The 70,380-nt window shown below is 49.4% G+C and overlaps 3 protein-coding genes, 2 long non-coding RNA genes, 1 other non-coding gene and 2 pseudogenes across 6 annotated transcripts; 6 read left to right on the plus strand and 2 right to left on the minus strand.

Moving 5' to 3' along the window:
* Positions 1-7,754: 7,754 nt before the first annotated feature.
* LOC125987558 (U1 spliceosomal RNA) lies at positions 7,755-7,920 on the plus strand. Its single transcript, XR_007488038.1, has one exon. It is a non-coding gene; the product is annotated as a U1 spliceosomal RNA (small nuclear RNA).
* A 1,301-nt stretch (positions 7,921-9,221) lies between these two features.
* LOC125987564 (U5 spliceosomal RNA) lies at positions 9,222-9,306 on the plus strand (annotated as a pseudogene).
* Positions 9,307-16,312: 7,006 nt separating this feature from the next.
* LOC125987562 (U2 spliceosomal RNA) lies at positions 16,313-16,520 on the minus strand (annotated as a pseudogene).
* A 5,161-nt stretch (positions 16,521-21,681) lies between these two features.
* Positions 21,682-22,994, plus strand: LOC125987055 (janus kinase and microtubule-interacting protein 3-like). The gene is made up of 5 exons (XM_049751147.2): positions 21,682-21,746; positions 21,833-21,931; positions 22,013-22,246; positions 22,367-22,432; positions 22,494-22,994. Exons 2-5 carry the CDS (start codon positions 21,842-21,844, stop codon positions 22,620-22,622), a joined length of 519 nt encoding a protein of 172 aa, XP_049607104.2. The 5' UTR covers positions 21,682-21,746; positions 21,833-21,841; the 3' UTR covers positions 22,623-22,994.
* An 11,953-nt stretch (positions 22,995-34,947) lies between these two features.
* On the plus strand, positions 34,948-36,532 carry LOC137839739 (uncharacterized). Its single transcript, XR_011085887.1, has 2 exons — positions 34,948-35,254; positions 35,391-36,532. It is a non-coding gene; the product is annotated as an uncharacterized lncRNA (long non-coding RNA).
* Positions 36,533-41,362: 4,830 nt separating this feature from the next.
* LOC125987070 (janus kinase and microtubule-interacting protein 3-like) lies at positions 41,363-42,627 on the plus strand. Its single transcript, XM_049751193.2, has 4 exons — positions 41,363-41,660; positions 41,797-41,858; positions 42,067-42,129; positions 42,216-42,627. Exons 2-4 carry the CDS (start codon positions 41,799-41,801, stop codon positions 42,339-42,341), a joined length of 249 nt encoding a protein of 82 aa, XP_049607150.1. The 5' UTR covers positions 41,363-41,660; positions 41,797-41,798; the 3' UTR covers positions 42,342-42,627.
* A 299-nt stretch (positions 42,628-42,926) lies between these two features.
* Positions 42,927-44,153, plus strand: LOC137839733 (uncharacterized). The gene is made up of 3 exons (XR_011085876.1): positions 42,927-43,374; positions 43,452-43,577; positions 43,946-44,153. It is a non-coding gene; the product is annotated as an uncharacterized lncRNA (long non-coding RNA).
* Positions 44,154-58,658: 14,505 nt separating this feature from the next.
* LOC137839684 (janus kinase and microtubule-interacting protein 3-like) lies at positions 58,659-59,797 on the minus strand. Its single transcript, XM_068648846.1, has 3 exons — positions 59,462-59,797; positions 59,263-59,382; positions 58,659-58,893 (listed from the first exon to the last, which is right to left on the minus strand). Exons 1-2 carry the CDS (start codon positions 59,672-59,674, stop codon positions 59,338-59,340), a joined length of 258 nt encoding a protein of 85 aa, XP_068504947.1. The 5' UTR covers positions 59,675-59,797; the 3' UTR covers positions 58,659-58,893; positions 59,263-59,337.
* Positions 59,798-70,380: the final 10,583 nt, after the last annotated feature.

Raw genomic sequence — 70,380 nt, forward strand, 5'->3', positions numbered from 1 at the left:
AGCACAGGTTGCTCAACTGGAGTCAAGAGAAACAAATTAAAAATTGTACATCTGTAAGGGAACGGACAGTACAGCCAAGTGCGTAGCGACGGACTTTATTGGAGAAGGGGATGATGGGAACAGCGGGCGCTGGAGCGGCGATCGGGCTGGAGAGGACAAACGATTCTGCGGGGGTTCCAAGTAGTCAAGCGGGTCCGTAGCTTCGGGACTGATGAGCAAGGCAGCATCACGGGACAGACTGACACTCAGGTCTGCGCTGGCGGCGCTGATATAGTGCTGTCCATGAGCCCGTGGCAGGTGACGGCGATTCCATTGACAGGGGGGCGTGGTCCTGTCGCCGGTGGCACCAGCACGTGACAGAACCCCCCCCACAAGGGACGGCTCCCGACGTCCCCAGGAACCAAAAACAAAACAAAAAAAACAAAAAAGGAAGGCAATTCCCCGGGCGACCAGGTGGGGGGGGTCAGCACACCGCCGAAACGTCCGACACCTCGCCAGACGCAGGATCGACGGACGCGGGAGCAGAAGACCCCGGTACCGGCGGGCAAGACCTCCCCTCGTCCCTCCTCGGGCGCCCGCGCCGAGGACCCGGTTGGTCCGGGTGGCAGCGATGGAACTCCGTGATGAGCGAACGGTCGAGTATCCAGCGGCTCGGAACCCAGGAGCGGTGCGCGTCGTCATAACCCTCCCAGTCCACGAGGTATTGGAGACCACGACTGCGCCGCCGCGATCGGAGCAGGGAGCGGACAGCGTAAGCCGGGCCCCCCTCAACGAGCTGGGGCGCCGGCGGCGGAACGGGCGCCGGCGCCAACGCGCTCTCATGGATGGGCCGCACACGGGACACGTGGAACGTGGGGTGAACCTTCATGGACTCTGGAAGGAGAAGACGGACTGCGGCCGGGCCAATCACCTTCTGAATAGGGAACGGTCCAACAAAGTGGGTCGCCAGTTTGCGGGATCCTGCTCGCAGCGGCAAATCCCGCGTCGAGAGCCACACACGCTGCCCCACTCTGTACTCCGGAGCCGGTGTCCGGTGCTTGTTCGCCTGGCGGGCATAGCCTGAAACAGAGCGGAGAAGAGTGACCCGGGCCCTCGCCCAGGCGCGATGACAACGGCGGACACAAGCCTGGGCCGACGGGCACGCCGCACCACGCTCCTGGTGGGCGAACAAGGGTGGCTGGTACCCGAAGACGCAGTGGAAAGGCGAAAGTCCAGTAGCCGAGCTGGGGAGGGAATTGTGAGCGTACTCTACCCAGGGAAGCTGTTGGACCCACCCGCGCTGGTCCCCGGCGGCCATGCATCGGAGAGACCTGCCCAGTTCCTGGTTCAGGCGCTCCGCTTGACCGTTGGACTGAGGGTGAAACCCCGAGGAGAGGCTGGCCGTGGCGCCGAGGAGTCGGCAGAACTCCGTCCAGAAGGTGGAAGCGAATTGAGGTCCTCGGTCTGACACGATGTCCTGTGGGAGACCGTGGTGGCGAAACACCTCCCGCACCATGATGGACGCCGTCTGCTTCGCAGATGGGAGCTTAGGCAGAGGGATGAAATGCGTCATTTTGCTAAAACGGTCCACCACCGTGAGGACCACCGTGTTTCCCTCAGAGGGGGGGAGGCCCGTGACAAAGTCGATCGACAGGTGAGACCAGGGACGCTGGGGGACCGGCAAGGGTTGAAGCAGCCCGGCCGGAGGACGAGTAGACGTCTTGTAGCGGTTACAAATTGAGCAGGCTCTGACGTAATCGCTGGTGTCCACTTGCCAGGTGGGCCACCAGAAACGCTGTGCCACCACGTACCTCGTGCGTGCCGCGCCGGGATGACAGGCCAGGCGTGAGTCGTGCGCCCATTGCAGCACGGACGACCGCAGACCTTCAGGGACGAACAGGCGACCCTCCGGGCAGTTGCTGGGGCCGGGTTGATCGCGTGATGCGGCTTCCACTTGGCGTTCGATCTCCCATGTAAGAGCCGCCACCCGAACTGAACTCGGGAGGATAGTGGGAGGCGGACCCTGTCCCTCCTCCCCCCCAGGAAACAAACGCGACAGGGCGTCCGCCTTCGCGTTACGGGAACCCGGTCTATAGGAAAGAGAGAACTCAAACCGGTCAAAGAACAGAGCCCACCGTGCTTGTCTTGCGTTCAGCCTCTTGGCCGATCGCAGATACTCCAAGTTGCGGTGGTCGGTCCAGACGATGAACGGAGTGGTGGCGCCCTCCAGCCAATGCCGCCACTCCTCCAAGGCCAACTTGACGGCGAGGAGCTCCCGATTCCCGATGTCATAGTTTCGTTCCGAGGCCGACAGACGGCGAGAAAAGAAGGCGCACGGGTGGAGGCGATCGTCTTGGTGGCTACGTTGAGACAGCACCGCCCCGACACCCACGTTCGAGGCGTCCACCTCTACCACGAACTGTCTGTCGGGATCGGGAACCCTGAGGATGGGAGCGGATGTGAACCTCCTCTTAAGCTCCTGAAATGCCCGTTCTGCCCGTTCCGTCCATTTGTACGGGGAGGCGGGGCTGGTAAGGGAGGTGAGGGGCGCGGCCACTGTGCTGTATCCACGGATAAAACGGCGATAAAAGTTCGCGAACCCTAAGAACTGTTGCAGTCGCTTGCGTGTTTCGGGAACAGGCCATGACGTGACCGCTTGCACCTTCCCAGGGTCCATCTCGATGGATCCCTCACGCACCACATAGCCGAGGAATTTGACAGAGGAGGCGTGGAACTCGCACTTCTCCGCCTTCACGTAGAGCGAATTCTCAAGGAGACGGCGCAGCACCGCCCGTACATGCTTGATGTGCTCAGGGAGCGAGCGTGAGAAAATGAGGATGTCGTCTAAATAAACGAACACAAATTTGTCCAGCATGTCTCGTAGCACGTCATTAATCAGTGACTGGAAAACCGCTGGGGCGTTGGTGAGCCCAAACGGAACCACCAAGTACTCGTAGTGTCCGCTCGGGGTGTTGAAAGCCGTCTTCCACTCGTCTCCCTCCCGGATGCGGATTAGGTGGTAGGCGTTGCGAAGATCCAGCTTGGTGAAAATGGTGGCTCCCTGAAGGCTCTCGAAGGCGGAAGACAGAAGAGGCAGAGGGTATCGGTTCTTCACAGTGATCTCGTTTAGTCCCCGGTAGTCGATACACGGGCGTAGCGTGCCCTCCTTCTTCTTCACGAAGAAGAACCCCGCTCCCGCAGGTGAAGAGGACGGTCGTATGATACCGGCTGCCAGGGACTCCCGGATGTATTCCTCCATAGCCCGGCGCTCAGGAGCGGACAGGGAGTAGACGCGTCCTTTGGGAGGGAAGGTGCCGGGTAACAGCTCGATAGCGCAGTCGTAGGACCGGTGTGGAGGAAGAGAAGTGGCCCTGGCTTTACTAAAAACCTCCTTGAGCTCGTGATAAAACGCTGGGACATTGGGGATGTCGGGACTGTACCTCGGCGGGGCTCTGCTGAGTGGGCTGGTGGCCGCCTTCAGGCACGCCTGATGGCAGCGTTCGCTCCACTGCCGAACAACCCCCACCTCCCAGTCCAGCACCGGGTTGTGCTGCCGCAACCAAGGGTGCCCCAGTATGAGCTGCTGTCCTGGGAGGGAGAGAAGAAAAAACTGGATGGTCTCGTGGTGATTGCCCGAGAGCAGTAACTTAATTGGTTCCGTCACGAAAGCCACCTCGCCGATCAGACGGCCATCAATGGCACGTGCGGGAATAGACGGGCTCAGAGGGAGGAAGCCGACACCCCACTTGCGTGCCAGGCTAATGTCCATGATGTTCCCCTCCGCGCCGGAATCCACCAAGGCCGCCACGTTCTGGTCGCCCGCCGCGAGCTGGACGCGTGCCTGTAGCGTGAGCGTGCTGGGGCTGGGAGAGCCGGTGCTGGTCGAGCTCACGCGGATCCCCCGACGCCGCGTGAGCTCCGGCCTCTTTAACGGGCACCCCGCTACCCGATGGCCCCCCTCCCCACAGTAAAAACACAAGCCCAGTGAGGGGCGTCGACGGTGCTCCTCCGAGGGAACCCGAGCCCCTCCCAGATCCATGGGCTCGGCGGGTGGTGTGGTTGGCGGGTCCCCAGCAGACGGAGGAATGTGACCACACGGGTTTCGCGGGGACCTCCTCTCCCGATCGCGCCGCCGCGTCTGGATCCGCCGGTCTACTCGGGCCGCCAAGTCCATCGCGCCCCTCAGGGTTCGCGGGCGATCGTACGCAACCAGTCCATCTTTCATGTACTCAGCGAGTCCGTTTAGGAAGGTGCTAACGAGCGCCGGCGTGTTCCATCCGCTGCTGCCGGCCAACGTCTGGAACTTAAGGGCGTACTCTGCGACCGATCGGCTACCTTGACGCAGCGTCGCCAGTTCCTCGGCGGCGTCCTCGGCGGCGGATCCCAGGTCGAACAGGCGGAGCAATTCCTCCGCGAAGGCGTCGAAGGAATCGCAAGCCGGGGCCATCCTTTCATATTCGGCCAGGCCCCACAGCCGCTCCTCGCCCGTGAGGTGGGTTAGGACGAACCCGACCTTGGCTGATTCCGACGAAAACGTGATTGGCTGGAGGCTGAACATTATGCGGCAGTTCGTCACGAATGCCCTCACGTGCTTGGGATCGCCGTTAAACTTCTCGATGTTGCCAAGGCGGGGCTCCGGGACGTCCACGAGCGTCCTGGCCTCGGCAGACGAGCGGTGCGGGGGTACCGTGACAGCCGGGGACGCAGCCACCGACAGTCTCTGGAGGGCTTGGGCCATCTCCTGCAGCTGTAGCTGTTGCTGCTGACCAACCTTGATCAGGTGCCGGATGTCGGCAGACAGGCTGCTGACGGCGGTCTCGGCTCGCTCCAGTCGACTCAATGCCGTCTCGTCGTTCGCTCGCTGCATAGCGTTGGTCAGTCTGTACTGTAAGGGAACGGACAGTACAGCCAAGTGCGTAGCGACGGACTTTATTGGAGAAGGGGATGATGGGAACAGCGGGCGCTGGAGCGGCGATCGGGCTGGAGAGGACAAACGATTCTGCGGGGGTTCCAAGTAGTCAAGCGGGTCCGTAGCTTCGGGACTGATGAGCAAGGCAGCATCACGGGACAGACTGACACTCAGGTCTGCGCTGGCGGCGCTGATATAGTGCTGTCCATGAGCCCGTGGCAGGTGACGGCGATTCCATTGACAGGGGGGCGTGGTCCTGTCGCCGGTGGCACCAGCACGTGACAACATCAGATGAAAAATGTGCCTCTTTCTTTTGGCTTTTGTCACTGACATTTGGGGTCACCACAACAAAGATCAAAACAGCACACAAACAGTTTACCTATATTTTCCTCTTTCAATTTGATGATACACTAGACATGAATACCTGTTTAGATTTGAAATCTTATCCATTAGGCCAGATAGCCATACAGGAAATTCTGACAAGTGATAGCAGTGCAATGATTTTTGAGCATATACAGTAAATCTACAGCCTAGATTCAAGTGGAGTTAACTGACTGGATCAGAAGATTAAGGGGTTCAAGTCCCTTCGTTGTCAATTTAATGAATGTCAAGAGGAAAGTAGCCTAGTGGATAATGTGTCTAACATTAAATAATAGTTTTTATTTTGTTTCTGCATTACCCAATACATCTCCTTCACATTGTGACACATTCTCCCATTATCTGTCTGTGTTAGGTAGAGAAAAAGATTTTAAAGGAAAGGTAAGTATTGTTGTGTTGTGTTTTGTTGTATTGTGTGTTGTCATTACCGTATTTTCTGGACTATAAGTCACGTTTCTCTTCATAGTTTGGGTGGGGGGGCGACTTATACTGAGGAGCAACTTATACGTGATTTTTTGTCACAAATTTTCAAAATAAAAAAAAAAAAACGAAAAATGGATAAACGAACCGTGATGTAGCAAGGGATTACTGTAGTTTGAACTGCAAGTGACATCAGCGGCGCGGCGGTTGTTTACTTAAAGGACAAAGGATTCGATCACGGGATGACGAAGATGACGAAGGGCCCCATGTACTACCGGCATCTTTAGTGGCTTTGCTTGTAAGTGACACAGAGGACGAAGAGTTTTTTTTTTTTTTTCCCAATGATCATCACACACACATCTGGGTGTGGTGAGATTTGTCCTCTGCATTCAACCCATCCCCGTGTGATTTTGATCCATCCCCTGGGGGAGAGGGGAGCAGTGAGCAGCAGCGGTGCCGCGCTCGGGAATCATTTGGTGATCTAACACCCAATTCCACCCCTTAATGTTGAGTGCCAAGCAGGGAGGCAATGGATCCCATTTTTATAGGTATGACCCGGCCGGGGTTTGAACCCACAACCTTCCAGTCTCAGGGCGGACACTCTACCACTAGTTTGAAGGATTTAATGATTTGGAGTGACACAGAAGGTTTGAAAAACTATTATATGTTTCACGCACACCCGGTCCTATTCTATGGAGCTCTCTTCCACCTCTGTGGCTGGAAGTGCCACCTCCAGGGATGGAAGTCCACGCCGCCACACGCCTGGAAGTCGATGCCGGTGCTTGGGGCTGTGTGGCGGTGAACTGTTTATGTTATTGTTATTTGATATATTTGTTATTTTCAAAACTTGTTCAGGAAAAAAAATATTATTCAGTGGTAATGTTGGACGTTTTCAATAAATACAAATTCATACAGTTTTAGGGTTCTCAGGTTAAAAAAGGCAATGCATGCACGGGGGCCCCCAGGGCTGCGTGCTCAGTCCATTGCTCTGCATGACTGCACTGCGACCTACAGCGACAACCGCATAGTGAAGTTTGCTGACGACACGACTCTGGTGGGTCTCATCACGAAGGGCGACGAGACTCGGTACAGGTCGGAAGTTGACCTTCTGACCATGTGGTGCAGGGACAACAACCTCCTGCTGAACGTCAATAAGACCAAGGAAATCGTTGTTGACTTCCGGAAGGGTCACACAACACACCTGCCGCTGATCATCGACGGTGCTGTGGTGGAGTGGGTGAGCTGCACCAAGTTCCTGGGGGTGCACATCAGTGAGGACCTCTCCTGGTCCGCAAACACCTCGTCACTGGCAAATAAAGCTCAGCGCCGCCTGTACTTCCTGCGGAAGCTCAGGCGTGCATGTGCTCCTCAGGCAGTCCTGTCTACATTATACCGTGGCACCATTGAGAGCGTCCTCACCAGTTGCATCGCTGTCTGGGGTGGTAACTGCACTGAACAGAACTTGAAGGCCCTGCAGCGCATAGTGAATACGGCTGGTAAGATTATTGGTGCTTCGCTCCCCTCCCTGAAGGACATTTACACCTCCCATCTCGCCCGCAAGGCAACCTCGATTGCCAGAGATGTGAGTCACCCGGCTCACTCTTTGTTTGACCTTCTGCCCTCTGGGAAGAGGTATAGGAGCCTGCGCTCCCGCACCACCAGACTCGCCAACAGCTTCTTTCTCCAGGCTGTTAGGGCCCTGAACTCGCTACCCCCTTCTGCGTAGCGTGCGGCACTGTTGCGCTATTTTCTGGAATGTCTGCTGTACGCACACTTGCTCCTTTTTTTGCTCCTCTTATTTATTTATTTATTTATTTGTTGTGTTATTTATTCATTATTTATTCAGCACGCTTTTGTTATACTTGTTTACTTGTTTGTCTGTTGTGGGCCATGTCTTGTCACCATGGGATAGGGGGGAACGAACTTTCGGTTTCTTTGTATGTCTTCGGCATGTGGACAAATTGACAATAAAGCTGACTTTGACTTAAACAGTTCTACGAATCCTGTTTCATCCACTGAGTGTGTATGTGTGCCACACGTTTTTAGCAATTAAGCCCGTGACTGAAGATGGCGTGTGCGGTAAAGACGTCGGCCCATGATCAAGAAGGTGGTTCACCCCATGTAAGGCTCAGCCATTGCACTACGGTTGTGCTGACCTCTGCAAATTCCCCTACTGTGTGAATCTTGACTGCATTATTTCTGGTAGTGGGGGACTGTGTTCGCGCTCTCCTCTGGTCTTTCTGATGAAAACAAAAATTAAGCGCAGTAGTATGCACATGGAGTTTAAGTCTGCGATGCTGTGACACACTGAACGCTTTTGATTATGTAATTAACTGTACTCTGGAACTGTGTGTCAGGGTTCTCCAGATTATCCTTATCGTATGATTATGTTGGAATGCAGCCTGTAATAAATAACCTAGCTAGATTAGTTTTATGCTCATGTTGGAATGCAACCTGTGATAAATAACCTAGCGTGTCCCATCCTACACAAAGTCGTAAAACACCCCTTGCTATGTTTTGACTAGAGGTCAAGGGCTTTCTCTATTCAGTCCACTCTTACCCCCACCCTGTTTCTCTTAATAAAAATGCTCTTGCAGGAGGCGAGAGTCAGACCTCCATTCGAACATCGCTGTACGCACAGCGACGAATGGACTCTCCACCTGCAGGTGTCTAAAAGGACTTACTCGTCTCCCGTGTGGTTCTTGCAAAATAAGTTGGACTGAGCGAATCTCTAACACTGTGCATTTGCTCGCTAAACTGTATTCACCAAATTAGCAAATGCAAAATAATATGTAATTACCACGTTCCTGACTCGTCATATGATATGAACGTATCAAAACCTTTTTGTCGGCTGTAGGTCTGTCTTTTTAAGAATGCGCCCGATTGTTGTTCCTCATACATCACAAGTATGGATTTCTAGAAAACAACTTTTACTTTCTAAAGTAAAATGACAGAAATATTTTCAAATGTCAAATATCAAACGCCACCAACGCAGTGGAGGTGAATTACACTCCAAACCATGCCAGCAACGTCAAAAGCCTCAATTATTTGCGACACAAGGGAGACATAGAGCATTTCTGAAGTTTGAAAAATCATTTGAGAAATTACGATCGTATTTTGTTTCCCGATTTGTGTTGAATAAAGTTATGAAATTACAAATTTTCAAATAAAACACAGGGATGGGATCATTTCCCGTTCTCTCAGACCAAAAGTACACGTTCCAAGACATACAACTGTTTTTACCATCAATAATCAAAATAGACGCCCAATATAATTGAAAGAACGAGCGCCATCAGTGTTCGATCAGATACCTACAAACCTGTGCGCCAACAATGTTTAAAGTAAGTGAGACATTAATAAACACAAAATACTCGTTTAAACATTCTATTTTGCTTGAGTCCTTGTAAGTAGAGTAAATCCATCAACTTCTATTGTTTGTATTAGAAGGAATGGTTGCTGCAATTTGAGTGTGAGACCGCCTGTGAATTTAGTGAGACCAGCAGTGGGGTGGCCCGTTTTGACTCAGATTTTCAGATCACTCGTTTCTCTTCAGATCGAATAAATCTTTCGCCTTTTACTAAAGATTTCTGTGGAGAGGAACAATAAAGAGTATACCATTTCCGTGGAGAGGAACAATAAGAGTATATCTCAATTTGTTGATGCTCTGCAAAAGAATACCAATATTGCAACGGATAGCCGCCTATATCATACTCCGTGCAACAATCATACGTTCACATAATTCATACCGGCACGTGTGAACATGTTCACATAAACAGAGAAATTATGCCGAGTGCAGACAGACAATCACGTTTAAAACCTCGTTTATCATCCATCCATTTATCCATCCTATTCCGCTTATCCGGGTTGGGTCGAGGGGGAGACAGCTTTAGGAGGGACTCCCAGGCTTCCCTCTCCCCAGCCACTTCATCCAACTCAACCCGGGGAATCCCAAGGCGTTCCCAGGCCAGCCGAGAGACATAGTCTTTCCAGCACGTCCTGGGTCGCCCGCGAGGTCTCCTACCGGTGGGACATGTCCGGAACACTTCCAAAGGGAGGCGTCCAGGAGGCATCCTGATGAGATGCCTGAGCCACCTCATCTGGCTCCTCTCACCGTAGAAGAGCAGCGGCTCTACTCCGAGTCCCTCCCGGATGACCAACCTTCTCAAGGGAGAGCCCGGACACCCTGCAGAGGAAACTCATTTCGGCCGCTTGTATTCTGGATCTCGTTCTTTTGGTCACGACCCAAAGCTCGTGACCATAGTTGAGGGTAGGAGCGTAGATCGACCGGTAAATTGAGAGCTTTGCCTTTTGTCTCAGCTCTCTCTTCACCACGACGGATTAGTACAGAGTTCGCATTACTGCCGACGCTGCACCAAACCGCCTGTCGATCTCGCGCTCCATCCTGCTCTCACTCGTGAACAAGACCCAAAGATACTTGAACTCCTCCACTTGGGGCAGGATCTCATCCCCGATCCGGAGAGGGCATCCCACCCTTTTCCGACCGAGGACCATGGCCTCGGATTTGGAGGTGCTGACCCTCATCCCGACCACTTCACACTCGGCTGCGAACCACCCCAGTGAGAGCTGGAGATCACGGCTTGAAGAAGCCAACAGCACCACGTCATCTGCAAAAAGCAGAGACGCAATGCTGAGGTCCCAGAACTGGACCCCCTCAACGCCTTGGCTGCGTCTAGAAATTCTGTCCATAACCATTATGAACAGAATCGATGACAAAGGGCAGCCTTGGCAGAGTCCAGCCTTCACTGGGAAAGAATCTGACTTACTGCCGGAAATGCGGACCAAACTCTGGCATTGGTGATACAGGGACCAAACCGCCCTTATCAGTTGGCTCAGCACCCCGTACTCCCGAAGCACCCTCCACAAAACTTCCCGAAGGACACGATTGAACCCCTCCTCCAAGTCCACAAAACACATGTGGACAGGTTGGGCGAACTCCCATGCCCCCTCGAGGATCCTGCCCAGGGTGTAGAGCTGGTCCACTGTTCCATGGCCAGGACAAAAGCCACACTGCTCCTCCTTAATCCAAGGTTCGACCTCCCGACAGACCATCATCTCCAGCACCCCTGAATAGACCTTACCAGGGAGGCTGAGGAGTGTGATTCCCCTATAGTTGGAACACAACCTCCGGTCTCCCGTCTTAAAGAGGGGAACCACCACCCCAGTCTGCCAATCCAGAGGCACCGTCCCCGATGTCCACGCAATGCTGTAGAGGCGTGTCAGCCATGATAGTCCCATAACATCCAGAGCCTTTAAAAACTCTGGGCGGATCTCATCCACCCCCGGGGCCATGCCCCAGAGGACTTTTTTGATTACCTCAGTGAGTTCGACCCCAGAGATTGGAGAGTCCACCTCAGAGTCTCCAGGCCCTGTTTCCACAATGGAAGGCGTGTCGGTGGAATTGAGGAGGTCTTCAAAGTACTCTCCCCACCGACTCACGACGTCCCGTGTCGAGGTCAGCAGCACGTCATCTCCAGTGTAAACAGTGTTGACGGTGCACTGGTTCTCCCTCCTGAGACGCCGGATGGTGGACCAGAATTTCCTCGAAGCCGTCCGGAAGTCATTCTCCATGGCCTCGCCAAACTCCTCCCACGCCCAGCTCGGGCTCCTTTTCAGTCAGAGAGGCGATATTCCATGTCCCAAGAGTCAGCTTCTGCAGCCAGGGATCGGTCCGCCAAGGTCCCTGCCTTTTTCCGCCGCCCATTTTGCACTGCACCCGACCCCTTTGGCCCCTCCGGCAGGTGGTGAGCCCATGGGAAGGGGGACCCATGTTTCCTTTTCGGGCTGTGCCCAGCCGGGCCCCGTGGGCGAAGGCCTGGCCACCAGACGCTCGCCTTCGAGCCCCACCTCCACGCCTGGCTCCAGATGTGGGGCCCGGTGACCCGCGTCCGGGCGAGGGAAAACAAAATCCATTTATGTTTTTCTTCATAAGGGGCTTGTGAGAGCCGTGCTTTGTCTGGCCCTTCACCTAGGATCCGTTTGCCATGGATGACCCTACCAGGGACATGAAGCCCCAGACAACATGGCTGCTAGGATCATTGGGGCGTGCAAACCCCTCCTCCACGGTAAAGTGATGACTAACGAAGGGGCTTCGTTTATCAATGCAGTTTAACTTCTGGTGGGATCCATTTGAATTGGCACATGCCAGTCTATTGTAATTTGGCAAAAAATATTGTTTTTAAATAAAAACCAATAACCAACCCTGTCAATTGCACAAGCACTCCTCTTTACTGTTCACAAGCACAATCACAAGTACAAGTCGTCTTCATCCATAAGCACATGAGTCTTTCCTTGTTAAAACACAGCAGCCCTACAAAAAAATGTTCCATCAACTTTTAGTGTCTTAATAGACAATGATGGTATTTATTTAAATATTGAAACAAAATATCTACCTCCTTCAATGTTACACGTGAATGCACATACAGAGAGAAGTTTTATTCATTTTGATAAGGCTACATGAAGCAAAATATAAAGGTGAATACACACTGTTTTCGTGCACCATTTTAGCCCAATTCCATCATTTCCTTGTCTGTCTGTGCCTCCTTACCAGCAAATTTCTGGAAGTCCACATGGCGTCTTTGATGGCAGCAAAAGTGAGCCACTGCTTTGTAAAGTCTTCTTGCTTGATTTTCAACGGGCTCACCCCATAGAGTACAAGGTTCAAGATTCAAGATTCAAGAGTTTTTTATTCGCCATGTTTGAGCGTGCCAAACAAGGAATTTGACTTCGGTAAATCACAGCCTCTGTTCAACATTTAGGTGACTAACAACAACATGTGAAAAATGAAAGATATTCTCAAACATCCCCTGATCTTAAACTGATCTTAAACTCCCAAGAGGGCAAGGAAAAACTCATAACTCCAGCTAGGGGAAATGAGAAACCTTGAGAAGAGACCACAGATGGGAGGGTCCCTCTTCTAGGATGACCAGGCTGCAATGGATGCAGAGAGGACACATAGTACAAACAGTGTAAACAAAAAAGGTGTGGAAAGCGGGATGTTATTGCACAGTAATGACTCTGAGACTCTAAGAGTGGTGTGAGTTCATCAGAGTGACAGCCTGGGGGAAGAAGCTGTCTCTGTGTCTGCTGGTTTTAGTGTACAGAGCTCTATAACGGCGTCCGGAGGGGAGTAGTTCAAACAGGCTGCAACCTGGGTGCGAAGGGTCTGTTGAGATGTTGATGTCTGCATTCAACACTTCCCTTGCCGGGAACTGCAGGTCGCCCACAGGTATACGGCAGCCATGAACTACCTGAGCAGGTGCCACACTGACTCCTGGGCGCCACAGGCAGGTCGGGGGCACGTTGAGAGCGCTGATATGCCCCGGGAGTGCATAACGGACCTGACTGGGAGGCCATCATGGGCCACCATCCACGACAGGTCCCAACAAGTTTGTTTCGAGAGGGCGGGGTGGTTGACGTTGTGCCAAACTGTTGTGGGCTTGCCGAATGCGGGTCCGAGCACTGGACAAACCACTTCCCGCTGTACGACAGAGATCATAGATCTGTGACTTGTTAAAATTTCACTATTTTCTTGCTCTAATTTAAAGTTCTTCAAAAACTTTTTGGTGAAGAAATAAGAAGGTGGCGCGTTAAAAGACACAGGAATTCATTGGTCGATGGGTATTAGCTTTAGTTTCCGGAGGTATGTGTCACGTCTCGCCCTGCTCCACTATGTGTCTGTCTTGGTTTCTGTCTGTGTGCTCGCCCCTCCCCTCCTGTGTGCCCATTAACAGTGTGATTGTTCCCACCTGCCTCTCGTTACCTGTCGTGTATAAAAGTCCTGTCTGCCCCTCTCTCCCGGTCGGATCATTGGTTTTGGTCATTGGTTTTGGTCATTGGTTTTGGTTCCTGTCGTTCGGTGTGTCGTCCTGTCTTGGTGCCATCATGTCCTGCTGTCTTCTTGTTCCACGTCCCGGTCAGTCAGTCAAGTTATTGTTTAAGTCATGTCAGTTTACCGAGTCTGTATTTTGAGTTGCTTCAATAAACCCTGGTCCAAGCTGCACTTGGTCGTCCTGCTCCATGCTCCACCACCCGACCGTGACAGAATGATCCGACCATCACAACGACCAGCGCTTGGACCCCCCTCCACCACCAGCTCCCGCTGCGACGCCCGATCGTCGTCCGAGCTTGTTCCAGCGCCATGGGCTTGCAGCTGCCATCGGACTTCGCTCCCGCGACGCCGGACCCGCGGCCGCCATCGGAGTTCCTCCCGGCACCATCGCCTCTGCGAGCGTCATCGGACTTGGCTCCCGCGACGCCGGACCCGCGGCCGCCATCGAAGTTCCTCCTGGCACCATCGCCTCTGCGACCGTCATCGGACTTCGCTGCCGCGACGCCGGACCCGCGGCCGCTATCGGAGTGCCCCCCGGCGCCATCGGACTCGCGGCCACCACCGGGCTCCATCCCAGCGTTGCAGGACCTGCGGGCGTCGCCAGATTTCGGGCCAGCTGCGCCGGACCCGCGATCGTCCCTGGCCCCACTCCCACTGCTGCGGCGCGTGATGGCTCTTGCCGCCGCGCACAGCCCCGCCTTCCGAATGCCGCCGATCACGGTACGGACTTTGTGAGTGGCCGCCGATCGCGGTACAGACTTCCGGAGTCGCCGCCAATTGCCGTACGGACTTCCTGAGTTGCCGCCGATCGCGGCACAGACTTCCCAAGTCGCCGCCCTAGTGCGGTTGTGTTTCCCCGAGTTTCCGCGGAGTGCGGTTCTGTTTCCCCAAGTCGCCGCCCCTGTGCGGTTGTGTTCCCCAATTCGCTGCCCGAGCGCGGTTCTGTTCCCCGAAGTCGCCGCCCGAGTGCGGTTCTGTTCCCCAAGTCACCGCCAGAGTGCGGCTCTGTCCCCTAGGTCACCGCCAGAGTGCGGCTCTGTCCCCTAGGGCGCCACCGGAGTGCGGTTCTGTCCCCTAAGTCACCGCCAGAGTGCGGCTCTGTCCCCTAGGTCACCGCCAGAGTGCGGCTCTGTCCCCTAGGGCGCCGCCGGAGTGCGGTTCTGTCCCCTAGGTCACCGCCAGAGTGCGGATCTGTCCCCGCAGTCGCCGCCAGAGTGCGGATCTGTCCCCGCAGTCGCCGCCCGAGTGCGGATCTGTCCCCGCAGTCGCCGCCCGAGTGCGGTTCTGTCCCCCAAGTCGCCGCCCGAGTGCGGTTCGGTTCCCCAAGTCGCCGCCCGAGTGCGGTTCGGTTCGCCAAGTCGCCGCCCGAGTGCGGTTCGGTTCCCCAAGTCGCCGCCCGAGTGCGGTGCGGTTCGGTTCGGTTCCCCAAGTCGCCGCCCGAGTGCGGTGCGGTTCGGTTCCCCAAGTCGCCGCCCGAGTGCGGTTCGGTTCCCCAAGTCGCCGCCCGAGTGCGGTTCGGTTCCCCAAGTCGCCGCCCGAGTGCGGTGCGGTTCGGTTCCCCAAGTCGCCGCCCGAGTGCGGTGCGGTTCGGTTCCCCAAGTCGGCGCCCGAGTGCGGTGCGGTTCGGTTCCCCAAGTCGCCGCCCGAGTGCGGTGCGGTTCGGTTCCCCAAGTCGCCGCCCGAGTGCGGTTCGGTTCCCCAAGTCACCGCCCGAGTGCGGTGCGGTTCGGTTCCCCAAGTCGCCGCCCGAGTGCGGTGCGGTTCCCCAAGTCGCCGCCCGAGTGCGGTGCGGTTTGGCTCCCCTAGTTTTTTTTTTTTTTTTTTTGGGACGTCGGGAGACGTCCCTTGTGGGGGGGGGGGGTTCTGTCACGTCTCGCCCTGCTCCACTATGTGTCTGTCTTGGTTTCTGTCTGTGTGCTCGCCCCTCCCCTCCTGTGTGCCCATGATCAGTGTGATTGTTCCCACCTGCCTCTCGTTACCTGTTGTTAGGGTTTTCCAGGTTATCTTTATCATAGGATTATGTTGGAATGCAACAGGCAATAAATACCTTACCTTGTCCTCCTTATCACAACATCGTAAAACATCCCCTGAGATGTTTAGACTAGAGGACAAGGGCTTTCTATTCAGCCCACTCATACCCCCACTCTGTTCCTCCTAATAAATATGCCCTTGCAGGAAGGAGACCTTTCAGACTTCATTCGATAATCGCTGTTCAGACAGCGACGAATGGACTCTCCACCTGCAGGTGTCTAAAAGAACTTGCCTTGTCTCTTGTGGTTCTTGCAAAATAAGTTGGAGTGAGCAAATCTCTAACACCTGTCGTGTATAAAAGTCCTGTCTGCCCCTCTCTCCCTGTCGGATCATTGGTTTTGGTCATTGGTTTTGGTCATTGGTTTAGGTTGCTGTCGTTCGGTGTGTCGTCCTGTCTTGGTGCCGTCATGTCCTGCTGTCTTCTTGTTCCACGTCCCGGTCAGTCAGTCAAGTTATTGTTTAAGTCATGTCAGTTTACCGAGTCTGTATTTTGAGTTGCTTCAATAAACCCTGGTCCAAGCTGCACTTGGTCGTCCTGCTCCATGCTCCACCACCCGACCGTGACAGTATGAGCCCATCCAGAATCGTGTCATTGCTTGGCTTTTCGATGCATTTGGTGTAACGAGCGCGCTTCGCAGGTGCAGGGCAACATATCTGCTTCCGAGGAAGAGTTTTAAGTTCGGGACTCCTTCTCCTCTGTTTTTTTTTTCTTTTTCTTCATGGTGTCCCTCTTCAGTCCCTCTGACTTGGATTTCCAGGTGAAGTAAAAAATGGCTCGGTCCAATTCTAAAAGCAACTTACTTGCTGGGATGAAAACAGAACTGATTAGTAAAAGCAAGGGTAAAATCACCACTTTTATGGTTAAAATTCTCTCTTCTACGGTCAGCTCTCTTAATCCCCCAAACCCAAGAACAGATACTACACTTGATCTTAGCCAAAAGGCAGAGAAGCGATGGAGTATGCGAGTGAGGGACTCGCTTACAGGCTTCCCCGTCTACCCATTCTCACCAACGGTTTGTTAGAATAGGCCTCTTTGGCACATGTGATTAGCTAGTGAGCTTGAGCTATGCCATTATATCGCTGTAACACTTCTCTTGCTTTATTAGCTTTCTCTACTCTATGAAACCCTTTGCACATATGTAGAAGTCGCTCTCGGTTAAGATGACAAGGTCACACATTATCACACAGGCTAGGCAGTCGCCTCCTTGCAGGAAGGCGGCCAGAGTAGTATAAGAGCAGGAACCTTGGCGCTGGGAGAGGAACCTTCTTCTGCATCTCGCAGAAAGGGCTCCACAGCTGTGCAGCAATCATTTTGGCATACATTAAATAGTTAAACTGTGAAGGCTTTCTCTTGGTAATTACTGTTAGCATATCGAGCATTAAAGATAAAGAACTGGGAACAAACCTAACAGGTTACAGTACGGAACAGAGTGCTGCTCTAATGGGCACTAAAAAATCGGCAAACTTGTCTGATGACTTATTTGTTCACTCTTCTTCATCCGCAGTAATGCATGTAGTAGTTCACGAGGCATATATGTGTCCCCTTTGACCAGTCTCTCTCCAAATACACAGTGTAGATACCTATTAAAATGGTAGACCCGATGAACATGAAAGGCAAAGATTGAGAATTTGCCAAGAACTTTCCAGGGTCATCATATGTACAACGGCTGCGCCAAAAAGAGTCAGGCCAGAAGAATAGAGCGGAACTAACACAAGATTTGAACGCACGCCTTAGTAGAGACTGAGAGCCTAAATCCAGCGCTTCAGCGACACTACCTACCAACTGCAGTTTCAACATTGAATTTTGTTGACATTTCTAATAAAATGTGAAAGTGGATAAAAAGTTGGTTTCTCCACCAGCATCCAGGTTAGTGCTGCCCGACTGAGCTTTGTTCATAATGTAATGAATAATATGAGTGACAGTCAGAATCCAGTTACGAGTTGGAACCGAATGCTTGTTAGCCGATTAGAGGACTTGATGAATTGCTAGCACTGAGCAGCAGAGTGGCGCAGCGGGAGCGTGCTGGGCCCATAACCCAGAGGTGGATGGATCAAAACCATCCTCTGCTGTTTGTCTGGTTTGGACCTTCTTTCAAGTCATGCTTTTGAGAAAAAATGTCGTGCGCATTATCTTTTCCACACGTTGGTTGTGCTGCACCTGGAGGCGGGGCTCGAAGGCGAGCGTCTGGTGGCCGGGCCTTCGCCCATGGGGCCCGGCCGGGCACAACCCGAAAAGGAAACGTTGGTCCCCCTTCCCATGGGCTCACCACCTGTGCGAGGGGCCAAAGGGGTCGAGTGCAGTGTGAGCTGGGCGGTGGCCAAAGGCAGGGACCTTGGCGGTCTGATCCCCGGCTGCAGAAGCTAGCTCTTGGGACATGGAATATCACCTCTCTGGCTGGAAAGGAGCCCGAGCTGGTGTGCGAGGCAGAAAAATTCTGACTAGATATAGTCGGACTAGCCTCCACGCACAGTTTGGGTTCCGGTAGAAGCCCTCTCGAGAGGGGCTAGACTCTCTTCCACTCTGGAGTTGCCCACGGTGAGATGTGTCGAGCAGATGTGGTGGGTATACTTATTGCCCCCCCGGCTGGGCGTCTGCACATTTGGGTTCACCCCGGTGAACGAGAGGGTAGCTTCCCTCCGCCTTCAGGTGGGGGGACGGGTCCTGACTGTTGTTTGTGTCTATGCCCACCCTTCTTGGAGTCCCTGGAGGAAGTGCTGGAGAGCGCTCCTTCTGGGGACTCCATCGTTCTACTGGGTGACTTCAATGCTCACGTGGGCAATGGCACCAGGACTTTGTAGTTGTGTCATCAGATTTGCGGCCGCATGTTTTGGACACTCGGGAGAAAAGAGGGGCGGAGCTGTCAACTGATCACCACCTGGTGGTGGGTTGGCTCCGATGGTGGGGGAAGATGCTGGTCCGACCTGGCAGACCCAAACACTCTGTGACGGTCTGCTGGGAACGTCTGGCAGAATCTCCTGTCAGGAAGAGCTTCAACTCCCACCTCCGGCAGAGCTTTTCCCACGTCCCGGGGGAGGCGGGGGACATTGAGTCTGAGTGGACCATGTTCCGCGCCTCCATTGTTGAGGCGGCCGACCGAAGCTGTGGCAGTAAGGTCGTTGGTGCCTGTCGTGGCGGCAATCCCCGAACCCGCTGGTGGACACCGGCGGTAAGGGATGCTGTCAAGCTGAAGAAGGAGTCCTATCGGGCCGTTTTGGCCTGCGGGACTCCGGAGGCAGCTGACAGGTACCGGATGGCCAAGCGGAACGCAGCTTCGGCGGCTGCTGAGGCAAAAACCCGGGCGTGGGAGGAGTTTGGTGAGGCCATGGACAATGACTTCCGGACGGCTTCGAGGAAATTCTGGTCCACCATCCGGTGTCTCAGGAGGGGGAAGAAGTGCAACGTCAACACTGTTTATAGTGGGGATGGCGTGCTGCTGACCTCGACTCGGGGCGTCGTGAGTCGGTGGGGAAAATACTTCGAAGACCTCAATTCCACCTAAACGCCTTCCATTGAGGAAGCAGGGCCTGGAGACTCTGAGGCGGATTCTCCAATCTCTGGGGTCGAAGTCACTGAGGTAGTTAAAAAAACTTTTCGGTGGCAAGGCCCCGGGGGTAGATGAGATCCGCCCGGAGTTCTTAAAGGCTCTGGTTGTTGTGGGGCTGTCATGGCTGACACGCCTCTACAACATTGCGTGGACATCGGGGACAGTGCCTCTGGATTGGCAGACTGGGGTGGTGGTTCCCCTCTTTAAGAAGGGGGACCGGAGGATGTGTTCCAATTACAGGGGATTCACACTCCTCAGCCTCCCCGGTAAGGTCTCTCCAGGGGTGCTGGAGAGGAGGGTCCGTCGGGAGGTCAAACCTCGGATTCAGGAAGAGCTGTGTGGCTTTCGTCCTGGCCGTGGAACAGTGGACCAGCTCTACACCCTCGGCAGGATCCTCGAGGGTGCATGGGAGTTCGCCCAACCAGTCCACATGTGTTTTGTGGACTTGGAGAAGGCGTTCGACCGTGTCCCTCGGGAGGTTCTGAGGAGGGTGCTTCGGGAGTACGGGGTGCCGAGCCAACTGATAAGGGCGGTTTGGTCCCTGTATCACTGATGCCAGAGTCTGGTCCGCATTTCCGGCAGTAAGTCGGATTCGTTCCCAGTGAGGGTTGGACAAAGGCTGCCCTTTGTCACCAATTCTGTTCATAATTTTTATGGACAGAATTTCTAGGCACAGCCGAGGCGTTGAGGGGGTCCAGTTTGGGGCCCTCAGCATCGCGTCTCTGCTTTTTGCAGATGACGTGGTGCTGTTGGCTTCTTCAGGCCGTGATTTCCAGCTCTCGCTGGAACGGTTCGCAGCCGAGTGTGAAGCGGTCGGGATTACGGTCAGCACCTCCAAATCCGAGTCCATGGTCCTCGATCGGAAAAGGGTGGAATGCACTCTCCGGATCGGGGATGAGATCCTGCCCCAAGTGGAGGAGTTCAAGTATCTTGAAGTCTTGTTCACGAGTGAGGGGGGGATGGAGCGCGAGATCGACAGGCGAATCGGTGCAACGTCGGCAGTAATGCGGACCCTGTACTGGTCCGTTGTGGTAAAGAGAGAGCTGAGCCAAAAGGCAAAGCTCTCAATTTACCGGTCGATTTACGCTCCTACGCTCACCTATGGTCACGAGCTATGGGTCGTGACCGAAAGAACAAGATCCTGGATACAAGAGGCCAAAATTAGTTTTCTCGGCAGGATGTCTGGGCTCTCCCTTTGAGATAGGGTGAGAAGCTCGGTCATCTGGGAGAGACTCGGAGTAGAGTCGCTACTCCTCCACGTTGAGAGGAGCCAGATGAGGTGGCTCGGGCATCTTATCAGGATTCCTCCTGGACGCCTCCCTGGGGAGGTGTTCCGGGCATGTCCCACCGGTAGGAGACCCCGGGGACGACCCAGGACGTGCTGGAGAGACTATGTCTCTCAGCTGGCCTGGGAACGCCTTGGGATCCCCCGGGATGAGCTGGATGAAGTGGCTGGGGAGAGGGAACTCCGGGAAACCCTCCCAAAGCTGCTGCCCCCGCGACCCGACCCCGGATAAGCGGAAGAAGATAGATGAATGGATGGATGGTTGTGCTGCATGGAAGTCGACACCCATCCTCAATGCATACAGTTTATGTACCTTCTTTCACCATTCTCAGTCCAAATACACAGCGTAGTTACCTACTAAATGGGTACTCCAGGTTAGAATAAAAGGCAAAGATTGCTATTTTGCAAAAACCTTTGAAAGTTCTTGATACTTTAGTGCTGCACTGACAGGATTTGGGCAAAAAGACCAGACCTGAATTGATTCTGTGGTGGGATTTGAACCCACAAGTCAGGAGTGACTGGAGCATAAATAAATAACCGCTTAGAATGCTTGGCCACACTACCTAATTCCTGGGCTAATACATCAAATTTTCTTTACAATGATATTAGAACTTTGGAATCGGAACATAGCTGGTTTCCCCACCAGCAACCAGTCGCGTAACCAGAAGAGGTAGCCCGCCATTTCTGCCAGCGTATTGGCGCCAAACATTCCTCTTCAGCCTGGAATCGGACTCGTCTTTGCGTCGCGGGTGCTTTGTCGCCGGTCTGACTGATTCTGCCGCTACCGCCAACTGACGCAAGAATATCAAGCGCTGCAACGAGCCTACGCTCTCCTAGCCCAGACCAGCGGAGGGGACTACGACGCCGAGAAGGAGATCAAGGTGGCGCCCCTTCCCGCAACCCCCGGCCGGGTCGCAGCCTCCCCGTTCTCACCCAGCCTCGGGTGTTCTCTGGTCTGAAAGGAGGAGGAGGAGCCTCCCTCCTCCTCCTTTCAGACCAGAGAAAAGCTGATGGTAGAAATGGGTCACTATCAAAGCAGAGTAGCAGATCTGGAGTCAGCGCTGAAGCAACAAGGATAGGTAAGCTCATCAATGAGCACAGCTTTTTCTCAGACAAAATAGCTAAATTCTTCAGTCACTCATTCGTCTGGCATTACTGGACCAACCCCCCCCGAACGTGGCTGGGAAAATGCGGAGAAAAGCAAATGTCATTTTCCAGTCAACCAAAGAATTTGTGGATGAAAATGACACAACATTCCAAAGCTGTCCACGCGTTTGTCTCTTCTAGAATGTCAAGTGGGTGTAGGAGAAGCAGCTGCTGCGTCAGAGCAATCAGCAGTTGGCCGAAAAGGTGACGGAAAGAAAGGCGCTGGGCGGAGTCGCTTGGCGTCACACCCGTCGGGAAGCCCCGCAGATGAGGTCTGACTGTCTTTTCAGGTCAGGCGGATGGAGGCGGAAGAAGCGCGTCTGAAAGAGCACATCCAGGATATCCGAGACCAAAACGAACTGCTTGAGTTCCGCATCCTGGAGCTGGAGGTGGGAAGACTCGCACAAGCGTGTTGAGGCCAGAGATGTGACAGACGGACGGACGGACGGATGCATGCCTCTGCCTTGCAGGAGAGGGAGTGGCGCTCCCCCGTCTTGAAGTTTCTGCAAGTCCGTTTCCCAGACGGCCTCAGCCCTTTGCAGATCTACTGCGAGGCCGAGGGCGTGAGCGTACGTAAGGCGTCCCTCGCAACCCTAACCTTAACCCGAGGTCCCAGAACACCTTACATTGCTCCTTGCGCCTTTCCCCCGGACATCGTCATCAGTGATCTGATGAAGAAGCTGGACATCCTGGGCGATAATGCCGTAAGTGTATGTCGAACTCCTTATGTTCGCACTCCACGAGACTCGGCGGCTCAAATGTGACTTTTGGAAGGCTTTGCGCTGAAAGAAGCTTGTTGACGCTGTGCCTTTGGGCTCTTGCAGAATCTCACCAACGAGGAGCAGGTGGTCGTGATTCACGCCAGGACCCTTCTCACCCTAGCCGAGAAGGTAACGCGCACGTCCACGCACACTCTCGCATTCTGCTTATGTGACAGCAGCCTTTCCTCAGTGGTTAGAATACATCAAAGTGACCAAGTCAGCACTTCAACAGAAGATGTTGGACATTGAAAGTGAGAAGGTAGACAGACACGCGACATCAGCCAAGGGGAACTCCGGCAATGTGCCCCAACAATTCTGACCTTGAGCTGTGCTAGGATATGTTCTGTAAGCAGAAGGGCTACCTGGATGAAGAGTTGGACTTCAGGAAGCATTCCATGGACCAGGCTCATAAGGTAAGCCTCCCTCAAATCTCCCGCCGGACCACTGATGGACGAGGATTGCGGCCCAGAGGATACTGGAGCTGGAGGCCATGTTGTACGAGGCGCTACCGGAGCGGGACTGCCCCACCACGGACGGCGAAAAAGCCAGCCACGCTGGCGTGAATGACGTGCTGACGGCGGATCAGAGAGAAGAGCTTAGGAGCGCCGTGGACCAATGGAAGCGAGCCCTGATGTGTGAGTTGAGGGAGCGCGACGCTTGCATCCTCCAAGAGAGAATGGATCTGCTGCACAGCGCCAGCCCGGCACTTACTTGCACGCTTACTGGCTTTTGAAGGCCACTTTCCATTTGTCCGTCCTAGAGGAACAAAGAGCTGAAAGAATTCATCGAAGCTCAGAAGAGACAAATCAAACAATTGGAGGAGAAGTTTCTGTTTCTCTTTCTATTCTTCTCCTTGGCCTTCATTCTGTGGCCCTAACACCAGCTGGTGACGTGATGCTTTGGACATCCTTCCGTCTCAGATGCCCAAAACTACTCTTTGCAACATCTGCGGCAATACGGTGTCTTTTCAAAGGTGCAAATAAATCCAGCGTGGGCAGAACACGCACGTCTTCGGTTTTTCCCGCTTTGTTTGTGTGACAGCTGTTGTGAAAATTTTATACAAATAAAGTTGTATAGTACAGGTTTGGCCAAGCCGCAATTCCCGAACCGCATGCGGCTCTTTTATGTTCATATCAACATTTGTGTGTGTGTGTGTGTGTGTGGGGGGGGGGGGGTTGTGCGTGTTGGCTTCACTTGAGTTCAATTTGGTATTTTGGTCAAAAGCGCATGTGGTGAAATTCCACAAAGTAGGATGGGCAAACACAATCCAGTAAACTATTAGTGTCAATTGGGCTCTCGAAATGGCAGGGAAAAGATGCACAGCAAAACGGAAATATGTAGATGAACACAGGACGTTTTTATCAGAGTGGGAAAGTTTCTATTTTTTGTTGAACGTGATGGCAAACCATTCTGCCTTATATGTCAGACCTCAGCGCATTTCAAAGATTCATATCTTCAGCGCCATGCACTTCAGCTCACTCCATGGCTAACATTGATCAGGCGTCGAACCCGCAACATCATGCTTAAGAGGTGGACATGCTAACCAGTGCGCCATTATGTCAAGGCATAATAACTGTATGTCTACTGATCAAAACAGCGGTTACTATATGACGTCGCTACGTCGTGGTCAAGTGACGCAGACAAGACATCAATGGACGGACCGTCCTCCGAAATTAGAATCCGTGGGCAGAGTTAACTTTTTTAAAAGGGAGTGGGTAGAAGAAAGATTTAATTTATTTAAATCTATTTTGAGTGCACACCATCATGCCAATGCATAACAACTGTAAATCTACTAAACAAAACAGCGGTTGCTATATGACATCTGCCACGTTGTGGTCACGTGACAGACGTGACGTCGATGGGCGAGACTTCCGCCGGAATTCAAATCCGCGGGGAGAGTTAACTTGTTTAAAAGGGAGTGGGCAGAAGAATTATTTGATTTATTTAAATCTATTTGGAGTGTGCGCCATTATGTCAATGCATAACAACTGTAAGTCTCCTAAACAAAACAGCGGTTGCTATATGACGTCTGCCACGTCGTGGTCACGTGACGTCGACGCCTACTTTGCATCCCACCGATCACAGGACCCCTCGGCTGCATAACCGCGCCCCCTTCCCAACCAATCGGATTTGCTATACGCGAAAACGACGCCAATGGGCGGGACTTCCGCCAAAATTTAAATCCGTGGGCGTGGCTCGCAACAGGAAGTAGCAAAATGGCGATGTTGACAAAGACAGCGGATGGTAACATACGACTAACGAGAGAAATATTTTTATTTTCTGCTTGCAACTGGACCGTCCAGAGCGTACACGGTAAGTACAACTCATCGTTTTTAAAAAGAAGTACTTTTGTTGCCCTGAAAAGCGAGTGAGTGCGGCGTTTGGGGGGAACGTCGAATTTCGACGATTATTTCGACTGGTCAACGGTTGTAAATGATTGCGTTAATTAAAAACTTTATTTAACTCTACTCTTTGCCGTTTCAGATATGCGGGTATTACACCGCGGAAATTACGTCAATAGGCTGAACTGTCGCCAAAATTCTAATCTGTGGGCGCAATGGCCTTGAGCGAGACAACGGATAAAAACACGACGACTATCAACAGAAATATCTTTTTTTTCTGCTTGCAAGTGGACCGTCTAGAGCGTACACGGTAAGTACAACTCATTGTGTTTAAAACGATTTACGTTTGTGTAGTTTGCATTGCGTTACATCTGTGAATGTTGGTTGAGGCTAAATGTTAATGTTTAATTTCCTTCCTTTAGGTTCCACGGTGTTTGTTGGCTGTAAGTTTTCCACTGCAAGAAGAGGCTCGTATCATTGACCAGGAGCGAGCTACAAGTATCATTGACCAGGAGCGAGCTACAATGGTGAGTAGCCATAACATTTATGTTAAACACTTCCTATTTCATGTCTAACAGTACTTGATTTAACAAATAACCATACATAAATACAGTGTGGGCACTGAAGTTAACATATGTGATTATACTGCCTAATCTGTCACCGAGTATATTGTTGCAAAGTAATATAAGATCCAAAGTTGTAATTCAGAATAGTTTTCAAAAGAAGGCCATTAGAATTATATACAAGTCTGATTACCCTGAACATAATAGCAAGCTATTAATTAAATCACAAATTCTTCAATTCAAAGATTTGGTAGATTATCAGACAAATAATGTCTAACAGTAATTGTTAGAAAAATTGTATATATATGTTATCATGCGTTCTCTAATGAGTACTTATTCACAATATTACTGTTCAGTATGCTTGCTGCTTTGCCTTGCTTATTCTTATCTTGTACAACAGAACAGAAGGATTACGGCTGGGTCAGGGGCGAGATGACGGTTGTGTCAAACAAGATGCTGCTGACAGCTCAGCGTCCACCAGAACAGATCGTGAAAACAACATGTCAAACAATGCGTCGTGAACCCTCTGATCTTCCTTAAAGAACGTCACTTTCTCCTTTTATCTCTCGGAATATCGCTTAAACTGTTTTGCTGATATAGCCATATCTGCACGCAACACTTTGTGCGTTACTTTTTGTTTCTTTTCTTACGAGACGAAGCCACAATCTCTTTCCCCCCCCCCCTTAAGGGCTAATCGTCTCACACTGTGGGTAGGGCATTCCAAATAAAAAGAGCGAGGAGTGTAAAACAGATTTTTAGTGTAGTCGGATTGCTGTAAGTCTGAATGCACTCCTCGCGAGAAAAGACTCAATATTCTGCCTCACTGGTTTTGTCTGCTGATCCTTTTGCTGATTTTGAACCTAACAGATTTTTGGGGGCTCGTTCCGGGGTCTCAATAGACCTATTTCGGGTTTCCAGCTGACTTTTCGACCCAGGACAAGTCCTTGGCCAAGGCATATAGAGGAAACCCTTTTCACGGGGCTGACTCGATCAGTCAGCTGGACGCCGGAGTGGTTGACGAGATCATCCGAGGAGAAGGCCCAGCAGACTGTGAGTACGAATATTGATTCTGTTGAAAGTAATGAAAGTGCAGTGACAAGAGGTCACTTAAAACCTTGACAATTCTAGACCCTATCAAGTGCAATTAGAGACAGTAAATTCCGCTGGGATGATGGAGTCCCCTGACTGATAAGTCAGTTAAATTCCATGGGAGAGCGGACCCATCTGTTTTCTAAAGACATACAGGTAATTTTGAGCAGTTAAATTCCGCTGAGGTGTCGTGGGGCCTCCTAACTTAGCCTTCCTAATGTGTTAGCTTTCTGCTGCCATCTGTGGTGTTTTTCTTAACTCTTGTTTAGCTGGTTTGGCTTCTTTATCCATGAAAAGATAGGTTTTATAGCTACTTTAAGAATAAGGCAAAAATAAGTTTTTTCTTACACAATAGGAAGGTTAAAGAGTTTGTTAAAATCCACGGGAGGGCGGACTCCCTGCTTGCCTGTGAGATGATAAGAGTGCGCATTGTGTGTGTGTGTGTGTGTATGGTTCGACTGAGAGTGATCTCATTTGAGCTCTCCTTTATATAAAACAGGATTGTAGACAGTGGCTTTGTGTGGAAGCAGAGGAAAGGAGACTTACCACTGAATATTTTACCACTGTCCTGTGAATTAAATTGGCTTTAGGACACTGTAGGTGCCATTCGAATTGCCAACTCCGTAATTTAGAGAAATAAACCATGGGAAAATCAAATAGCAAACAAAAGCCGCTACCCCGACATGAATTAAAATGCAAGGGGTCGACACCGAAAATATAAAATATCTTGACAAATGCATATTTATTTATTTGATTTAACACATCACGATAAGTAGATTGAGTGTGGGCACTCTCAAGTTAACATATGTGATTATACTGCCTAATCTGTTACAGAGTATGTTGTTGCCAAGTAATGTAGAATAGATCCAAAGTAGTCATCCAGAATAGTTTTGAAAAGGCCATTAGAATAATAAACAAATCTGATTACCTTGAACATAATAATAAGCTAAGTGTTTAATATGTCCTGTTAGAGATTTGCTCACTCCAACTTATTTTGCAAGAACCACACGGGAGACAAGTAAGTCCTTTTGGACACCTGCAGGTGGAGAGTCCATTCGTCGCTGTGCGTGCAGCGATGATCGAAATGGAGGTCTGACTCAGGCCTCGTGCAGGAGCATTTTTATTGAGAGAAACAGAGTGGGGGTTGAGAGTGGGGGTCAGAGTAGACAAATGGCCGAAGCCCCTGGCTGATCAAAGCACAGCAGGGGGTCCTTCACGATGTTGTGTGAACAAAACAACTTTGATTGCTTCCTCTGCAGCTAGTCAATCAGTTCAAAAGATCTTAGCACTTTGTTCTACTACTTTTGTTAAGACAGGACAGGCGAGTTTAATTATTACAGGTTACATTCCAACATAATCATAGGATCAAGATAACCTGGAAAACCCTAACATGTCCTATGAAGTCAAAATTGGGCACCATCATGTGGTGAAATTTGGAATTGCATCACATCCAATTTTGCCTGGGAACAAACAGATTAAATAAATCTTAGTTTTGAATAAGCCACTCCTTCTCAAACAAGTAAACTCTGCCCATTTTGCGCAGTAGATGTTCTGTTAATATCTAGTATTTATACAAAGTCATAATTTAAATTGCTTTCAACCTTCATTCATCGGTCCAACCAACATTACTCGCTCTTATTACCAACTTGTTTCGATTTAACTAAGCGTTTAATACTTCCTATCAGGTCTCAAGTCAAGATTTGGCAAAATACAATTTCAGCAAATCCAATTTTGCCAGGGAACAAAAATAGATTAAATAAACTAAATAAGTCTTCTTCCGATTAAATAAATCAGAAAAGTCTGTCTTGTAACCAGTCCTCTTCAAACAAGTAAAGTCTGCCCATTTTGTGCCGTAGATTTTGTGTCTATGCCTAGTATTTATACAAAATCATAATTTAAACGACTTCTTTCCTTCATTCACTTTGGAAATTTGGAATTGCAGAAAATCGAATTTTGCCAGGGAACAAAAATAGATCAATTAAACTAAATAAGTCTTCTTCCCATTAAATAAACTAAAAAAAGTATGTCTTGCAACCAGTCCTTTTCAAACAGGTAAAGTCTGCCCATTTTGTGCCGTAGATTTGGTGTTTATGCCTAGTATTTATACAAAATCATAATTTAAAGGACTTCATTCCTTCATTCACTTTGGAAATTTGGAATTGCAGCACATCAAATTTTGCCTGGGAAGAAAAGTAGATTAAATAAATTTAATAAGTCTTACTACTTCCCATTAAATAAATTAAATATGTCTTACTTGTTCCCACTCCTTTTCAAAAAAGTAGTTTAAAACGAGGGCCCTTCACTCAACCTTTAACCTCAACCCCGCACGTCACATTGTGTTGTATCTGTGAATGTTGGTTGTGGCCAAATGATAGTTTTCTTTCATTCGTTTAGGTTCCAAGAAAACTTGATGTAACTCTACTTTTAACTGCCGTTTCAGATAAGCGGGTATTACGTCGCAGTCATGTGCCGCGGATATGACGTAATTGGCGAAAATTCAAATCTGTTGGCGCGATGGCCGTGAGCCACTGAGCAACGACGATTATCAACAGAAATATCTTTATTTTCTGCTTGCAACTGGACCGTCTAGAGCGTACACGGTAAGTAACACTCATTGTGTTTAAGGAGATTTACATTTGTGTAGTTTGACTAAAGTTGTTGATGTAGCTAGCGTTCACGCTAATAGCAACGTGTAGCTGAGGCGCTAACCCTAGCAGAAGTGTAGCCGCGTTGCGTTGTACGTGTGAATATTCATTCCTTTAGGTTCCATGGTGTTTGTTGGCTGTATGTTTTCCACTGCAAGAAGAGGCTCGTATCATTGACCAGCAGGAGCTACAATGGTGAGTACCCCTTTCGTCGTCCATTTATGTGAAACACTTCCTATTTCACGTCTAACAGTACTCGATTTAACAAATAACCCTAAATAAATACAGTGTGGGCAGTCAAGTTAACATATGTGATTATCCTGCCTAATATGTTTATCACAAATATGTCACTAATCACTAAAATGTTTATTTGTTTATCACAACACCTTTGGACCTTCAGCAATCGATTATTTCCCTTCATCTACATAGAGACAGAACGATGGTGTCTTAAACATCTCATTCATTTCACCAAATAACTTCACGCAGGTGGATAACGGCCGTCTCGGTCACGCTATGTTGCGTGATGCAGTTTTGAAGAACTAAATGCATTTATTCAATGAATAAGTCAAGCTAGATCTATGTTTATGATGTTGTAAGTTACGGTACCGATTGAAGTTGAGTCTGAAGCCAGTGGAAAACAGCGCTGCGTTTGTGCTCTCCAGGTACAAATGTTGTGATCTCTGACTGATGACCGGGCGAGACTCGAGTAAGAGATGTCCAAACAAGCTCCGGCAGGGCGGGCCAAGGCGGAGTGAACGGGCGCCCTTCAGGCCGCCAATGATGAGCTGAGAGCCAAACTGATGGACGTCCAGTTAGAACTTCAGCAGGAGAAGAACAAGGTGAAACCCTCAACAGACAGACACTGCCTGCCTCCCTCCCTGCCTGCCTCCCTGCCTGCCTCCCTGCCTGCCTGCCTCCCTTCCACCCTCCCTCCCTCCCAGTTTTCCCGATGTAGATTTGACATGCGTGTGCCATGACTGTGTCAGCCTACATCAACAAATGCAGCGAGGACGTCAGCACCACTAAGAATATCATCACCCGGGGCAACCAACGACCCTGGATGACTGAGGAGGTACGTCAAACACTACGAGCGCCATGACTGTGTCAGCCTACATCAACAAATGCACCGAGGACGTCAGCACCACTAAGAATATCATCACCCGGGGCAACCAACGACCCTGGATGACTGAGGAGGTACGTCAAACGCTACGAGCGCGGAACTCTGCCTTCAAGTCTGGCGACAAGGAGACACTGAGGACAGCGAGAGCCAACTTGAACCGTGCCATCAGGGTAGCGAAGCGAGACCGCAGTCGAAAAATTCAGGATCGTTTCCACGACGCCAACAACACCAGGAGTATGTGGCAAGGCATACGGGCGATTACAGACTACAACTGTTAAAACTGTCCCACATCAGGAAGAGGAGGTACTCTGCCTTGACTCCGCCGATGTGTTGAAGACCCTGAGGAGTGTCAACCCCCGTAAGGCCCCTGGCCCCGACAACATTCCTGGGCATGTGTTCAGGGAATGTGCAAGTCAGCTGGCTGGGGTCATCACAGACATTTTTAACACCTCGCTGGGCCAAGCCACAGTGCCAGCGTGCTTTAAGACTGCCGCCATCATTCCGGTGCCGAAGAAACCTCAAATCACCTCATTTAATGATTACCGACCTGTTGCACTGACTCCGGTCATGATGAAGTGCTTCGAAAGGCTGCTTAAAGGTCACATCGTTTCCAGACTCCCCCCATTATTTGACCCGTTCCAGTTTGCCGACCGGCAAAACCGCTCCGCTCATGACGCCATCTCCTCCGTTCTTCACCTGAGCCTGGCTCACCTGGAGGAGAAGAACACCCATGTGCGGATGCTGTTCCTGGACTTCAGCTCAGCGTTTAACACCATCATCCCACAGCATCTGGTAGGAAAATTGGAACACCTGGGCTTCAACACCCCCCTTCGCAACTGGCTGCTAGACTTCCTCACCAACAGACCTCAGTCAGTCCGGGTCGGACAGAACACCTCTGATGTCATCACCCTCAGCACAGGCTCCCCTCAGGGCTGCGTCCTGAGCCCCCTGCTGTTCACCCTGATGACACAGGACTGCGTCCCCAGGTTCACCACCAATCACATCGTGAAGTTCGCAGACGACACAACGGTGGTGGGGCTCATCAGAGACAACAACAACCTGGACTACAGAGAGGAGGTGGAGCAGCTGGTGGGCTGGTGCAGAGACAACAGCCTGATCCTGAATGTGGAGAAGATGAAGGAGACCGTCGACTTCAGGAAAAAACAGCCTCACCACGCTCCACTGATCATCAACAGCTCAGCTGTGGAGGTGGTCAGCAGCACCAAATTCCTGGGGGTCCACATCACAGAAGACCTCACCTGGACTATGAACACTACGGCACTGGTCAAGAGGGCACAGAAGCGCTTGTAATTCCTGTGGAGGATGAGGAGAGCCCACCTGCCCCCACCCGTGACCGTAACATCATCAATGACCCATCACACCCCCACCATGGACTGTTCTCCCTGCTGCCCTCTGGGAAGAGGTTTCACAGCATCCGCTCCAGGTCCACCAGGTTCTGCAACAGCTTTTTCCCTGCTGTCATCAGACTGTTGAACACTAGAGCTGTTGAGCTCTGAACTGAACTCTGCATCACACATTCACAGAACTGTACTTCATGACACTACGGACCTCTATCTTGCACTATCTCGCACTACCAACTTTACTGAACTTGTATAAACCCTTTGAATAGAAGTTTAATACATGGTTTAGCATTCCTCTGCACACTCTTGAATACTGTTTTGCCTACTTGCACTATTGCATAATTATCACTGCTGCACTTTATACTTATTATATATATACATATATATATATATATATATATATATATATATATATATATATATATATATATATATATATATATATATATATATATATATATATATATATATATATATATATATATATATATATATATATATATATATATATATATATATAGTATATGTATATATATTTTTTTCATAGGATATGTTACTTCTATTCAACTGCAATATCACTACTTTGTTGTAAGACGTATGCAACAAAATTTCGTTTTGTATGCACCATGTGCAGACAAGATGACAATAAAGTTTGTCTAAGTCTAAGTCATGTCAGGTCAGCTGTCTGGAGAGAGAGAGAAGTCAGGACCTGCGGGCGGAGCACCACCGTGCCACCGCCGCCATGACGGAACTCAAAAGCAAACTCCATGAGGAGAAGCAGAAAGAGTTAGCCGTTACCAGGGAGACATTACTGCGGCAGTATGAAATGGAGCTGATGAGAGTGATCAAAATCAAAGATGGAGAGATCCAGCGACTGAATGCCTTGGTCCTCAGCCTGAGGGACGACTCCATGGACAAGGTGATCCGCTCAATCCGTGTCTGACTATCCGCACGCCACGTCGGGCTCCGATGCGGCCGCTACCGTATTGTGTAGCTTGTCCCCAGTAAGCGTCGCGGCGCTCCGTTGCGGTCTCAACGGCCCGGTGTGGCGCAATGTCTGCTCAGGTGAGGAGCGGGGGCGCTTTGCTGGCGGAGGTGGAGGAGACGCGGCGGTGTTGGGAGACCGAGCGGTGTCGCCTCCACCAGGAGCGCGGAAGAAGCCCTGGCAGCGGCCCAGCAGGCCTGGCAGTCCCGAGCGGACGGGCTCCGATCGGCTCATCACCAGCATCGGGAGGAGCTGAGCCAAACCAAGAGAGACTGCGAGAGGGAGATTCGCTGACTGGTAGGACTGATCAGATGCGCGGTGTGTGGCTATGTTCCCAATTTCGTCGTATACCTGCAGTGCAATGACACCTAAGGCATTCTATTCTATTTCACAAGAAGAAAATGTCCGGTTGCTCGCTTCGCTTTTGTCACAGCAAAGGTGTTCTAGTCGATTCAAGAAAAAAATTGGCCGGTTGCTCTCTTTGTCCATCCATCCATCCATTTTCTGAACCGCTTAGTCCCCACGGGGGTCGCGGGCGTGCTGGAGCCTATCCCAGCTGTCATCGGACAGTAGGCGGGGGACACCCTGAACCGGTTGCCAGCCAATTGCAGGGCACACAGAGACAAACAACCATTCGCACTCGCACTCACACCTAGGGACAATTTGGAGTGATCAATCGGCCTACCAAGCATGTTTTTGGGATGTGGGAGGAAACCGGAGTGCCCGGAGAAAACCCACGCGGGCTCGGGGAGAACATGCAAACTCCGCACAGGGAGGGCCGGAGGTGGAATCGAACCCGCACCCTCCTAACTGTGAGGCGGACGTGCTACCCAGTGCGCCACCGAGCCGCCCTGCTCTCTTTGTTTTTGTCACAATTCTGGCAAATGAGTTTGCCCGCCTGCCTGAGCGCTCCCCGTTTGTACATCCAGATGGATGAGATCAAGCTGAAAGACAGAGCGGTTAGTGTTTTGGATAAAGCCCTGAGGCCGGCCATGTCCACCGCCTTCAGCTGCAGACTCAGGCTGCCGAGCAGCAAATCGCTGCCCTGAGGGATTCCCAAAGGGCGGGCCTAAACTACCCTGGAAGTGGGGTCAACGCCGCTACTAGCAATCCTCTTCATAGCGTAAGCCACCTCATCACACACTTGCAGTACGCATGACTTAGTTCGTTGCTGGAGGAAGGTAGCACAAAAACAGTTTTGAACTTTGAACGAGTGGTTGTGTGTGTGTGTTGCGGGGCGTTTTCAGTCTCAGGAGGATCGGGACACGCGACGGTTTCATCTGAAAATCGCTGAGCTCAGCGCAGTCATCAGGAAACTGGAGGATCGAAACGCCCTGCTTTCTGAAGAGCGCATGAACTGGTAATTTATTGACGGCACGCTTGAAGGTTTGCGCGCCATCCAGCGAGGCACCCATTGCGCTTGCTTATTAGTTGAGCGGCGCGGCGAGTCGGTTGCCTGTCTTTTATTGGGAGCCAATGCCACGATTCCGTTCAAACCGATGCAAAAGGAATGGATACATTCTGGCCCGCGTGTTGTGCGTCTTTCACATCCCGCACTTCATGCTTGCAGCTAAAGCGACTGAGAGAAACAAAAAGCCAGTTTCTGCCACTCCTGTACAAAAACAAACGCCTGAGCAGGAAGAATGAAAAACTCTCGCTGGTGCTGTGTCGCCTTGAAAACAAAGTGCGCTTTGTCACCCAGGAGAACGAGGAGATGGCAAGCTTGGTAAGTCGACGTGGACAACGGCGGCGTGCCAACAGAGTCCACTGCATTTGTGTTCCACAGAGAAGGCCTAGTTCGCTCAATGACCTGGACCGCGGTTGCGGCCAGCAGGACGGTGAAATGGAGTTCCTTCAAGTTGTGGAGCAGCGGCACATCATCGACGACTTGTCCAAGGTCTTCAGGCAGGCGACTCGGTGCACGTACGGCAGCGCTGCGCTCGCTCGCTGTCGCCAGGAAACCTTTTCCGTCCAAAGCTTGGCCGGCGGCCGCCATCCAAAAAATTGGCCCCTTAAATTCCGACCTTTCAAGCAGGAGCATTGTGCGCACGCGTTTGAACACGCTTTAGACTTGTTTTGCCGTTTTCAGCAGCTCAAAGCTCCCGTTTTGTCAGCGCCTTTGCCACTCGCTGTGCGCTGAAAACGACGGACTCGCCCGGCTGCTCAGCCCGTCAACCATTAGCCGCGAGCGCGACGTCATTGTCCGTAGGCAGCTAGTGGCAAAATGCACCCTGTTAGAGTTGCGCTCGCTCCAACTTATTTTGGAAGAACCACACGGGAGACAAGTAAGTTCTTTTGGACACCTGCAGGTGGAGAGTCCATCCGTTGTACGAATGAAGTCTGACTCTCGGCTCCTGCACGAGCATTTTTATTAAGAGAAACAGGGTGGGTGTAAGCGTGGATTGAATAGAGAAAGCCCTTGACCTCTAGTCAAAACATAGCAAGGGGTGTTTTACAACTTTGTGTAGGAAGTTGCTATCGCTTATGATAGGGATAAATAAGGGATAAATAATATTATTTATTACAGGCTGCAGTCAAAGTCAAAGCAACATAATCATACGATAAAGATAGTCTGGAAAACCCTGACACACCCTGTAGTTGTCACTTTTGGAAAAGACGAGCGTCCCTCCAATCATCGCCGGTGACGTGTTTTTCAGGCTCTGGACAGGAGCTCATGTCAGAAATGTCATTGTGAGTCGCGTTTGTTTCTGCGCCGGAGCCGTTCGTTCCCTTTGCATCCAAAGAATCTCAAAGGCGGATTATTTGTGTCGACAGGAGAGAGATTTGCTGCTACGATACCGACGTCGAGAATCTCTGAGGAGGAACAAAGCGTGTGGTCCTGCAAGGTGAGTCTGTTTGTTTGCGGCTGCTTGGTGTTGCGCAAGATGAAATGGCCTTTTCCTCGCTATCGTTCCTCTTGTCGATTCATCGTGAGGTGTCGCTTCAGTTTGTTCAGAGAGATGTTTGCTTCCGCGCCCGCAGGTCATCGAAACATTTTACGGCTACGACGAAGACGTGTTGGTGGACTCGGACGGATCGTCCTTGTCTTTTCACACCGACAGAACCCCCGACACGGAACCCGAAGAGGTAGCCCGCCATTTCTGCCAGCGTATTGTCGCCAAACATTCCTCTTCAGCCTGGAATCGGACTCGTCTTTGCGTCGCGGGTGCTTTGTCGCCGGTCTGACTGATTCTGGTACTAGTTGTTAGAGATTTGCTCACTCCAACTTATTTTGCAAGAACCACACAGGAGACAAGGCAAGTTCTTTTAGACACCTGCAGGTGGAGAGATCACTCGCTTCAGGAATGAAATCTGCCCTCCTTCCTGCACGTGGATATTTATTAAGAGAAACAGAGTGGGGGTATGGGTAGGCTGGCTAAAGCCCTTGTCCTCTAGTCTAAACATGTCAGGGGATGTTTTACGACCTTGAGATAAGGAGGACAAGGTAAGGTATTTATTACCTGTTGCATTCCAACATAATCCTACGATAAAGATAACCTGGAAAACCCTAACATCTCCCTCCTGTTTTATCATATGATTATGTCACCCCAAACAACAAAGACAAGTAAGAAAGGAAAACATATATATATATGTATAATGAAGAAAGAAGAATAGTAAAAATAAAAACAACAAACAATGATAGCAACACTTTCCAGTGAAATTGAGGCATTACCTCAACACCCCAGATCAAACTTATTGTGTAAGCTAAAAACCTGCTGGCCAGATGTTATTAGCAGGAAAATTCTTACACGGCCCCGTTGCCACAGGCGACCAGAATGCTATCAATAAAAAATAAAAAGAAAAACACAGAAACAGTACATCATTGTATCCATCACTTGTGAAGCATTTTCGATGGTCAAATCAACAAGTTTCCATAATACATGCTCAACAGAACAGCATCTACGCAATCCACGTCTCATTATCATTATCACAACTGTCACGTCTAAGAAGTTGTATATGTGCCCGTGTTTTCGTCAGCTGATGATGTTCTAGTCTGTAGGTGAGGTCTGTCACACACACCGGCACACACACTCGTGTCCAGTTGGCAGGCAGCATCGGACAACTCCTGTGACCACAAAACCATGATCTGTACTGAACAGGCACGTGCACTCATAGGATGCAGGTGAGGCAGTGCCTCTGAACTTCTGAATGAAGTAGGTCCCGTCCGATGGTGCAGCCATGTTGGTAGTAGAGCCCTTACACCTTGAAAACGGCTCTCTCATCCTGGCACACAGCGGTGATGTCCAAAGCTCCCATCCAGTTTCCTCCTGGAGAGCAGTCGTCGTTAATGCATTTGTGGGTCCTGCAACCTTGGGTGCAACATGTGTAGTCAGCAAGACTTGGAATGGTCCCTCCCGACGTGGCTGGCCCAGTTCCTTCCTTTGATGACCTCGACGTAGACCCAGTCTTCTGGATTGATGGGGTTGTCGACCTGTGAGGAGGAAAGATCAAGCGGCAGTAAATTTGTCTTTGACACAGTTTGAGCGTCCTGATCATATAATCTGCCAAGGACTGCTCTTCATCTGTTGTTTGCAACTCTCGTAGTCAATTGTAGTGCCCATTTAACTGGCAAATAGGAATGTTTGCGGGAAGAGTTTGAACACTTCCTAATGATTCCCTTTAACCAAAAACTATTTATGACAGGGGCGTTCCCATTTATTGCCTCCTGGTTTAAAAGAGATTGTCTTACCCATGCCTTCTTTCTCCTCACACGCTCGCACCCACACAGGGTGTGAACACACACACACACACACACACACACACACACACACACACACACACACACACACACACACACACACACACACACACACACACGCGCGCACGCACCCACGCAGACAAAGAGATTCTAATCCATCTCTCATGTAGCTTCTCTTGATAGAATCTCCTATTGGTAAATGTATAGCAGACGTTTTAGCATATAATCCCATACTCTGCTCTCTCACTTTTTCATGTCGGTGCAGTCGTAGGTGGCCCCTATTGCAGTCATTGTCTTGTTAACTGTCACCTTGTGACTCCTATGCATGACTGTGTGAATGTCAAAAATTGAACGTACCTAACTTTCTGACCATCCAACCTCCACTGTGGTATAAAAAAACCTTACTATTGTATTGAGTAGGTACATTGAGCAACCTAGCTTCCTCCTGACTGCCAAATGTCCTGTTCTAAAATTTATATAACTCGACCTCTACGTTTTAGGCTTGATGAGCCAAAATATCAGATCTTGCTCTTGTTTCCTACCGTTTTAGCCTATTTGTTTTATCCAAATCCGTTCAATCTCTGATTATAATCTGTAGCCCTACGTATTTTTCAAATTTTTATTTATTTATTTATCAAATCTCCTCAGTTCTGTCAAACTCAGTGCACAATGAACCTCCCTTCCACTTTGAACCAAGCTCCACCAAATTTGGTAACGCCAAGGAGTGCGATTTGGTTGTCGGACACGCCAAGTCCATTTCTTTTTGCCGCACTTCACCCTCTCACGTTGGTGTTCTTTGGCTGTTGCTTCAGAGCGACCCCATCCATCACTCTTGAATGAGTCCATTGTTCAAATGAGTCAATTTTCATCATTGTGAGTTCCTCCGCTTTTCACTGTCTTTTCTCGTCCCCGAGGATGTTGTCTGTCCTCCGGAGTGTACTTGTCCTTCTCCAAGCACAACAGCAGTCTTTTCTTGTCCTTCGCCAAAGGTCAAAGGTGCTTCAGAGCCAGGCACCATTTTGTGGTTGTTCACGGCTGCAGGCGAAGTCTTGGATTGGGTTTCAGGGACTCTGACACTGAGAATGACAGGCTGGGACATCAAACTTGTAAGACTATCTCCAAATGTAGCTGCGCCATCAATTTGCTGGTAACATTGTTTACCAAACTTCAAATTCTCCTAATAACAGCGGTCTCGTTTTTATATTGTAAATCCTGCAACTCATCCTATTTTTGAGCTACATTTTATCTATAGTTCCAATTTAATCGGACAGTATGTTGTCTTCAGTATCATTATTGAAAATCAACTCATCGAGGTCTGCTTTCCACATCAAGCCCTGATCTGTATGTCTTGACCTCTCACATGTTATTGTCATGCTTGCTCAAAAATGTGACTTAGAGTATGGTGCTGTGAATTCTCAATCTCCCCAATGAAATTGGATCCCACCTCGTAGTTCTTATCGTTCTCATGTTCCTGTTAGCCTGCAATTGTCCAAATCAAAAATGTTTTCTTTTAACTGTCTTTCTTTTGAACCTCTAAATCTCTCGTGTTGCTAACCTATCTACACCAGAACAAAAAAATTACCACAATATAACACCAAATGTATTCGAAAATTCATTGTCATAAAGTGTTGTATTATTACTATCTTCCACTATCTGTCCTACTCACTCCCCCCCTTTTGAGGCTTGGCAACGCCCATGCCTCACACCTTGACAAACTTTTTGGGAGAATGTGTTCTTTACTACATACGATTCCATCATCATTTAATTTGACTTTCTTTCCAAAACGCTTCTCAATTTCTCAGTTCACACATCTTCTGCATGTGTTACTGGTTCTCCAGTTTTTTTTCTAGTTAATTATCAATCCAAAAGCTATGTGTTTCTTTCTAACATTCAACCTGCTCAAAATCACTCTTTCATCGAAGTCGCTCTACTAATTTTCTATAGTAGTCGCCAACGACTTCAACCATTCAACCTGTAATTTCTTTTCATTCAGGCTATCATTCATCAATGTTCATTTGCATCTCACACGCAGTCTCCAAAAAGGAGTCTTTCTATCACATTGGTCCCAATTCATCCAAGCTCACCACACAACATTCATATATCATTTTCAACTCAGGTTTCCTGGTAGAACAATCCACCAATTCAAAAAAACTTAACTAAAACAAACAATTGGCAAATTAAGCTGAATTTTTTCTTTGTTTTTAAATTTGAAGAACTCAATCTCTCAGATTTAGCTTGCATTTAGAATTTTGTATAATCTTATAACACAACCAATCAATTATTCCTATTAAATGTAGCATTGCAAAATCTTAAATTCACAATTTAGCTTCTTCCAATTCCTGAAAGCATGTTCTGTCATTTTTTTTCTTCGAATTTCTCATGTGGGCTCGACACTTAACATGCACTAGTGTGGATTAGTTTCTGCTTGCAAACAGATTTCTCTCTTTTTCCTCTCATTTTTATCTTTCAAAATCATTTCTGTTCTGCGGTGCAAATTGGATAGACCACAGTCTAGCAATTTTTTTTTATACTAAAACTTTAGCCAATGTTCATCATTTTAACATATACGCACACACATGCACAGCTCTCGCATGCAAAAGGTAGTTCCCAGCACCAATGATTCGTCACAGGCTGGCCATTTCCTGTGGTCGATCATGAGCTGGTCCCTCCCATGCACACGAGGACAGCACATTCTACTTTTATTTATTTATCTTCTAGAAGCAAGTTGCATTTCTTTACCACTTGATTTGCATATTTTAACTTCAGTGTAACACAATTTGATCCCTATTCATTTGTAATTGGGCCTACAAACAGCATTGTCATACTTCTTGTGTGGACAGGGGCTCTAACAATCTAAAACGATTTTTGATAACCTGACAATGACATGTTTTGCTGTCATATGGGAGAGGTTTCAGATCTTTTAAATTTTGATACATGATTTGCATAGGACCGGAAACTCCTCTTGCCCCTTGCTTGAGCCGCGGCTTGAGCTGCGGCCTTGCACCTGCTCACAGGGGTCTCCTGGTCTGACAAACACTTGTGACCGCATCAGTTTTCATCTTTCTAGCTTTTGTCTCTTGAATTCGTTCTCATCTCTTTGTGAAGATTTCAACCACACTCTAGCACTTCTACCACTTCAGCATGTATTCCATACAATTAAGAAATCTACTTGCCATGAACTTCTCGTTTTAAAGAAGAGCAGAGCAAGAGATTTACCGTTCTTTTTTCCCATCTTAATTTCAGTAGTTTAAGGTTTTACAATTTTTTTCAATTTTTTTTTCTTTGAGGATCCTCAATACAGGTTTAAATTGACCTTTCAACAGATTACTAGCCTGTTTTATTGCCGTGGATCAACGCTAGAACTGCTTCTTAGTCAATTTATCCTACCAGTCACACACTCAATCACACAAGTTATCCCTGCCTACGCGAAGTCCTCCTTTTAAAAAAAAGGAGCTGCTTCATCCAGTGAGGGGACTCTACAACACCCCCCACCTTCCCTGGGAACTAAAGACAACAGTCCCTGTCCCCAGCCCTGCCAACGCGAAGTCCTCCTTTTTTTTTTGTAAAAAAAAAAGGAGCTGCTTCATCCAGTGAGGGGACTCTACAACACCCCCCACCTTCCCTGGAAACCAAAGACAAAAGTCCCTGTCCCCAGCCCTGCCAACGCGAGGTTGTACTCCCTAGAACAGTGGTCGTCAAATAATGATTCACGGAGGTACTGAGATTTTAAAACAGTTTGAGAACCACTGCTCCAAAAGAGACACCTCATCCAGAGGGGGACTCTACAACACCCCCTCCTTCCACAAAACTTATTCCTGTGCACTTCTTCCTTTTTACGCGTTTCACAAGCAACAACACAATCACACAACTTCAGGCCTTTAACTTACTTGTCCCCTGGTTCGTTGCACTGCCGGGTCCCGTCAATCCACCTCTGTCAGACGAAGGCAGACCTAAGATGCTGGCCCAGCGAAGAATTCTCTTCCCAGAACTTTCTCTTCCAGGTCCTCCTAATGGACGCTGGCTTGTCGACAATGCAGCACGTCCTCCTTCACCGGTCAGATGGTGGGTATGAGGATCCCGGGTTTCGGCACCAAAATGTTAGAGATTTGCTCACTCCAACTTATTTTGCAAGAACCACACAGGAGACAAGGCAAGTTCTTTTAGACACCTGCAGGTGGAGAGATCACTCGCTTCAGGAATGAAATCTGCCCTCGTTCCTGCACGTGGATATTTATTAAGAGAAACAGAGTGGGGGTATGGGTAGGCTGGCTAAAGCCCTTGTCCTCTAGTCTAAACATGTCAGGGGATGTTTTACGACCTTGAGATAAGGAGGACAAGGTAAGGTATTTATTACCTGTTGCATTCCAACATAATCCTACGATAAAGATAACCTGGAAAACCCTAACACTAGTGCTGTGTTGCATTGGTGTGTGCATGAGGAGGCGGAGCTTCGCTACCGCCAGCTGACGCAAGAATATCAAGCGCTGCAACGAGCCTACGCGCTTCTCGCCCAGACCAGCGGAGGGGACTACGACGCCGAGAAGGAGATCAAGGTGGCGCCCCTTCCCGCAACCCCCGGCCGGGTCGCAGCCTCCCCGTTCTCACCCAGCCTCGGGTGTTCTCTGGTCTGAAAGGAGGAGGAGGAGCCTCCCTCCTCCTCCTTTCAGACCAGAGAAAAGCTGATGGTAGAAATGGGTCACTATCAAAGCAGAGTAGCAGATCTGGAGTCAGCGCTGAAGCAACAAGGACAGGTAAGCTCATCAATGAGCACACCTTTTTCTCAGACAAAATAGCTACAATCTTCAGTCACTCATTCGTCTGGCATTACTGGACCAACCCCCCCTGAACGTGGCTGGGAAAATGCGGAGAAAAGCAAATGTCATTTTCCAGTCAACCAAAGAATTTGTGGATGAAAATGACACAACATTCCAAAGCTGTCCACGCATTTGTCTCTTCTAGAATGTCAAGTGGGTGGAGGAGAAGCAGCTGCTGCGTCAGAGCAATCAGCAGTTGGCCGAAAAGGTGACGGAAAGAAAGGCGCTGGGCGGAGTCGCTTGCCGTCACACCCGTCGGGAAGCCCCACAGATGAGGTCTGACTGTCTTTTCAGGTCAGGCGGATGGAGGCGGAAGAAGCGCGTCTGAAAGAGCACATCCAGGATATCCGAGACCAAAACGAACTGCTTGAGTTCCGCATCCTGGAGCTGGAGGTGGGAAGACTCGCACAAGCGTGTTGAGGCCAGAGATGTGACAGACGGACGGACGGACGGACGGATGCATGCCTCTGCCTTTCAGGAGAGGGAATGGCGCTCCCCCGTCTTGAAGTTTCTGCAAGTCCGTTTCCCAGACGGCCTCAGCCCTTTGCAGATCTACTGTGAGGCTGAGGGCGTGAGCGTACGTAAGGCGTCCCTCGCAACCCTAACCTTAACCCGAGGTCCCAGAACACCTTACATTGCTCCTTGCGCCTTTCCCCCGGACATCGTCATCAGTGATCTGATGAAGAAGCTGGACATCCTGGGCGATAACGCCGTAAGTGTATGTCGAACTCCTTATGTTTGCACTCCACGAGACTCGGCGGCTCAAATGTGACTTTTGGAAGGCTTTGCGCTGAAAGAAGCTTGTTGACGCTGTGCCTCACCAACGAGGAGCAGGTGGTCGTGATTCACGCAAGGACCCTTCTCACCCTAGCCGAGAAGGTAACGCGCACGTCCACGCACGCTCTCGCATTCTGCTTATGTGACAGCAGCCTTTCCTCAGTGGTTAGAATACATCAAAGTGACCAAGTCAGCACTTCAACAGTAGATGTTGGACATTGAATGTGAGAAGGTAGACAGACACGCGACATCAGCCAAGGGGAACTCCGGCAATGTGCCCCAACAATTCTGACCTTGAGCTGTGCTAGGATATGTTCTGTAAGCAGAAGGGCTACCTGGATGAAGAGTTGGACTTCAGGAAGCGTTCCATGGACCAGGCTCATAAGGTAAGCCGCCCTCAAATCTCCCGCCGGACCACTGATGGACGAGGATTGCGGCCCAGAGGATCCTGGAGCTGGAGGCCATATTGTACGAGGCGCTACCGCAGCGGGACTGGCCCGCCACGGACGGCGAAAAAGCCAGCCACGCTGGCGTGAATGACGTGCTGACGGCGGATCAGAGAGAAGAGCTTAGGAGCGCCGTGGACCAATGGAAGCGAGCCCTGATGTGCGAGTTGAGGGAGCGCGACACTTGCATCCTCCAAGAGAGAATGGATCTGCTGCACAGCGCGCAACAGGTAAGGGCCCAAAGCCAGCCCGACTTACTTGCACGCTTACTGGCTTTTGAAGGCCACTTTCCATTTCTCCGTCCTAGAGGAACAAAGAGCTGAAAGAATTCATCGAAGCTCAGAAGAGACAAATCAAACAATTGGAGGAGAAGTTTCTGTTTCTCTTTCTATTCTTCTCCTTGGCCTTCATTCTGTGGCCCTAACACCAGCTGGTGAGTGAGCTCCAGCGGCACCGCACTCGACACTTCCGATACACTGCCAGCCGGTCTCAGACGTTGGCAGACGCTCCGATGCCGACGTATACCCCCCGCCACAGTGACAGAGGCACCGCGTCACACCGGCGCTCATCCAATCAGAAGGCAGGAAAGGCAGATTCACATGCAGGGCACTCTTGAACCAGAAGAGAGCGCCACAAAAAACGGTTGTTGCCCCAAACGCGCACTAAAAAGGGTCAGAATAACTAGAGTCCCACCGGCCAGCCGGGGCCACCCGTCCATCCATTTCTTCAGGGGGGAAAAAATTGGAGTCACCGGTGAGTACATTTTGCATTTAGCTCTGCTTTTCTGCTTCTGTCTTCAAGTGTGTGGCATCCTGCGACCAAAGATTCAGCCAACCCCAAAGCGGTTGACCTCAACGTCCCACCACCATGCCGACCAGAGCAGGTGACGTGATGCTTTGGACATCCTTCCGTCTCAGATGCCCAAAAGTACTCTTTGCCACATCTGCGGCAATACGGTGTCTTTTCAAAGGTGCAAATAAATCCAGCGTGGGCGGAACACGCACGTCTTCGTTTTTTCCCGCTTTGTTTGTGTGACAGCTGTTGTGAAAATTTTATACAAATAAAGTTGTATAGTACAGGTTTGGCCAAGCCGCAATTCCTGAACCGCATGCGGCTCTTTGCTTGGATTCATGCGGCCCTTTTATGTTCATATCAACATTGGTGTGTGTGTGTGGGGGGGAAATTGGCCGCACACGGGACACGTGGAACGTGGGATGAACCTTCATGGAGTCTGGAAGGAGCAGACAGACTGCGGCCGGGCCAATCACCTTCTGGATAGGGAACGGTCCAACAAAGCGGGGCGCCAGTTTGCGGGATCCCGCTCGCAGCGGCAAATCCCGCGTCGAGAGCCACACACGCTGCCCCACTCTGTACTCCGGAGCCGGTGTCCGGTGCTTGTTCGGCTGGCGGGCGTAGCCTGAAACAGAGCGGAGAAGACTGACCCGGCCCCTCGCCCAGGCACGATGACAACGGCGGACACAAGCCTGGGCCGACGGGCACGCCGCACCACGCTCCTGGTGGGCGAATAAGGGTGGCTGGTACCCGAAGACGCAATGGAAAGGCGAAAGTCCCGTGGCCGAGCTGGGAAGGGAATTGTGAGCATACTCTACCCAGGAAAGCTGTTGAACCCACCCGCGCTGGTCCCCGGCGGCCATGCATCGGAGAGCCCTGCCCAGTTCCTGGTTCAGGCGCTCCGCTTGACCGTTGGACTGAGGGTGAAACCCCGAGGAGAGGCTGGCCGTGGCGCCGAGGAGTCGGCAGAACTCCATCCAGAAGGTGGACGCAAATTGAGGTCCTCGGTCTGACACGATGTCTTGTGGAAGACCGTGGTGACGAAACACCTCCCGCACCATGATGGACGCCGTCTGCTTCGCAGATGGGAGCTTAGGCTAAAACGGTCTACCACCGTGAGGACCAGCGTGTTTCCCTCTGAGGGGGGGAGGCCTGTGACAAAGTCAATTGACAGGTGAGACCAGGGACGCTGGCGAACCGGCAAGGGTTGAAGCAGCCCGGCCGGAGGACGAGTAGACGTCTTGTAGCGGTTACAGATTGAGCAGGCTCTGACGTAATCGCTGGTGTCCACTTGCCAGGTGGGTCACCAGAAACGCTGTGCCACCACGTACCTCGTGCGTGCAGCGCCGGGATGACAGGCCAGGCGTGAGTCGTGCGCCCATTGCAGCACGGCCGATCGCAGGGCTTCAGGGACGAACAGGCGACCCTCCGGGCAGTTGCTGGGGCCGGGTTGATCGCGTGATGCGGCTTCCACTTGGCGTTCGATCTCCCATGTGAGAGCCGCCACCCGAACCGAGCTCGGGAGGATAGTGGGAGGCGGACCCTGTCCCTCCTCCCCACCAGGAAACAAACGCGACAGGGCGTCCGCCTTCGCGTTACGGGAACCCGGTCTGTAGGAAAGAGAGAACTCAAACCGGTCAAAGAACAGAGCCCACCGTGCTTGTCTCGCGTTCAGTTTCTTGGCCGATCTCAGATACTCCAAGTTGCGGTGGTCGGTCCAGACAATGAACGGAGTGGTGGCGCCCTCCAGCCAATGTCGCCGCTCCTCCAAAGCCAACTTGACGGCGAGGAGCTCACGATTACCGATGTCATACTTCCTTTCTGAGGCTGACAAACGGCGAGAAAAGAAGGCGCACGGATGGAGACGATCGTCTTGGCGGCTACGTTGAGACAACACCGCCCCGACACCCACGTCCGAGGCGTCCACTTCGACCACGAACTGTCTGTTGGGATCGGGAACTCTGAGGATGGGAGCGGATGTGAACCTCCTCTTAAGCTCCTGAAATGCCTGTTCCGCCCGTTCTGTCCATTTGTATGGGGAGGCGGGGCTGGTAAGGGCGGTGAGTGGCACGGCCACCGTGCTGTATCCACGGATAAAACGTCGATAAAAGTTCGCGAAACCTAAGAATTGTTGCAGCCGCTTGCGTGTCTCGGGAACAGGCCATGACGTGACCGCCTCCACCTTCCCAGGGTCCATTTCGATGGATCCCTCACGCACCACGTAGCCGAGGAATTTGACAGAGGAGGCGTGGAACTCGCACTTCTCTGCCTTCACGTAGAGCAAATTCTCTAGGAGGCGTCGCAGCACCGCCCGAACATGCTTGATGTGCTCAGGAAGCGAGCGGGAGAAGATGAGGATGTCGTCCAAATAAACAAACACAAATTTGTCCAGCATGTCTCGTAACACGTCCTTTATCAGGGACTGGAAAACTGCTGGGGCGTTGGTGAGCCCAAACGGAACCACCAAGTACTCGTAGTGTCCGCTCGGGGTGTTGAAAGCCGTCTTCCACTCGTCTCCCTCCCGGATGCGGATCAGGTGGTAGGCGTTGCGAAGATCCAGCTTTGTGAAGATGGTGGCACCCTGAAGGCTCTCAAAGGCGGAAGAAAGAAGAGGCAGAGGGTATCGGTTCTTTACGGTGATCTCGTTTATTCCCCGGTAGTCGATACACGGGCGGAGCGTGCCCTCCTTCTTCTTCACGAAGAAAAACCCCGCTCCCGCAGGTGAAGAGGACGGCCGTATGATACCGGCTGCCAGGGACTCCCGGATGTATTCCTCCATAGCCCGGCGCTCAAGAGCGGACAGGGAGTAGACGCGTCCCTTGGGAGGGAAGGTGCCGGGCAACAGGTCGATGGCGCAATCGTAGGACCGGTGTGGAGGAAGAGAAGCGGCCCTGGCTTTACTAAAAACCTCCTTGAGTTCGTGATAAACTGCTGGGACATTGGAGATGTCGGGACTGTACCTGGGCGGGGCTCTGCCGAGTGGGCTGGTGGCCGCCTTCAGGCACACTCGATGGCAGCGTTCGCTCCACTGCCGTACCACCCCCACCTCCCAGTCCAGCACCGGGTTGTGCTGCCGCAACCAAGGGTGCCCCAGGATGAGCTGCTGTCCTAGGAGGGAAAGAAGAAAAAAACTGGATGGTTGCCGGAGAGCATTACCTTAACCGGTTCCGTCACGAAAGCCACCTCGCCAATCAGACGGCCATCAATGGCACGCACGGGAATGGAAGGGCTCAGCGGGAGGAAGCCGACACCCCACTGACGCGCCAGGCTAATGTCCATGATGTTCCCCTCCGCGCCGGAATCCACCAAGGCCGCCACGTTCTGGTCGCCCGCCGCAAGCTGGACACGTGCCTGTAGCGTGAGCGTGCTGGGACTGGGAGAGCCGGTGCTGGTCGAGCTCACGCGGATCCCCCGACGCCGCGTGAGCTCCGGCCTTTTAACGGGCACCCCGCCACCCGATGGCCCCCCTCCCCACAGTAAAAACACAAGCCCAGCGAGAGGCGTCGACGGTGCTCCTCCGAGGGAACCCGAGCCCCTCCCAGATCCATGGGCTCGGCGGGTGGTGTGGTTGACGGGTCCCCAGCAGACGGAGGAATGTGGCCACGCGGATTCCGCGGGGACCTCCTCTCCCGATCGCGCCGCCGCGTCCGGATCCGCAGGTCTACTCGGGCCGCCAAGTCCATCGCGCCCTTCAGCGTTCGCGGGCAATCGTAAGACACCAGTTCGTCTTTCATATACTCGGCGAGGCCGTTTAGGAATGTGCTAACGAGCGCTGGCGCGTTCCATCCGCTGCTGCCGGCCAACGTCTGGAACTTAAGGGCGTACTCCGCGACCGATCGGCTACCTTGACGCAGCGTCGCCAGTTCCTCGGCGGCGTCTTCGGCGGCGGATCCCAGGTCGAACAGGCAGAGCAATTCCTCTGCGAAGGCGTCGAAGGAATCGCATGCCGGGGCCATCCTTTCATACTCTGCCAAACCCCATAGCCGCGCCTCGCCCGTGAGGTGGGTTAGAACGAACCCGACCTTGGCTGATTCTGACGCAAACGTGACGGGCTGGAGGCTGAACATTATGTGACAGTTGGTCACAAACGCCCTCACGTGCTTGGGATCGCCGTTGAACTTCTCGATGTTGCCGAGGCGGGGCTCCGGGACGTCCACGAGCCTCCTGGCCTCGGCAGACGGGCGGTGCTGGGGTGCCGTGACAGCCGGGGACGCAGCCACCGACAGTCTCTGGAGGGCTTGGGCCATCTCCTGCTGCTGCAGCTGTTGTTGCTGACCAACCTCGATCAGGTTCCGGATGTCGGCGGACAGGCTGCTGATGGCGGTCTCGGCTCGCTCCAGTCGGCTCAATGCCGTCTCGTCGTTCGCTGACTGCATAGCGTTGGCCAGTTTGTACTGTTAAGGATCGGACAGTACAGCGTGACGACGGACTTTATTGGAAGGGGATAATGGGAACAGCCGGCGCTGGAGCGGCGATCGGGCTGGAGAGGACAAACGGTTCTGCGGGGGTTTCGAATAGTCAAGCGAGTCAAGTTTCTCCGGGACTGATGAGTGAAGCAGCATCAAGGGACAGACTGGCACTCGGTTCTGCGCTTGCGGCGCTGATATAGCGCTGTCCATGAACCCGTGGCAGGTGACGGTGATTCCACTGACAGGGGGGGGGGGGCGTGGTCCCGTCGCAGGAGGCACCAGCACGTGACACTTCCTTCCTATTTATTTACCTTCTAGGTGCTAGAGGCTAAGTGTTAGAGGCTAAGTGTTAGAGGCTAAGTGTTAAAGGCAACACAATCCGAACAACACAACACAATACGAACAACTCAACACAATACGAACAACACAATATGAACAACACAACACAATACGAACAACACAACACAATACGAACAACACAACACAATACGAACAACACAACACAATACGGACAACACAACGATACTGCACTGAACAACACGATACCGCACTGAACAACATGATACCGCACTGAACAACACCATCCCGCACTGAACAACACCATGCCGCACTGAACAACACCATGCCGCACTGAACTACACCATGCCGCACTGAACTACACCATGCCGCACTTAACAACACCATGCTGCACTGAACAACACCATGCCACACTGAACAGCACCATGCCGCACTGAACAACACCATGCCGCACTGAACAACACCATGCCGCACTGAACTACACCATGCCGCACTGAACAACACCATGCCGCACTTAACAACACCATGCCGCACTGAACAACACCATGCCGCACTGAACAACACCATGCCGCACTGAACTACACCATGCCGCACAGAATAACACAATACCGCACAAAACAACACAATACCGCACAAACAGTTTTAGATAATATTATGTCGCAGTCATGTGACGCGGACATGACGTCAATAGGCGGAACTCACGGCAAAATTATAATCCGTGGGCGTGACTTGCAACAGGAAGTAGGAAAGCGGCAATGCTGGCAAACAAGACACAGCGGTTAGTAACACGACGACTAAAAAGACAGATATTTTTGTTTTCAGCTTGCAACTGAGAGCGTACAGGTAATTACAACTCATTGTTTTGAAAAATCTGTTTTTTTTTGTGTAGCCCTGAAAAGCGAGGGAGTGTGGCGTTTGGGAGGAACGTCGAACTCGGCGTCTGCTTCCAGCCACAGACGCCAAATTTCGACGATTATTTCGACTGGTCAACGGTTGTAAATTATTGCGTTGATTAAAAACTTTAACTCTACTCTTAACTTTGCCGTTTCAGATATGCGGGTATTACACCGCGGAAATGATGTCAATAGGCTGAACTCTCGCCAGAATTCAAATCTGTGGGCGCAATGGCCTTAAGCGAGACAACGGATACAAACACGACGATTATCAACAGAAATATCTTTATTTTCTGCTTGGAAGTGGACCGTCTAGAGCGTACACGGTAAGTACAACTCATTGTGTTTAAAAATATTTACGTTTGTGAATGTTGGTTGAGGCTAAATGTTAATGTTTAATTTCATTCCTTTAGGTTCCATGGTGTTTGTTGGCTGTATGTTTTCCACTGCAAGAAGAGGCTCGTATCATTGACCAGCAGGAGCTACAATGGTGAGTACCCCTTTCGTCGTCCATTTATGTGAAACACTTCCTATTTCACGTCTAACAGTACTCGATTTAACAAATAACCATAAATAAATACAGTGTGGGCAGTCAAGTTAACATATGTGATTATCCTGCCTAATATGTTTATCACAAATATGTCACTAATCACTAAAATGTTTATTTGTTTATCACAACACCTTTGGACCTTCAGCAATCGATTATTTCCCTTCATCTACATAGAGACAGAACGATGGTGTCATAAACATCTCATTCATTTCACCAAATAAATTCACGCAGGTGGATAACGGCCGTCTCGGTCACACTATGTTGCGTGATGCAGTTTTGAAGAACTAAATGCATTTATTCAATGAATAAGTCAAGCTAGATCTATGTTTATGATGTTGTAAGTTACGGTACCGATTGAAGTTGAGTCCGAAGCCAGTGGAAAACAGCACTGCGTTTGTGCTCTCCAGGTACAAATGTTGTGATCTCTGACTGACGACCGGGCGAGACTCGAGTAAGAGATGTCCAAACGAGCTCCGGCAGGGCGGGCCAAGGCGGAGTGAATGGGCGCCCTTCTGGCCGCCAATGACGAGCTGAGAGCCAAACTGATGGATGTCCAGTTAGAACTTCAGCAGGAGAAGAACAAGGTGAAAACCTCAACAGACAGACACTGACTGCCTCCAGTGGCAGAGTTTACTTGTTTGAGAAGGAGTGGCTTATTCAAAACTAAGATTTATTTAATCTGTTTGTTCCCAGGCAAAATTGGATGTGATGCAATTCCAAATTTCACCACATGATGGTGCCCAATTTTGACTTCATAGGACATATTAAACACTTAGCTTGTTATTATGTTCAAGGTAATCAGATTTGTTTATTATTATAATGGCCTTTTCAAAACTATTCTGGATTACTAGTTTGGATCTATTCTACATTACTCGGCAACAACATACTCTGTAACAGATTAGGCAGTATAATCACATATGTTAACTTGGGAGTGCCCACACTCAATCTACTTATCGTGATGTGTTAAATCAATTACTGTTAGACATTATTTGTCTGATAATCTACCAAATCTTTGAATTGAAGAATTTGTGATTTAATTAATAGCTTGCTATTATGTTCAGGGTAATCAGACTTGTATATAATTCTAATGGCCTTCTTTTGAAAACTATCCTGAATTACAACTTTGGATCTTATATTACTTTGCAACAATATACTCGGTGACAGATTAGGCAGTATAATCACATATGTTAACTTCAGTGCCCACACTGTATTTATTTATGGTTATTTGTTAAATCAAGTACCGTTAGACATGAAATAGGAAGTGTTTAAGATAAATGTTATGGCTACTCACAATTGTAGATCGCTCCTGGTCAATGATACGAGCCTCTTCTTGCAGTGGAAAACTTGCAGCCAACAAACACCGTGGAACCTAAAGGAATGAAATTAAACATTAACACTTCGCCTCGACCAATATTCACACGTACAACGCAACGCGGCTACACTTCTGCTAGGGTTAGCGCCTCAGCTACACGTTGCTATTACCGTGAACGCTAGCTACATCGACAACTTTAGTCAAACTACACAAACGTAAATCTCCTTAAACACAATGAGTGTTACTTACCATGTACGCTCTAGACGGTCCAGTTGCAAGCAGAAAATAAAGATATTTCTGTTGGTAATCGTCGTTGCTCAGTGGCTCACGGCCATCGCGCCAACAGATTTGAATTTTGGCGGAAGTTCCGCCAATTACGTCATATCCGCGGCACATGACTGCGACGTAATACCCGCTTATCTGAAACGGCAGTTAAAAGTAGAGTTACATCAAGTTTTCTTGGAACCTAAACGAATGAAAGAAAACTATCATTTGGCCACAACCAACATTCACAGATACAACACAATGTGACGTGCGGGGTTGAGGTTAAAGGTTGAGTGAAGGGCCCTCGGTTTAAACTACTTTTTTGAAAAGGAGTGGGAACAAGTAAGACATATTTAATTTATTTAATGGGAAGTAGTAAGACTTATTAAATTTATTTAATCTACTTTTCTTCCCAGGCAAAATTTGATGTGCTGCAATTCCAAATTTCCAAAGTGAATGAAGGAATGAAGTCCTTTAAATTATGATTTTGTATAAATACTAGGCATAAACACAAAATCTACGGCACAAAATGGGCAGACTTTACTTGTTTGAAAAGGACTGGTTACAAGACATACTTTTTTAATTTATTTAATGGGAAGAATACTTATTTAGTTTAATTGATCTATTTTTGTTCCCTGGCAAAATTCGATTTGCTGCAATTCCAAATTTCCAAAGTGAATGAAGGAAAGAAGTCGTTTAAATTATGATTTTGTATAAATACTAGGCATAGACACAAAATCTACGGCACAAAATGGGCAGACTTTACTTGTTTGAAGAGGACTGGTTACAAGACAAACTTTTCTGATGTATTTAATGGGAAGAAGACTTATTTAGTTTATTTAATCTATTTTTGTTCCCTGGCAAAATTGGATTTGCTGAAATTGGATTTTGCCAAATCTTGACTTGAGACCTGATAGGAAGTATTAAACGCTTAGTTAAATCAATACAAATTGGTAATAAGAGCGAGTAATGTTGGTTGAACCGATGAATGAAGGTTGAAAGCAATTTAAATTATGACTTTGTATAAATACTAGATATTAACAGAACATCTACTGCGCAAAATGGGCAGAGTTTACTTGTTTGAGAAGGAGTGGCTTATTCAAAACTAAGATTTATTTAATCTGTTTGTTCCCAGGCAAAATTGGATGTGATGCAATTCCAAATTTCACCACATGATGGTGCCCAATTTTGACTTCATAGGACATATTAAACACTTAGCTTGTTACTATGTTCAAGGTAATCAGATTTGTTTATTATTATAATGGCCTTTTCAAAACTATTCTGGATTACTACTTTGGATCTATTCTACATTACTTGGCAACAACATACTCTGTAACAGATTAGGCAGTATAATCACATATGTTAACTTGAGAGTGCCCACACTCAATCTACTTATCGTGATGTGTTAAATCAATTACTGTTAGACATTATTTGTCTGATAATCTACCAAATCTTTGAATTGAAGAATTTGTGATTTAATTAATAGCTTGCTATTATGTTCAGGGTAATCAGACTTGTATATAATTCTAATGGCCTTCTTTTGAAAGCTATTCTGAATTACAACTTTGGATCTTATATTACTTTGCAACAATATACTCGGTGACAGATTAGGCAGTATAATCACATATGTTAACTTCAGTGCCCACACTGTATTTATTTATGGTTATTTGTTAAATCAAGTACCGTTAGACATGAAATAGGAAGTGTTTAAGATAAATGTTATGGCTACTCACAATTGTAGATCGCTCCTGGTCAATGATACGAGCCTCTTCTTTCAGTGGAAAACTTGCAGCCAACAAACACCGTGGAACCTAAAGGAATGAAATTAAACATTAACACTTCGCCTCGACCAATATTCACACGTACAACGCAACGCGGCTACACTTCTGCTAGGGTTAGCGCCTCAGCTACACGTTGCTATTACCGTGAACGCTAGCTACATCGACAACTTTAGTCAAACTACACAAACGTAAATCTCCTTAAACACAATGAGTGTTACTTACCATGTACGCTCTAGACCAGGGGTCTCAAACTCATGGCCCGCGTGCCAATTGCGGCCCTCGGGACAATATTTTGCGGCCCCCTGCGTGACATCTAAGCTGTGTGTTAGTGCGGCCCGCGAATTTCTTTTCGCACATGCATCTGGCCGTTTTACTTTTTTTGACACGTATGGGCTCCCGTAGCTCAGGCTCGTGACAACTGGGCGAAATAGCAATTGGCTAATTGGCGAATTAGCACTTTGACATGTTTGAATGAGCGAGTGGAGGGAAATATCTTGTCACTGTCACCTAGTGCTGTACATTGTTTGTCAGCCCCCGTCATGTCTGTTTCAAAACCTGCCGTTAAGAGAAAAGTTGCGGATGAGCACAGGCAATTTCAGGAGAAGTGGGAGGCGGAATATTTTTTTGTTGAGCACAGGAACGTCGCAACCTGTCTAATATGCATGGGTAAAGTTGCTGTTAACAAAGAGTTTAACATCAGACGTCATTACTCAACTAAACATGCTGAGGAGTATGCAAAATACCTGGGAGATGAGCGAGAGGATCGGGTCGCCAAACTTAAATAATCTCTACTGAGGCAACAAGTTTTTTTTCAAAAAAAAACAAACAAAGAGAACGAAGCGGCTGTGAAAGCTAGCTATGTTGTGAGTGAAATGATAGCAAAAGCTGGAAATGGATTCAGGCACAGCATTCAGTGGTGAGAAGTATGCTGATACCATTGGGAAGCTACAAGAAGAATTTGATCACAGGTTTGCAGACTTCAAGACACACAGAGCCACTTTTAACATTTTTGCTGACCCCTTCTCCTTTGATGTTGAGGATGCCCCCCCTGTTCTGCAGATGGAGCTAATTGACCTGCAGTGCAATACTGAACTCAAAGCCAAGTTCAGGGAAGTGAGTGGAAGAACAGTGGAGCTTGGACAATTTTTGAGAGAACTGCCCCCCAGCTTCCCTGAGCTTTCCAGGATGTTCAAGCGGACCATGTGCCTTTTTGGCAGCACCTATCTGTGTGAAAAGCTCTTCTCCACAATGAACTTCAATAAGTCAAAGTACAGGTCCAGAATTAAAGATGAGCATCTTAAAGCCATACTGAGGGTCTCAGTTGCCTCCTCCCTCAAGCCAAATGTGGCTCAGCTGTGTGAGAGGAAGCGTTGCCAAGTCTCTGGCAGCAAGGAGTAGGAGGAAGTAGAAATGAAGCCCATGTTCTGAAGAACTGTTCCTGTTCTTCATGTTCTGCATGTTCTGACTGTTAATTTGTTCAAATTGAGAAGATTGGATCAGGACCTTTTTTATGGATTACTTTTGTGGATTACGATTTGATGCGGCCCAGCCTCACCCAGACTCTACCTCCAGCGGCCCCCAGGTAAATTGAGTTTGAGACCCCTGCTCTAGACGGTCCAGTTGCAAGCAGAAAATAAAGATATTTCTGTTGGTAATCGTCGTTGCTCAGTGGCTCACGGCCATCGCGCCAACAGATTTGAATTTTGGCGGAAGTTCCGCCAATTACGTCATATCCGCGGCACATGACTGCGACGTAATACCCGCTTATCTGAAACGGCAGTTAAAAGTAGAGTTACATCAAGTTTTCTTGGAACCTAAACGAATGAAAGAAAACTATCATTTGGCCACAACCAACATTCACAGATACAACACAATGTGACGTGCGGGGTTGAGGTTAAAGGTTGAGTGAAGGGCCCTCGGTTTAAACTACTTTTTTGAAAAGGAGTGGGAACAAGTAAGACGTATTTAATTTATTTAATGGGAAGTAGTAAGACTTATTAAATTTATTTAATCTACTTTTCTTCCCAGGCAAAATTTGATGTGCTGCAATTCCAAATTTCCAAAGTGAATGAAGGAATGAAGTCCTTTAAATTATGATTTTGTATAAATACTAGGCATAAACACAAAATCTACGGCACAAAATGGGCAGACTTTACTTGTTTGAAAAGGACTGGTTACAAGACATACTTTTTTAATTTATTTAATGGGAAGAAGACTTATTTAGTTTAATTGATCTATTTTTGTTCCCTGGCAAAATTCGATTTGCTGCAATTCCAAATTTCCAAAGTGAATGAAGGAAAGAAGTCGTTTAAATTATGATTTTGTATAAATACTAGGCATAGACACAAAATCTACGGCACAAAATGGGCAGACTTTACTTGTTTGAAGAGGACTGGTTACAAGACAAACTTTTCTGATGTATTTAATGGGAAGAAGACTTATTTAGTTTATTTAATCTATTTTTGTTCCCTGGCAAAATTGGATTTGCTGAAATTGTATTTTGCCAAATCTTGACTTGAGACCTGATAGGAAGTATTAAACGCTTAGTTAAATCAATACAAATTGGTAATAAGAGCGAGTAATGTTGGTTGAACCGATGAATGAAGGTTGAAAGCAATTTAAATTATGACTTTGTATAAATACTAGATATTAACAGAACATCTACTGCGCAAAATGGGCAGAGTTTACTTGTTTGAGAAGGAGTGGCTTATTCAAAACTAAGATTTATTTAATCTGTTTGTTCCCAGGCAAAATTGGATGTGATGCAATTCCAAATTTCACCACATGATGGTGCCCAATTTTGACTTCATAGGACATATTAAACACTTAGCTTGTTACTATGTTCAAGGTAATCAGATTTGTTTATTATTATAATGGCCTTTTCAAAACTATTCTGGATTACTACTTTGGATCTATTCTACATTACTTGGCAACAACATACTCTGTAACAGATTAGGCAGTATAATCACATATGTTAACTTGAGAGTGCCCACACTCAATCTACTTATCGTGATGTGTTAAATCAATTACTGTTAGACATTATTTGTCTGATAATCTACCAAATCTTTGAATTTAAGAATTTATGATTTAATTAATAGCTTGTTATTATGTTCAGGGTAATCAGACTTGTATATAATTCTAATGGCCTTCTTTTGAAAACTATTCTGAATTACAACTTTGGATCTTATATTACTTTGCAACAATATACTCGGTGACGGATTAGGCAGTATAATCACATATGTTAACTTCAGTGCCCACACTGTATTTATTTATGGTTATTTGTTAAATCAAGTATTGTTAGACATGAAATAGGAAGTGTTTAACATAAATGTTATGGCTACTCACCATTGTAGCTCGCTCCTGGTCAATGATACTTGTAGCTCGCTCCTGGTCAATGATACGAGCCTCTTCTTGCAGTGGAAAACTTACAGCCAACAAACACCGTGGAACCTAAAGGAAGGAAATTAAACATTAACATTTAGCCTCAACCAACATTCACAGATGTAACGCAACGCAAACTACACAAACGTAAATATTTTTAAACACAATGAGTTGTACTTACCGTGTACGCTCTAGACGGTCCACTTGCAAGCAGAAAATAAAGATATTTCTGTTGATAGTCGTCGTGTTTGTATCCGTTGTCTCGCTCAAGGCCATTGCGCCCACAGATTTGAATTTTGGCGACAGTTCAGCCTATTGACATCATTTCCGCGGTGTAATACCCGCATATCTGAAACGGCAAAGTTAAGAGTAGAGTTAAATAAAGTTTTTAATTAACGCAATCATTTACAACCGTTGACCAGTCGAAATAATCGCCAAAATTCGACGTTCCCCCCAAACGCCACACTCACTCGCTTTTCAGGGCAAGAAAAGTACTTCTCTTTAAAAACGATGAGTTGTACTTACCGTGTACGCTCTGGACGGTCCAGTTGCAAGCAGAAAATAAAAATATTTCTCTCGTTAGTCGTATGTTACCATCCGCTGTGTCTTTGTCAACATCGCCATTTTCCTACTTCCTGTTGCAAGCCACGCCCACAGATTTAAATTCTGGCGGAAGAGCCCGCCCATTGGCGTCGTTTTCGCGTATAGCAAATCCGATTGGTTGGGAAGGGGGGGCGGTTATGCAGCCGAGGGGTCCTGTGATCGGTGGGATGTAAAGTAGGCGTCGACGTCACGTCCGCGTCACGTGACCACGACGTGGCAGACGTCATATAGCAACCGCTGTTTTGTTTAGTAGACTTACAGTTGTTATGCATTGACATAATGGCGCACACTCCAAATGGATTTGAATAAATTAAATAATTCTTCTGCCCACTCCCTTTTAAACAAGTTAACTCTCCCCGCGGATTTGAATTCCGGCGGAAGTTTCGCCCATCGACGTCACGTCTGTCACGTGACCACAACGTGGCAGATGTCATATAGCAACCACTGTTTTGTTTAGTAGATTTACAGTTGTTATGCATTGGCATAATGGTGTGCACTCAAAATAGATTTAAATAAATTAAATATTTCTTCTGCCCACTCCCTTTTAAACAAGTTAACTCTGCCCACGGATTCTAATTTCGGAGGAAGGTCCGTCCATTGATGTCTTGTCTGCGTCACTTGACCACGACGTAGCGACGTCATAAAGTAACCGCTGTTTTGATCAGTAGACTTACTTATTATGCGTTGACATAATGGCGCACTGGTTAGCATGTCCACCTCTTAAGCATGATGTTGCGGGTTCGACGCCTGATCAATATTAGCCATGGAGTGAGCTGAAGTGCATGGCGCTGAAGATTTGAATCTTTGAAATGCGGTGAGGTCTGACATAACAGGCAGAATGGTTTGCCATCACGTTCAACAAAAAATAGAAACTTTCCCACTCTGATAAAAACGTCCTGTGTTCATCTACATATTTCCGTTTTTCTGTGCATCTTTTCTCTGCCATTTCGAGAGCCCAATTGACACTAATAGTTTACTGGAATGTGTTTGCCCATCCTACTTTGTGGAATTTCACCACATGCGCTTTTGACCAAAATACCAAATTGAACTCAAGTGAAGCCAACACGCACAACCCCCCCCCCCCCCCCCCCCCACACACACACACACAAATGTTGATATGAACATAAAAGGGCCGCATGAATCCAAGCAAAGAGCCACATGCGGTTCAGGAATTGCGGCTTGGCCAAACCTGTACTATACAACTTTATTTGTATAAAGTTTTCACACCAGCTGTCACACAAACAAAGCGGGAAAAAACGAAGACGTGCGTGTTCCGCCCACGCTGGATTTATTTGCACCTTTGAAAAGACACCGTATTGCCGCAGATGTGGCAAAGAGTACTTTTGGGCATCTGAGACGGAAGGATGTCCAAAGCATCATGTCACCTGCTCTGGTCGGCATGGTGGTGGGACGTTGAGGTCAACCGCTTTGGGGTTGGCTGAATCTTTGGTCGCAGGATGCCACACACTTGAAGACAGAAGCAGAAAAGCAGAGCTAAATGCAAAATGTACTCACCGGTGACTCCAATTTTTTTCCCCCCTGAAGAAATGGATGGACGGGTGGCCCCGGCTGGCCGGTGGGACTCTTGTTATTCTGACCCTTTTTAGTGCGCGTTTGGGGCAATAACCGTTTTTTGTGGCGCTCTCTTCTGGTTCAAGAGTGCCCTGCATGTGAATTTGCCTTTCCTGCCTTCTGATTGGATGAGCGCCGGTGTGACGCGGTGCCTCTGTCACTGTGGCGGGGGGTATACGTCGGCATCGGAGCGTCTGCCAACGTCTGAGACCGGCTGGCAGTTTATCGGAGGTGTCGAGTGTGGTGCCGCTGGAGCTCACTCACCAGCTGGTGTTAGGGCCACAGAATGAAGGAGAAGAATAGAAAGAGAAACAGAAACTTCTCCTCCAATTGTTTGATTTATCTCTTCTGAGCTTCGATGAATTCTTTCAGCTCTTTGTTCCTCTAGGACGGACAAATGGAAAGTGGCCTTCAAAAGCCAGTAAGCGTGCAAGTAAGTGCCGGGCTGGCTTTGGGCCCTTACCTGTTGCGCGCTGTGCAGCAGATCCATTCTCTCTTGGAGGATGCAAGTGTCGCGCTCCCTCAACTCGCACATCAGGGCTCGCTTCCATTGGTCCACGGCGCTCCTAAGCTCTTCTCTCTGATCCGCCGTCAGCACGTCATTCACGCCAGCGTGGCTGGCTTTTTCGCCGTCCGTGGCGGGGCAGTCCCGCTGCGGTAGCGCCTCGTACAACATGGCCTCCAGCTCCAGGATCCTCTGGGCCGCAATCCTCGTCCATCAGTGGTCCGGCGGGAGATTTGAGGGCGACTTACCTTATGAGCCTGGTCCATGGAACGCTTCCTGAAGTCCAACTCTTCATCCAGGTAGCCCTTCTGCTTACAGAACATATCCTAGCACAGCTCAAGGTCAGAATTGTTGGGGCACATTGCCGGAGTTCCCCTTGGCTGATGTCGCGTGTCTGTCTACCTTCTCACTTTCAATGTCCAACATCTACTGTTGAAGTGCTGACTTGGTCACTTTGATGTATTCTAACCACTGAGGAAAGGCTGCTGTCACATAAGCAGAATGCGAGAGCGTGCGTGGACGTGCGCGTTACCTTCTCGGCTAGGGTGAGAAGGGTCCTGGCGTGAATCATGACCACCTGCTCCTCGTTGGTGAGATTCTGCAAGAGCCCAAAGGCACAGCGTCAACTGTTAGGGTTTTCCAGGTTATCTTTATCGTAGGATTATGTTGGAATGTAAACTATAATGATTAAATCAATCTTGTCTTGCCCTCACAATGCAGAGTAAGATGAAGTGGTTGCTTCCTCTGCTTGATTGACCAGCTGCAGGGGAAGCAATCAAAGTTGTTCTGTTTCCCACAACAGTGTAAAACACCCCCTGCTCTGATCTTATCAGAGGCCGGGGGTACACCAAAACTGTCCACTCTCACCCCCACTCTGTTCCTCCTAATAAATATGCCCTTGCAGGGAGGAGACTTTTAGATTTCATTCCTGTAGCGAGTGATCTCTCCACCTGCAGAGTTTGGTGCCGAAACCCGGGATCCCTCATACCCATCATCTGGCTGACGGAGGACGACGCGCTGTACACCGTCGACGGGCCAGCGTCCATTAGCCGGACCTGGTAAAGAAAGACCTGGGAAGGAAATTCTTCGCTGGGCCAGCATCTTAGGTCTGCCTTCGTCTGACAGAGGTGGATTGACGGGACCCGGCAGTGCAACGAACCAGGGGACAAGTAAGTTAAAGGCCTGAAGTTGTGTGATTGTGTTGTTGTGAAACGCGTATAAAAAAAACAAAACAAAAAAAAAAAAACACAGGTGCACGTGAGATTCGGCTTTGGTTTGTCCGAGCTATGAGATACGGCTTTGGTTTGTCCGAGCTATGAGATACGGCTTTGGTTTGTCCGAGCTATAAGATTCGGCTTTGGTTTGTCCGAGCTATGAGATTCGGCTTTGGTTTGTCCGAGCTATGAGATTCGGCTTTGGTTTGTCCGAGCTATGATATTCGGCTTTGGTTTGTCCGAGCTATGAGATACGGCTTTGGTTTGTCCGAGCCATGAGAAAAATACAAAGCGCTGGAGTTTGTGTAATTGAGAGTGTGACTGGTAGGATAAATTGACTAAATAGCAGTTCTAGCATTGATCCACGGCAATAATACAGGCTAGTAATTTGTTGAAAGGTCAATTTAAACCTGCATTGAGGATCCTCAAAGAAATAAATAAGTAATAATAGTAATAATAATAATAATAATATTTTTTGAGACAAAGAGATTGTAAAACCTAAAATTACTAGAATTAAGATGGGAAATAAAAACGGTAAATCTCTACCTCTTGACGGAGATGAGAAGTACATGGCGAGTAGATTTCTTAATTGTATGCAATATATGCCGAAGTGGAAGAAAAAAGTATGGAGTAGAAAGGAAGTTGAGAAATCAAGTGGTAAAGAAATGCAACTTGCTTCTAGAAGATAAATAAATAAAATAAGAATGTGCTGTCCTCGTGTGCATGGGAGGGACCAGCTCATGATCGACCACAGGAAATGGCCAGCCTGTGACGAATCATTGGTGCTGGGAACTACCTTTTGCGTGCGAGAGCTGTGCATGTGTGTGTGTATATGTTAAAATGATGAACATTGGCTAAAGTTTTAGTATAAAAAAAATTTGCTAGACTGTGGTCTATCCAATTTGCACCGCAGAACAGAAATTATTTTGAAAGATAAAAATGAGAGGAAAAAGAGAGAAATCTGTTTGCAAGCAGAAACTAATCCACACTAGTGCATGTTAAGTGTCGAGCCCACATGAGAAATTCGAAGAAAAAAAAATGACAGAACATGCTTTCAGGAATTGGAAGAAGCTAAATTGTGAATTTAAGATTTTGCAATGCTACACTTAATAGGAATAATTGATTGGTTGTGTTATAAGATTATACAAAATTCTAAAAGCAAGCTAAATCTGAGAGATTGAGTTCTTCAAATTTAAAAACAAAGAAAAAATTCAGATTAATTTGCCAATTGTTTGTTTTAGTTAAGTTTTTTTTTGAATTGGTGGATTGTTCTACCAGGAAACCTGAGTTGAAAATGATATATGAATGTTGTGTGGTGAGCTTGGATGAATTGGGACCAATGTGATAGAAAGACTCCTTTTTGGAGACTGTGTGTGAGATGCAAATGAACATTGATGAATGATAGCCTGAATGAAAAGAAATTACAGGTTGAATGGTTGAAGTCGTTGGCGACTACTATGGAAAATTAGTAGAGCGACTTTGATGAAAGAGTGATTTTGAGCAGGTTGAATGTTAGAAAGAAACACGTAGCTTTTGGGTTGATAATTAACTACAGAAAAAAAAAAACTGGAGAACCAGTAACACATGTAGAAGATGTGTGAACTGGGAAATTGAGAAGCGTTTTGGACAGAAAGTCAAATTAAATGATGATGGAATCGTATGTAGTAAAGAACGCATTCTCCCAAAAAGATTGTCAAGGTGTGAGGTATGGGCGTTGGCAAGCCTCGAAAGGAGGGAGTGAGTAGGACAGATAGTGGAAGATAGTAATAATACAACACTTTATGACAATGAATTTTCGAATACATTTGGTGTTATACTGTGGTAATTTTTTTTTATTCTGGTGTAGATAGGTTAGCAACACGAGAGATTTAGAGGTTCAAAAGAAAGACAGTCAAAAGAAAACATTTTTGATTTGGACAATTGCAGGCTAACAGGAACATAAGAACGATAAGAACTACGAGAGTTGCAAACAACAGATGAAGAGCAGTCCTTGGCAGATTATATGATCAGGACGCTCAAACTGTGTCAAAGACAAATTTACTGCCGCCTGATCTTTCCTCCTCACAGGTCGACAACCCCATCAATCCAGGAGACTGGGTCTACATCAAGGTCATCAAAAGCAAGAACTGGGCCAGCCCGCGGTGGGAGGGACCGTTCCAAGTTTTGCTTGCTATTCCCACGGCGGTAAAAATTTCTCAACGGCCCAGCTGGATTCACCACAGCCACTGCAAGTTGCAGAGAGTGCTGGACCCCTAATTCGGAGTGGTGGGGAAGGCTGACTACAAAGGGGCCCCATCGTTTAGGGTGAGGCGTCTCAATGTTGGTGAAGAATTCATCGATTCCCACTCCGCTAGGCGAGGGGATGTCCCGGTGTTTCTGCCATCCTAGTAGCAACGGGGCTCCATATGCCAGATGGATCCTCTGCTGCGTTGTGGTTGGAGCGTGCTATGGTCTATTGACTCATCTGAACAGACCAAATGACAATGTTGCCCGTGGTAAACGATGGTCACATGATGAGAACTTTGAAGACTGGTCATGGGACCCCAGAAACCCATACGAAACCAACACTTGGTACCGGTATGTCAGGTTCACTGTGAGAGCTCACACACGGGAGGCGTGCTATGTGTGTTCGAAACTCCCCCCTTCCTCCACGCAAGTTCGCTTGGAGGCCAGAGCAATGAATGTCACTGAAGCAAAATGTATGGCATCCATGGGAGGAGTTGGATATCAGCACCGTGCCGTCACAGTCAAAGATGCCGACCCTTACCGCCCTGGACTTGCTGACGGTGCCTGTGATCAGCTGTTCTGGACAAATCTCAATGTGACTGTTAAAGGACGGACAATACCACAAGTGGCCTACACAGAGAGACCAGCTGGAGTGAATTACACATGTTACATCCAAGGTAACAAGACCCACGTCTGCATTAACGACGACTGCTCTCCAGGAGGAAACTGGATGGGAGCTTTGGACATCACTGATGAGTGTCAAGATAAGAGAGCCATTTCAGGTGGTGAGGGCTCTCCAACCAACATGGCTACACCATCGAACGGAACATACTTCATACAGAATGGCTGGTGGCTTTGTGGTCACAAGGTTTATCCGATGCTGCCCGCCAACTGGACAGGAGTGTGTGCACCAGTGTGGGTGACAGACCACACCTACAGGATACGACATCATCTGCTGACAGGAGCACACAACTCATCTGGACGTCGACGCAGAGCAGTTGCAATCTTTGACCCTCATGACCCTGTCTGGGGTGCGAACGTTCCAGAGGACCATAAAGTGTGGTCTGCCGGAGACAAAGTTGTCCTTGCGCTCTTCCCTCAGATTGGGGTTGGGAAACTATCGCTCTTCATCGAGACACTGAACTATCATTTTCAATCCTTTGTGAATCTCTCGCTGCAAGTCAACGATGGACAAAATAGAGAGATTCAGGCTATTAGACTGATGGTCTTGCAAAACAGGATGGTTCTGGACTTGTTGACGGCAGCACAAGGTGGTGTGTGCCACATCATTGGGACTTCCTGTTGCACATACATACCAGGAGAAAATGACACCCACATAAACGACGCCATGAATTCGCTGAAGAACTTACAGCAGGCCATGTCTAATGACAAGGTCCCACATCAGTTTGATTTCTTTTCATGGCTATTCTCTGGCAACTGGTGGCAACTGCTGTTGAAATTGCTGTCTCCTGTGCTTGTTGTGCTGGTGGTGTTGTGCTTGTTTACGACCTGCGTTATCCCATGTTTGAAGTCTGCTGTGTCGAAGTTTGTGTCCTCTACTGTAGCCCAAGTTCATATACAACTTCTTAGAGATGACGGATGTGATGACGATAATGACACGTGGATTGCGTAGATGCTGCTCTGTTGGGCATGTTTTACAGAAACTTGATGATTTAACCATCAAAAATGCTTCGCAAGTGATGGATACAATGATGTACTGTTTCTGTGTTTTTATTTTTATTTTTTATTGATAGCATTCTGGTCGCCTGTGGCACAGGGGCCGTGTAAGAATTTTCCTGCTAATAACATCTGGCCAGCAGGTTTTTCGCTTACACAATAAGTTTGATCTTGGGTATTGAGGTAATGCCTCATCTTCACTGGAAAGTGTTGCTATCATTGTTTGTTGTTTTTATTTTTTACTATTCTTCTTTCTTCATTGTACATATATATATATATATATGTATTTTCTTACTTGTCTTTGTTGTTTGGGGTGACATAATCATATGATAAAACAGGAGGGAGATGTTAGGGTTTTTCAAATTATCCTTATCGTATGATTATGTTGGAATGTAAACTATAATGATTAAATCAATCTTGTCTTGCCCTCACAATGCAGAGTAAGATGAAGTGGTTGCTTCCTCTGCTTGATTGACCAGCTGCAGGGGAAGCAATCCAAAGTTGTTCTGTTTCCCACAACAGTGTAAAACACCCCCTGCTCTGATCTTATCAGAGGCCGGGGGTACACCAAACCTGTCCACTCTCACCCCCACTCTGTTCCTCCTAATAAATATGCCCTTGCAGGAAGGAGACTTTTAGATTTCGTTCCTGTAGCGAGTGATCTCTCCACCTGCAGGTGTCTAAAAGAACTTGCTTGTCTCCCGTGTGGTTCTTGCAAAATAAGTTGGAGTGAGCAAATCTCTAACATCAACAAGCTTCTTTCAGCGCAAAGCCTTCCAAAAGTCACATTTGAGCCGCCGAGTCTCGTGGAGTGCGAACATAAGGAGTTCGACATACACTTACGGCGTTATCGCTCAGGATGTCCAGCTTCTTCATCAGATCACTGATGACGATGTCCGGGGGAAAGGCGCAAGGAGCAATGTAAGGTGTTCTGGGACCTCGGGTTAAGGTTAGGGTTGCGAGGGACGCCTTACGGTCCACTTGATGTCCGGGCCCCAACCGTCGATGGGCGACAGCTGCACTGCTATGTCCTTCGGAGGGGTGTAACAGACGACATAGTGCTCCGGATCCACAGGCTTGTAAGTGCCCGGAACAGAGTCTTGCACGGCCACAAAGCTGTACGTGACACCGTGGGCTGCGCGAACTGTGTTATGCAGCATAGTGTGGGGCATCTTAATGTACACTAGACTGTTTGCGGGCGCTGGGTCCACCACCAGTCCCGTTTCGGGTACCGTGATGGTGGGAGAACTGCCCGTTAGCTTCTTGCACAGCTCTGCGTGGGTGTACGGGCGCCCGGTATCTTCATTTCTCACATCGATGTTACGTTCTTTGCACATGGCGACCACTTGTCTCATAGACATCGTTCTCATGCACTCACGCATACTTGGAATACGTTGGACGCTGCTGCTGCTGCTGCTGCTGCTGCTGCTGCTGCTGCTGCTGCTGCTGCTGCTGCTGCTGCTGCTGCTGCTGCTGCTGCTGCTGGCCACCGCGGGCCGATGCGAGGCTGATGTAACGGTACTGGTCTGCGGTGAGCCCGAGAGTCTGGCCACTATGGCCGCTTTGTCAACGGCTCTGCCCCTGTCCATGATCACAATATCCGGATCGCTGCACATAAACTGGAGTTGAGTAGTGTTGTATTTTACCAAGACGCGATCCACAGCCTCATCGTGGAGTGGGTGACTCATGGTGCAGTCGTTTTCATTAGGCTGAACTGTCTCTTGGAGCGTGCGTTCGGCCGGGTGAAACAACATCTCACACAACGCGTGCTTAGTCAGGGGCATGCCTCGCTCATTCAGGTAAGGGATGCCCTTTTCCGTGCACATGTTCTGCAATTGCCCAGAGCCCTATTACGGTTGCCCGACTGAACTAGATACCACCATGATCGAGACGCCCACACGTTACGAGAGCACCATCATCGACGCCCCCAGTTGGCCCATTGAACCGACACGGGTTACAGTTAGGCAGTGTGACATATCCACATTGCGCATAGCGGCCATTGTGTGCATACATAGTGCAGCGGGCTCTGGGCTGCTAAGAGAATGCCAGCAGCTGGATGATATTCGAGTTGGGGAGGCAAAAATAACCAGAGGCTATAACCTTCCGGCCGATTTTGTCATCCACACCGTAGGCCCTGTGCTGAAACGCGGCAGTGTCCCAACCACGCAGCAAACCCGGCAACTGATGGGCTGCTACGTGCAGTCTTTGTACGAGGCCTTGAACAACCAATTACGCACAATAGCGTTCCCGTCCATCTCTACAGGTGTGTACAACTATCCCATATGGGACGCTGTGCAAGTGGCCATGAACAGTGTGCGGGCCTTTGTAAGGCAACACCCACACGCGTTCGATTGGATCACATTCTGCCCATACAGTGCGGCCGACCTGCAGGTGTACCAGGAGGTGTACGCGCAGTACTTTCCATAGTTGGCCTACACCAGAGCGCTCGGGTCGATCCTGTTGTTCCTGAGCACGTATGCCATGTGCTCGGGCTTGATGAGAATAGTGCCGCAGGCCATTGGTATGCTGACTCAGCAGCACTCCCACAATATGCAGGTACACACAAATGTGCTGCTGCTGGATGCGCACTCCAGGCATCTTGTCCTTCATGAGCCTGATGATAGTGCCCGACTTAACGTAGTACATGGGTAGCTGGACCTCTGGCCACCCTGAGATGCCGATCACTTTGAGCAGCTTCTCGGTAACAGTTTTACTGTTGTTATAGTCGAGGCCCATGGTGATACGGGCGCACAGGTCCACAATGTACTGGTTCTTTATGTGGGCGATGACCTCTTGCAGCACACTGTTGGACATTCTATACTCAGTGCCCATGGCGCTGAGTAGTTGCTCTTTTACTGAGTTGCACGACAGTGTGGCCTCTTTGCGCAGTGGCTGCTCGGTGTCTGCCATTTTATTATATAACGCTCTGTTGCCTGAGCAGCTCTTACGCACATACGCAGCCTGCAGATGCGCAGCGTACACTTTGCTACACACGGCGCCATAGCCGGCCGTGACAAAGAGCTGATCACACGCATTTATGACGCTCTTCATGTAGTAGAGGCGGTCCAACGGGTACACATCCTTGGTGTCGCTCCAGTGGTCATAGTCTAGGATCCTGCCGCCGAGGGGCGCTTCGGGCACCCCATGCTGGTGCCTGAGCACGACGTACTCGACGCGCGCCCCGCACACGACTGCGCGCCCCTGAAGCCTCATGCGCTCAGCGAGTTGGGCCTGGGCAGGCATCTGTTTGACAAGCTCCTCTCTGAGGGCGGCACGGTATGCATCCCCTGTGCCATAACGGCACCTCTGCTGCGCCACCTCCTGCGCCTTCTTGGGGTTGCGTATGCGGTACGAGCCCTGGTCATTGCACTCACCGCCTATGTCCTGTACGCTCTTGGTGAGCACAAAGCCATTGTCGGGCAGCGCCCCGGGCACCATGATGGCTGTCATCATGTCGCTGGCCGTGACCTGGGCCCGGGGGTCTTCTTGGAGGATGGCGGTCATGAGGGCTGCATATATGTTACGGGCGCACATGGCACTGTCCCGCCTGGACAGCATGACGCCCTTGCTGCCTGTGCGGGTCGTGCCGTCCCTGGCCGCGGCTACATACACGTACCTCTTCTTTGTGAAGATGATGAACTTTGTATAGATGCACTGCTCGAACTCGAGACGCACGGGCTTATCGAAGAACGACGACACCGTGTCGCTGGCGTCGATGGCCAGGTCCCACAGCTCCTCGAGGGAGGCTGTACGTAGCACGAGTCCGTGTCGCCGTAAACCATGGTGGCCCCCACCACGGTCCTGAGAAGCTCGGCGGCTCTCTCGATGAGCTTGCGCCCACAATACGTGATGGTCATAGCCCCGGCCATGAACGGTAGATATCCCCTCTGTGTGCCCATGGTGCCGTACACGGAGTTTGCGCTGATCTTGTACGCCAGCTGTCTCTTCTCCAACACCATGTACAGGTCCCTGTCCTTGATGTCCTTCATGCGACGGCGTATGGTCGCTCTGCTGTCCAACAGTCTCCTGAGCACCTTGGGCAGCACACCCTCAAACTCTCGAGTGAACCTGTAGCTGAACGTGTTGCACTTTGTGCTGCCGGGCACCATGGCTGCGTACCGTACTTTGAGCTGTTGTATGCGATCCCTGAGACGGGCGCGCTCTTGCTTAGCTTTGGCCGGCAACGCTGCGAGCGAGCACTGCTGCGCCCCTATCTCCCGACCCAAAGCCTCCTTCTCGGCGTACCGCGGGGCATGCTCGCAGCCCTCGTGCTCCTCCCAGGCATACTCCTCGCCGCCGTGCTCTACTATGGTGGTGTAGCATATGTTTTTGCTGATGATGATGTTTGGATACAGGCTAGAGAAGTCTAGGGGTATGACGTTCTTGTACATACCCGGCACGGGCTCGTAGACGTAGGCCCCCGTGTACGAGCCGACCGCTTCGGCTTCGTTGCCGTCAGGTATGACGTATACCTTGTCTGTCACCGAGCGCGGCGTACAGTGCTTGTATATCTGAGAGTACACGCGCACCTGTTGACCCTGGGTGAATAATTGCATCATGGACGTGTTGCACACCGAGGCCATCTCACATAGGGCCAGCCACGTATTGAAGTAGCAGGCGAGCTGGTGGCACAGCAACGTGTCTTTGACACAGTACCTACCAACCGTGGCCATGTTGCCCGTGACGTACGCGTTGAAGATGTCTTTGGGCTTGACAGGGTCCTTGCCCGTCTTAAGAAAGTGGTTGGCCACAAAGTTGAGACTATACGAGTCGAGCTTATGATCCATGGTCACTATGGGCAACAGGTCTATGGTGAGCACGCCTTCCCACTGTATGTAGGCTATCCTCGCATGCCCCATACCCACGGTCTTTTCCAGGGCCAGTCTGGTGGGATCCCAGCCCACACGCCTAAGTGTGCCCAGGGCCGACAGCCGGCTGTACCTCTTGATCATGTAGGGTATATCGAAGCCCATTATGTTGTAGCCGCACACTGCAACCACCTGGTGATCCTTGAGGTAAGCAACAAACGCCTGCAGGAGGTCGGCCTCTGTGTCATACTGGTACACTGTGCTGTCATAGTTGTTACCCCTGAGCGAGAGCAGGTCGGTCTTGAGTACCTGACTACCCTTGCATAGCACCATACCTATCTGAAAGACCACCTCGCCGTCCTTGTCACTGGGGAACACATTGGCAAACTCTGACTTGACCTCTATGTCAAAGTAGCAAATGGTGGGCGGCGGCACGCCCTCTATGTGGGGGGCGGCCTCAATGTCCGACTGCCAGTTTGCCACAAGATACTCATGGTCGACCATGGTCTTTGTTCTGGCTACAGCGCACCGCTGCTGTACGGCCACCCACCCCACTGAGGGTAGGCCTGCGCGTGCAGTTAACTCTAGGGTCTTACTCACCTTTGTTTCGTGCAACTTAAATGTGTGTGCCTCTACGTGCTCTTGTATGGCACGCAGTGCCATGTATCCAGACACCCGCGCCCCAAAGAAAGTGCCTTTACCCTTACCGCCATGCAGGTTGCAGGCCAGCGGTGTTTCGTACACTTTGAACCCGTGGTCGATAAACAGCTTTTTGACTTCGACAGGCTCGCCCAGACACTCTACGTACACCACCTGCCTGAAATTGGGTATCCTAACGCACGCTACCTTAGATGTACGCGTTAGGCCGTACCCTCTAATCTCATAATTTGAATACAGCCACTGGTAAATGTATACTGTGTCCATTGTGCATGCTTAAGTATCTGATGCACTT

This window comes from Syngnathus scovelli, chromosome 19 (genome assembly GCF_024217435.2).
Source record: "Syngnathus scovelli strain Florida chromosome 19, RoL_Ssco_1.2, whole genome shotgun sequence".
In the NCBI taxonomy this organism is placed as follows: Eukaryota; Metazoa; Chordata; class Actinopteri; order Syngnathiformes; family Syngnathidae; genus Syngnathus; species Syngnathus scovelli.

What these genes read in the sequence shown, in the direction of transcription:
- LOC125987055 (XM_049751147.2), top strand. Translation starts at nt 21,842, where the DNA reads ATGGAGGCGGAAGAAGCGCGTCTGAAAGAGCACATCCAGGATATCCGA. An exon ending in TCCGCATCCTGGAGCTGGAG is followed by an intron (nt 21,932 to 22,012) that starts GTGGGAAGACTC and finishes TCTGCCTTGCAG; the next exon opens with GAGAGGGAGTGGCGCTCCCC. An exon ending in TTCTCACCCTAGCCGAGAAG is followed by an intron (nt 22,433 to 22,493) that starts GTAACGCGCACG and finishes GCCTTTCCTCAG; the next exon opens with TGGTTAGAATACATCAAAGT.
- LOC125987070 (XM_049751193.2), top strand. Translation starts at nt 41,799, where the DNA reads ATGGGTCACTATCAAAGCAGAGTAGCAGATCTGGAGTCAGCGCTGAAG. An exon ending in CGCTGAAGCAACAAGGACAG is followed by an intron (nt 41,859 to 42,066) that starts GTAAGCTCATCA and finishes TGTCTCTTCTAG; the next exon opens with AATGTCAAGTGGGTGGAGGA. An exon ending in ATCAGCAGTTGGCCGAAAAG is followed by an intron (nt 42,130 to 42,215) that starts GTGACGGAAAGA and finishes CTGTCTTTTCAG; the next exon opens with GTCAGGCGGATGGAGGCGGA.
- LOC137839684 (XM_068648846.1), bottom strand. Translation starts at nt 59,674, where the DNA reads ATGTTGTACGAGGCGCTACCGCAGCGGGACTGCCCCGCCACGGACGGC. An exon ending in TGCTGCACAGCGCGCAACAG is followed by an intron (nt 59,383 to 59,461) that starts GTAAGGGCCCAA and finishes TGTCCGTCCTAG; the next exon opens with AGGAACAAAGAGCTGAAAGA.